At 43.1% G+C, this 72,089-nt stretch overlaps 1 long non-coding RNA gene across 3 annotated transcripts; it reads right to left on the reverse strand.

The window, feature by feature from the left end:
* Positions 1 to 25,941: 25,941 nt before the first annotated feature.
* Positions 25,942 to 29,750, reverse strand: LOC123072735 (uncharacterized). 3 transcript variants are annotated; one of them, XR_006435379.1, is made up of 4 exons: positions 26,767 to 29,750; positions 26,503 to 26,605; positions 26,118 to 26,409; positions 25,942 to 26,047 (listed from the first exon to the last, which is right to left on the reverse strand). It is a non-coding gene; the product is annotated as an uncharacterized lncRNA (long non-coding RNA). The 3 variants fall into 3 exon arrangements; XR_006435378.1 differs by having other exon boundaries at positions 25,942 to 26,258; XR_006435377.1 differs by having other exon boundaries at positions 25,942 to 26,409.
* Between the last annotated feature and the right edge of the window lie 42,339 nt (positions 29,751 to 72,089).

Genomic DNA, 72,089 nt, shown 5'->3' on the forward strand with positions numbered 1-72,089 from the left:
ATAGGAAGACTAGCCATAATGACGGAGCACACGAGCAAACACACGGGCAACAGAAAAAGGCAAGCAAAAAGAGAGGAGGATATTGGGAAAGAGAGGGCGAATAAAACGGCAAGGGTGAAGTGGGGGAGAGGAAAACGAGAGGCACATAATGTAAATGCGAGGGAGATGGGTTTGTGATGGGTACTTGGTATGTCTTGACTTGAGCGAAGACCTCCCCGGCAACGGCGTCAGAAATCCTTCTTGCTACGTCTTGAGCTTGCGTTGGTTTTCCCCGAAGAGGAGAGGAAGATGCAGCAAGTGTAGCGTAAGTCTTTCCCTCAGTTTTGAGAACCAAGGTATCAATCCAGTAGGAAGCTCCTCAAAAGTCCCACACACCTACACAAACAAACTGAGAACTCGCAACCAACGCGATAAAGGGGTTGTCAATCCCTTCACGCCCTCTTGCAAAAGTGAGATGTGATAGAGAGATAATAATATATTTTTGGTATTTTGTAATATAGATGCAAAAAGTAAAGATGCAAATAAAAGTAGATTGAAAGAAAATATAATAAGAGATAGACCCGGGGGCCATAGGTTTCAGTAGAGGCTTATCTCAAGATAGCATAAGTATTACGGTGGGTGAACAAATTACTGTCGAGCAATTGATAGAAAAGCGCATAGTTATGAGATTATCTAGGCATGATCATGTATATAGGCATCACGTCCATAACAAGTAGACCAACTCCTGCCTACATCTACTACTATTACTCCACACATCGACCGACTCCTGCCTGCATCTAGAGTATTAAGTTCATAAGAACAGAGTAACACATTAAGCAAGATGACATGATGTAGAGGGATAAACACATGCAATATGATATAAACTCCATCTTGTTATCCTCGATGGCAACAATACAATACATATCTTGCAACCCTTTCTGTCACTGGGTAAGAACACCGCAAGATTGAACCCAAAGCTAAGCACTTCTCCCATGCCAAGAAAGATCAATCTAGTAGGCCAAACCAAACTGATAATTCAAAGAGACTTGCAAAGATAACTCAATCATACATAAAAGAATTCAGAGAAGATTCAAATATTATTCATAGATAAACTTGATCATAAACCCACAATTCATCGGATCTCGACAAACACACCGCAAAAAGAGATTACATCGAATAGATCTCCACAAGAGAGGGGGAGAACATTGTATTGAGATCCAAAAAGAGAGAAGAAGCCATCTAGCTAATAACTAGGGACCCCTAGGTCTGTGGTAAACTACTCACAACTCACCGGAGGGGCTATGGTGTTGATGTAGAAGCCCTCCGTGGTCGATCCCCCCTCCGGCAGAGTGCCGATGAAAGCTCTAAGATGAGATCTCGCGGATACAGAAGGTTACAGTGGTGGAAATTGTGTTTCGTGGTGCTCCAGGATGTTTTCGGGGTCCGTAGGTATATATAGGAGGAAGAAGTACGTTGGTGGACGCCCGAGGGGCCCACGAGACAGGGGGCGCACCCTAGGGGGGGGCGCCCTCCTATCTTGTGGGGCCCTTGGAGCTTTCTTGACTTGCACTCCAGGCTCTCCGGATCAGGTTTGTTCCAAAAATAACGCTCCCGAAGGTTTCATTCCGTTTGGACTCCGTTTGATATTCCTTTTCTTTGAAATACTGAAAAAGGCAAAAAAAAAGCAATATGGGCTGGGCCTCCGGTTAGTAGGTTAGTCCCAAAAATGATATAAATGTGTAGAATAAAGCCCATAAACATCAAAAAGGGGTAATATAATAGCATGGAACAATAAAAAATTATAGATACGTTGGAGACGTATCAATTCGTCGCATGTATATCCTGTTCGTGATCTGACTTGCACTCATTGAGCCATAAAAAGCCGCCACCTTTTGTGGTTTATTTAAAATAGGACTGATTACGTGTAGCGTTCACTTCTAATGGGAGACAATATATATATGAAAAATATATCTTGTAGGGCGTTGTTGTATGTCGATTCATGAATTGTTCTGTTTAGCGTGACTAATCGTCTGGCATATCTTGTAGGAAATGATTTGCTACACATGGTGGTAGCTACGGACGACCCTGATTTTTATCTCTAATTATTTTGATAAATTATTTTGAACAATGAAATATAACTTTATAACGAAAATATCGTGACTTACAACCAGCCATGCAAGCAAACGGGCAATTATGTCAAAAAGTCGAGCAAAAAGACTGAGAGAAGTGAGAAAAGACCCTTTCTGCACAACGAAAAGACACTCGAATCTGAAAGGTAATAATAAGACAAAAAGAAGTGAAAAAAGTCATTTCTATACAACAACAAAAGTGCACTTGTGCCAATGCCAAAGGAAACCCGACACCTCATATATTAAAATTTAAAAGAGGGTCTTATGCCAGACGGTGTGTAGCTGCCACCATGCGTGCGTAGCTACCACCATGCATAGGAAATCGCCTCTCATCTCTCCAATCGTAGTATCCTGCATATAGCTCATTGTCCAGGCGGATACATATATTAAGGATCTGACATTCTTAACTAAATACATTAGCGATGTTGATTATTTAAAGAAAAGGGAAAATGATGGCTGTGATAGTATAATGACCCTTCTATCACAAGTGGATCCTTCCCAGAAGCTTGTTATCTGCCCTGACAAACGTGGAAACATCGCCTGCTTTATTAATGGCATCAACAACCACACTCCGTAAGTACTCGCTGCCTATCCTTATGAATTTGCATGTGTTATAAGCATTACTTATGCCACTCTAATATTGTCCAATTCCTACAGTGATGGAAAGAAAAAGCAGAACGTCAAGTGTGTGAGGTACGACATCGATGACGAGTGCCATGTCTTGCTGGTCGCCTGCCGTGATATAGCTCGTGGTGAGAAGCTGTACTACGACTACAACGGGCATGGGTATGCATACCCAACACATCATTTTGTCTAACTCCCCCAATAGTTCTGACCTGCCCAGCATCAAGGAGTCTGGGCGATTAATAGCGGCACTTTCAGCATTGCCGCTGAAATCCAGTAACTTATTACAGTTCATTTGCCAGAAGAGGTCCCCGATGGGGAACAATATACATGCTGATGTTGTTAGTATCTAGTAGTGAAAACAATCTTCATTAGCTGTGGAGAGAGACAAGTGGGATCTTCTTTTTCTTTTTCTCCCGCGCTCCCAAGATGCCGTCGTCTTATTCATATTCATTGTTGTTGTGGAGTTCCTGCTCAACTTGAGTCTTTTTCGGGGATTCATGCTCCTTTCTATAGGAGTAAATATCTATCTTCCCCTGTCTCTCTCTGTTGAATGGTTAAGTAGTTGTTGTGTCCCAATTAGTGGTACATTTGAAACTGGAAGAGAAATGTTTCACCCCATTTGTTGGGGAATTGTTCTCTATGTTCAGTTATTTCGGATCGTGAAATATGCTTTCCCTATTGGTGCTGTGGTTTTCTTTTACTTTGTTATTATTGCCCTATCGCTGCTGGGTATTTTATTTATTTGTTCTTTTGGCACTTCCCAACTTTCAGAAGCCGTGGCAAGCTACCAGCAGTGATCTTGAACTTCCTTGCCTTTCTAACCTCTTGAAGTTGATCCCCAACTAACTTCAGAACTATATGAATTCTTAAAATGAAATCCAGTGCTGCTGATTTCGCCAAGAAAAGTTCTTGCATAGAATGTATCCAATGCTACTGTGTATGTGTTTAGATCATACTATGCTATGAACCCATAACTTGTCAACTAAAAAGTTACCAAATGTATAATTGATTTGACACCATAGAAATATTTTTTATATACAGTTGTATACAGTTTCAAATACAATATCAACATATTTTAAGAATATTTTCAAATACAATATCAACATATTTTCATATATATATATATATATATATATATATATATATATATGGAAAACCCAATTTTGTACATTTGCAATTTTTTCATACACATTTGCAATTTTTTTATGTATTAGAAACAATTTTGTACATGTTTAACATTTTTTATGCACGATGAAATTTTTTCAACTTCTGTATATGAAGTTATATTTATAATAGATATAATCAGAAAAATTTAAAATACAAGCAAAAGTAAAAAAATAAAACAGAAAACCCAATGCAAATGTGTGACAAAAAACAGAAGAAATAAAAGTGCTGAAGGCCTTTCCGCGCTTGGCTGTCCCAATCGGATGGCTGCCTGAATTGAGACATCCTATTGTCTCGCTCAAGTGAGACATAGGGGCGCCCGCACCACATACTCTTTTTTTACCTCAAAATAAGTCACACATACTTTTTATTCAGCTGAACCCGGTCCCACATACACAAGCGTGCCAAGCAAACAGATGCACAATCCCACGCAGGAGCCAACGATGGTTAAGCCACGTACTCCCTTCATTTTTATTTAGTCCGTCTATTCACTTTGCTCAAAGTCAAGCTTTATAAACTTTGACAAAATTTATAAACAAAAATATTAACATATGCAATAACAAATCAATACTATTAGATGTATGATTGAATGTACTTTCACATCTCATTTATTTGTTATGATAAATGTTTATATTATTTTCTATAAACTTGATCAAGCTTTATGAAATTTTACTATAGTCAACTCCATTAAATAAAAACGGAGGGAGTACCTACGTAATGACGATTTTCTATTCGTCGCATTTTGCAACAACAACAACAACAACAACAACAACAACAACAACAACAACAACAACAACAACAATAACAATAGCAGCAGCAGCAGCAACAGCAGCAACAGCAACAACAGCAACAACAACAACAGCAACAGTGGCAACAACAGCAACAGCAGCAGCAACAACAACAACAACAACAACAACAACAATAGCAACAACAGATAGCAAGCTTCCACGCACCCCTGTCCGTAACTAGTTCGCAACATGGGATGGCCCACATTGTTTTTTTTGTGTGCCAGCATACCGGTTTTGGGAAGATCAGAAGGTTCTGACCGGTTTAGGGAACCTTCTAGAAGGTTCCTAAATCGGTTTTGCCTTCATGATTTGTTTGTTTTTCTTCTTCAAATTTTTTCTTTTTTTTACTTTTCTTCTCTTTTTGGTTGTTTTTTCTTCATCATTTTTTTTGGATTCTTCTCTTTTTTATATTTTATTTTCTTTGTTCTTTTTCTTGTTCAAACAATTACAAATTTACAAAAATGGTTCATGTTTTCCAAAACTTGTTAGAATTTTTTTGAAAAAATATGTTCGCAATTTAAAAATGGTTAGAAATTTCAAAATTGTTTGCAATTTTCAAGTACTTCCTAGCTACACTTCTCCTTAGACTTTGGGTGCCTTACTTGTCACTACTAGCAGGTAGAAGGCACACCTAGATATTTCAAACAATGTTTAGAAATTTAAAATTGTTGGCAACTTTTCAAGTATTTCCTAGTTACGCTGATCCTTAGACTTCGGGCATCTCATTTGTCACTACTAGCAGGCAAAGGGCACAACTAGAAATTTCAAGATGGTTAGAAATTTCAAACAATGTTAAGATTTTTTTTAAAATATGTTCACAATTTAAAAATGGTTAGAAATTTTAAACAATGTTTCGCTTTTAAAATTTGTTTGAATATTAAAAAGAGGTTCATCATTTCAAATTTTGTTCTTAAATTTAAAAAGTATTCAAAATTTCTAAAGATATTTCCGTTCTAGAAAAATGTTCTAGAATTTTTAAAAATGGTTGTATTTATAAAAAAAAAGTGTCCAAAATTTAAAATGATGTTCTTGTTTTCAAGGTTGATCTTTTTTGGAATTTAAAATTATTTGCGTTTGTCAAAAATTGCTCATAATTTCAAAAAATAGTTTGAAATCTGTAAAATTGTTTGCAACTTTTGAAGTACTTCCTAGTTATGCTTCTCCTTAGACTTCGGGCGCCTCATTTGTCACTACTAGCCCGTGCGTATTTGTGGTGTTTTTAAAAAGTAAGAGAAGGGGTCACAATTGGTTGCGAAGAAATTTTTTGATAGATTCCAGAAATTTTCATTAGACATTGATAAAACATGTAAACATATTTAGGATCTAGAATCAATTATTTATTATTTGTCACTTACAACTTTCCAAGAACCTAATACTTCTTTTCTGGCGATGGTGCTGGAGGGCATTGCTGGAAAAATGTCATATACACAAACTGAGGTCTGATGGTTTGCAAGTGCACATGGCTGTTGCAGCACTTTCGTGATAAATAGAGTGTCGAAACCACATGAAGCGAATACGAAGGCACCACAAACCCCGCAGCTACGCTGTCACTTAACAAACTACGTACGCACAATAGCCTACTTTAACGAAAGTGCTCTTTTGATCCCGAGCTCATATGCTCCCGCATGAACAGTAAAATCGAAAAAATAGTTAAAAAATTCAAAAAAACTCTGATTTTTTTGTGACGAACATTGATGAACTTTCTAACTGCATGCAAAATTTCAGGTCAAAAGGACATTCGTGGAGGTCTGGGCAAAAATAACAAAATCGGTGCTCCAAAATGCTTCCAACAATAGTCTTTTTGGACCATCGATTTTTTTGCCCAGCCCTCCAAGAATGTCATTTCAACCTGAAATTTGCACGCAGTTAGAAAATTTACCAATGTTCATCACAAAAAAATTCAGATTTTTTAAATTATTTTTCTATTTTTTCGGTTTTACTGTTCATGCGTGAGCATATGAGCTCAAGATCAAATACTCCATGTCCGTACTTTAGTAAGTAGCTTGGAACACAAATAAAAGGGGTAGTGTTTACTAAACTACGAACAAGAAATAAAAGACAGAAAAATAAAGAGACTAAACTACGTGAAACGGTGCTTGAGTAGTAAACATTCTCAAGGGAATTGGAGTCATCACCACAAATATGATGCTGACAACACATGATGAACACGGCTCTCTAATTGTATCACTAAGCCACTTGTATATGATCTCGGGTGGGCAGAGCCATATAAAGTACTCATCCCCACTAAGGTTACCGTGTACCGTGCTTCCCCACTCCGGTTATCACAACGATGATTAAGGGGAGTGAACTCCCCGTGGTCATGGCCTTAAACTCTAGGGTTCTCCACTAATCCCTATTGCAATGATCAGGGAGGAAGCGAGAATATGTTCTCACCAATATTACTTGCCTCATGTCCACAAGGGGATAATGTTGTGTGGGTGGCCTTCACAACACCATGAGACAATCAACGCAACACATATAAAGAGAATATTGGATATGTTATTCAACAAAGTACTAATCACGCAAGGGTTCACCCAAATCCTAAGTACTAATACAACTACTCAAACATCATAGAGGGAGAGGGCAAGTTACAAGCCGGCATGAAGCCCATGGAGGAGAGGAGCATAGTGGCGCCGGTGATGGTGTTGACAGCCCGTCAGCGGTGAAGACCGCACCGGCCCGAAGACCGATGCGTGTGGTCCTTCTCTTCTCTATCGAGGTGGTTTTGGAGCAACAATGGAGATGGATAATGGCTGCATGGATCAATGAATGTTGATGGAGCATCAGAGACAGCGACTAGGGTTGTGGATGACTTATGTATATGGAGAGCCTCCCTAGCCTCCTCCCTTGATGGGCTTCAGCCAGGGGCTCACAATGAGCCTAATCCTCTCGCAGTATCTTCTTTAAGAGCCAAGGATCCCATGGGAACGAACGGGGATGAAATCTGTGAAGAATTCTGTTTGGAAGGGCATTTCAGAGCTGTCTTGACGTCAAATGACTGCTCAACGACCGCATGAACGCCGTCTTTATTGTTGTCTTTTTGTGCAATCTCTCTCTAGTAAAACTACCGCCATTTCTTCATACGAACTCGGAATTTGAAGTTCTTGAGCTTGTTGGATTCGTATCAATGACGCCAATCCATTTATAGTCTTAGATCTTGATCTGGAGCACTCTGAAAAAATGACTTTTTCTGACCTTCGAAATGGCTAAGTTTGACCCCAGACTGACCCCGTATTGAACCCATCCTTGCTTCTTTTATCATTCTTATTCCTAGGTTGCTCCAATACACCTATAGCCACAAGAAAAGAAGGAAAGCTAATAAAAACCGAATAAATACACAAATGTGCAATGCTCCCAATGAAAAGTGCAAAAATCGGTAATCATGCATAATGGACATACATTTGGTTCAATTAGACATGATATATAAAGAGAACATGCAACATATGAGCTCTAAAAATCCGTAAAATATAGAGCCATCATGGTCACTGCTAGAACAAATGGCATATAGCACCATACTATCAAAAGAGGTGGAAGTAGTTTACAAACCTCACAGAAGTTATCAATTCGAATTAAGTACATCACTCCCTGTCTTCCAACTCTTTTTACTGGTAGCACCATACTCTCGATAATTTTGGCCTAGTTTCCTTCATAAACTGGACAAGTCTTATTAATGGTGGTGGAGGGCCTCCCTGCCCTCTCGAAGTTTCTTTTGTGAGAAAAAAACAAGTAGGTTACTTTCAACTTCAGGGATTCATGACCCTTTATCTAGGAGTACATATGTGCCCATGTTTCTTTCTTTCTATGGACATGTAGCTTTATTGTTTCTTCCTATGCAAATGTGGTTTCCATATGCATGTTGCGGCTGACTTATGTCTATGGACAGATGGCCTCTATGGTCACCACCTTTGACATCTTCAAAAATGGAGTTCAGTAATGAGCTGACTTATGTGCATAGTATGGCCCCTAAATCAAAACTGGAGGAAGGTGGAATGCAGGTTAGCAAATTTCTACTGTATTTGTTATTTCATGGTGCCTAATAATGCACTCTTTTACTTTCAAGGTTCTTTCATGAGAGGATAAAGACACCATCGAACTTTGCAAAAACAGGTTAAAAAGACGAGGATGCTCTCTACTTCTTGTGATTTTTGATTCCCACGGGGGGTATGTTCTTGGATTCATTATGCATCTATCATATTTATGATTTCCAGTATAGAAGAAGTAAACTAACACAACTTATCTTTTTTAGCTTTAGTATATGTAGATTGATGCAGATATTAATGAGATGATATTCTTTACAATATACACTTGTGACCTTAATTATTTGGATCAAGGAGAATGATGGTTGTGATAGTATATTGACCCATCTATCAGACTATCACCAGCGGATCCTTCCAAGAAGCTTGATATTTTCCTTCACAAACGGGGAAACACCCCCCACACTTTATTAATGGCCTCTGCGACCGCACTCCATAAGTAGTCACTTCCGACCTTATGAACATAAAATGTGTTAGGCATCATTTATGTAGCTATACTAATCTAATATCATCAAACTCCTGCATGGAAGGCAAGAAGAAGCAGAACATCAAGTGTGTGAGAAACGATATCGATGGTGAGAGCCATGTCTTGTTGATCTCTTCCACGACTTAGCTTGTGGTGAGAAGCTATACTATGACGACAATGGGCATGAGTATGCGTACCCAACACATCATTTTGTCTAACTCCGAATAGTCCCGACCTGCCCAACATCAAGGATTTTGGGTGATAATAGGGATTAATGGTGGCATTTTCAGCATTGCCTCTGAAATCCATTAACTTCTACGTAGTTCAGTTGCCAGAAGAAATGCCTAGATGTGGATAATGATACATGTTGATGTTATAAGTAGTGAAAATTGTCTTCATTCAGTAGTGGGGAGAGACAAGTGTGATCTTCATTTTACATTTCTCCTGACCACCAAGATGTTGTCTTCTCACTCATATTAATTACTACTGCAGAGTTCCTGCATGACTTGAGAGTTGATAATCGTCAATCAGTTTTGGATGCATATAGTTCCCTTTCTCCCTAGAGTGAGTCTAGGTTATCGAATACACAAGAAGTCATGCCTTGGGAAGGTGATTTCTGCAAGCCTTTGTTATAAAATAGTCGCAGTTTACGCAGACCAATTCGCACAATTTATATTAAGAAAAGTAATAAAGAAATATGACATGGGGTGTTTGAAGGAAATATGCCCTAGAGGCAATAATAAAGTTATTATTTATTTCCTTATTTCATGATAAATATTTATTATTCATGCTAGAATTGTATTAACCGGAAACATAATACATGTGTGAATACATAGACAAACATATTGTCACTAGTATGCCTCTACTTGACTAGCTTGTTAATCAAAGATGGTTAAGTTTCCTAACCATAGACATGAGTTGTCCTTTGATTAATGGGATCACATCATTAGGAGAATGATGTGATTGACTTGACCCATTCCGTTAGCTTAGCACTTGATCGTTTAGTATGTTGCTATTGCTTTCTTTATGATTTATACATGTTTCTATAACTATGAGATTATGCAACTCCCATTTACCGAAGGAACACTTTGTGTGCTACCAAACGTCACAATGTATCTGGGTGATTATAAAGGAGCTCTACAGGTGTCTCCGAAGGTACATGTTGGGTTGGCGTATTTCGAGATTAGGATTTGTCACTCCGATTGTCGGAGAGGTATCTCTGGGCCCTCTCGGTAATGCACATCACTATAAGCCTTGCAAGCAATGTGGCTAATAGGTCAGTTATGGAATGATGCATTACGTAACGAGTAAAGAGACTTGTCGGTAACGAGATTGAACTAGGTATTGAGATACCGACGATCGAATCTCGGGCAAGTAACATACCGATGACAAAGGGAACAATGTATGTTGTTATGCGGTTTGACCGATAAAGATTTTCGTAGAATATGTAGGAGCCAATATGAGCATCCAGGTTCCGCTATTGGTTATTGACCGGAAACGAGTGTCAGTCATGTCTGCACAGTTCTCGAACCCATAGGGTCCGCACGCTTAAGGTTTCGATGACAGTTATATTATGAGTTTATGAGTTTTGATGTACCGAAGGTTGTTCGGAGTCCCGAATGAGGTTACGGACATGACGAGGAGTCTCGAAATGGTCGAGACATGAAGATTGATATATCGGAAGCCTATATTTGGATGTTAGAAGTGTTCCGGGTGAAATCAGGATTTTACCAGAGTACCTGGGGGTTACCGGAACCCCCTGGGGGCTTAATGGGCCTACATGGGCCTTAGTGGAAATAGTGGGCAGCAAGGGGAGTATGGGGCGCCCCCCCAAGGCCCAAACCGAATTGGTTTACGGCAAGGGGGGCCGCCCCCCCCCCTCTTTCCTTCTCCTCCTCTCCCTTCCTTCCCCCTCTCCTAGTCCAACAAGGAAGGAGGGAGTCCTACTCCCGGTGGTAGTAGGACTCCCCATGGCGCGCCCCCTCCTAGGCCGGCCGCCCCTCCCCCCTTGCTCCTTTATATACAGGGGCAGGGGGCACCTCTAGACACAACAATTGATCTCTTGATCTCTTAGCCGTGTGCGGTGCCCCCTCCACCATAGTCCTCCTCGATAATATTGTAGCGGTGCTTAGGTGAAGCCCTGCGATGGTAGATCATCAACATCGTCACCACGCTGTCGTGCTGACGGAACTCTCCCTCGACACTCGGCTGGATCGGAGTTCAAGGGACGTCATCGAGCTGAACGTGTGCTAGAACTCGGAGGTGCCGTAGTTTCGGTGCTTGATCGGTCGGGCCGTGAAGATGTACGACTACATCAACCGCGTTGTTCTAACGCTTCCGCTTTCGGTCTACGAGGGTACGTGGACAACACTTTCCCCTCTCGTTGCTATGCATCACCATGATCTTGTGTGTGCGTAGGATTTTTTTTTGAAATTACTATGTTCCCCAACAGTGGCATCCGAGCCAGGTTTTATGCGTAGATGTTATATGCACGAGTAGAACACAAGTGAGTTGTGGGCGATACAAGTCATACTGCTTACCAGCATGTCATACTTTGGTTCGACGTTATTGTTGGATGAAGCGCCCCGGACCGACATTACGCGTACGCTTACGCGAGACTGGTTCTACCGACATGCTTTGCATACAGGTGGCTGGCGGGTGTCAGTTTCTCCAACTTTAGTTGAACCGAGTGTGGCTACGCCCGGTCCTTGCGAAGGTTAAAACAGCACTAACTTGACGAACTATCATTGTGGTTTTGATGCGTAGGTAAGAATGGTTCTTGCTCAACCCGTAGCAGCCACGTAAAACTTGCAACAACAAAGTAGAGGATGTCTAACTTGTTTTTGCAGGGCATGTTGTGATGTGATATGGTCAAGACGTGATGCTATATTTTATTGTATGAGATGATCATGTTTTGTAACCGAGTTATCGGCAACTGGCAGGAGCCATATGGTTGTCTCTTTATTGTATGCAATGCAATCTCCCTGTAATTTCTTTACTTTATCACTAAGCGGTAGCGATAGTCATAGAAGAAATAGTTGGCGAGACGACAAAGATGCTATGATGGAGATCAAGGTGTCGCGCTGGTGACGATGGTGATCATGACGGTGCTTCAGAGATGGAGATCACAAGCACAAAATGATGATGGCCATATCATATCACTTATATTGCTTGCATGTGATGTTTATCTTTTATGCATCTTATCTTGCTTTGATTGACGGTAGAATTACAAGATGATCTCTCACTAAATTTCAAGATAAAAGTGTTCTCCCTGAGTATGCACCGTTGCCAAAGTTCGTCGTGCCCAGACACCACGTGATGATCGGGTATGATAAGCTCTACGTCCATCTACAACGGGTGCAAGCCAGTTTTGCACACGCAGAATACTCAGGTTAAACTTGACGAGCCTAGCATATGCAGATATGGCCTCGGAACACTGAGACCTAAAGGTCGAGTGTGAATCATATAGTAGATATGATCAACATAGTGATGTTCAACATTGAAAACTACTCCATTTCACGTGATGATCGGTTATGGTTTAGTTGATTTGGATCACGTGGTCACTTAGATGATTAGAGGGATGTCTATCTAAGTGAGAGTTCTTAAGTAATATGATTAATTGAACTTAAATTTATCATGAACTTAGTCCTGGTAGTATTTTGCAAATTATGTTGTAGATCAATAGCTCGCGTTGTTGCTTTCATATGTTTATTTTGATATGTTCCTAGAGAAAATTGTGTTGAAAGATGTTAGTAGCAATGATGCGGATTGGATCCGTGATCCGAGGCTTATCCTCATTGCTGCACAGAAGAATTATGTCCTTAATGCACCGCTAGGTGACAGACCTATTGCAGGAGCAGATGCAGACCTTATGAACATTTGGCTAGCTCAATATGATGACTACTTGATAGTTTAGTGCACCATGCTTAACGGCTTAGAATCGGGACTTCAAAGATGTTTTGAACGTCATGGACCATATGAGATGTTCCAGGATTTGAAGTTAATATATCAAGCAAATACCCGAGTTGAGAGATATGAAGTCTCCAACAAGTTCTATAGCTAAAAGATGGAGGAGAATCGCTCAACTAGTGAGCATGTGCTCAAATTGTCTGGGTACTACAATTGCTTGAATCAAGTGGGAGTTAATCTCCCAGATAAGATAGTGATTGACAGAGTTCTCTAGTCACCATCACCAAGTTACTAGAACTTCGTGATGAACTATAGTATACAAGGGATGACGAAAACAATTCCCGAGCTCTTGGTGACGTTCAAATCGACGAAAGTAGAAATCAAGAAAGAGCATCAAGTGCTGATGATTGACAAGACCACTAGTTTCAAGAGAAGGGCGAAGGGAAGGAAAGGGAACTCCAAGTAGAATGACAAGCAAGCTGGCACTCCCGCGAAGAAGCCCAAAGCTAGACCAAAAGCCTGAAACTGAGTGCCTACAATGCAAAGGAAATGGTCACTGGAAACGGAAATGTCCTGAATATTTGGTGGATAAGAAGGATGGCAGAGTGAACAAGGGTATATTTGATATACATGTTATTGATGTGTGCCTTACTAGTGTTTATAGTAGCCCCTGAGTATTTGATACTTGTTCGGTTGCTAAGATTAGTAACTCGAAACATGAGTTACATAATAAACAGAGACTAGTTGAGGGGAAGTGACGATGAGTGTTGGAAGTAGTTCCAAGATTGATATGATCATCATCACACACTCCCTAAACTTTCGGGATTAGTGTTAAACCTAAATAAATGTTATTTGGCGTTTGCATTGAGCATGAATATGATTTGATCATGTTTATTGCAATACGGTTATTCATTTAAAGTCAGAGAATAATTGTTGTTCTGTTTACATGAATAAAACCTTCAATGGTCATACACCCAATGAAAATAGTTTGTTGGATCTCGATCGTAGTTATACACATATTCATAATATTGATGCCCAAAGATGCAAAGTTAATAATGATAGTGCAACATATTTGTGGCACTGTCGGTTGGGTCATATCGGTGTAAAGCGCATGAGGAAATTACATAAAGGTGGATTTTTGGAATCATTTGGTTATGAATCATTTGATGCTTGCGAACCGTGCCTTATGGGCAAGATGACTAAAACTCCGTTCTCCGGAACAATGGAACGAGTTATTGACTTGTTGGAAATAATACATACCGATGTATACGGTCCAATGAGTGTTGATGCTCGTGGCGGGTATCATTATTTTCTGACCTTCACAGATGATTTGAGAAGATATGAGTATATCTAATTAATGAAGCACAAGTATGAAACATTTGAAAAGTTCAAACAATTTCAGAGTAAAGTGGAGAATCATCGTAACAAGAAAATAAAGTTTCTACGATCTGATCGTCGAGGAGAATATTTGTGTTACGAGTTTGGCCTTCATATAAAACAAATATGGAATAGTTTCACAGTTCACACCACCTGGAACACCACAACGTTATGGTGTGTCCGTACGTCGTAACCGCACTTAATTGGATATTGTGCGACCTATGATGTCTCTTATCGGTTTACCACTATTGTTTTAGGGTTATGCATTAGAGACAGTTGCATTCACTTTAAATAGGGCACGATCGAAATCCGTTGAGGCGACGGCTTATGAACTGTGGTTTGGCAAGAAACCAAAGTTGTCGTTTCTTAAAGTTTGGGACTGTGATGCTTATGTGAAAAAGTTTCAACCTGATAAGCTCGAACCCAAATCGGACAAATGTGTCTTCATAGGATACCCAAAGGAGACTATTGGGTACACCTTCTATCACAGATCCGAAAGCAAGATTCATTGCTAAGAATGGATCCTTTCTAGAGAAGAAGTTTCTCTCGAAAGAAGTGAGTGGAAGGAAAGTAGAACTTGATGAGGTAATTGTACCTTCTCCCTTATTGGAAAGTAGTTCATCACAGAAATAAGTTCCAGTGATTCCTACACCAATTAGTGAGGAAGTTAATGATGATGATCATGAAACTTTAGATCAAGTTGCTACCAAACCTTGTAGGTCTTCCAAAGTAAGATCCGCACCAGAGTGGTACGGTAATCCAGTTCTGGAAGTCATGTTACTAGACCATGATGAACCTACGAACTACGAGGAAGCGATGATGAGCCCAGATACCGCGAAATGACTTGAGGCCATAAAATCTGAGAAAGGATCCATGTATGAGAACAAAGTATGGACTTTGGTTGACTTGCTCGATGATTAGCAAGCCATGTTAAATAAATGGATCTTCAAGAGGAAGACGGACACTGATAATAGTGTTACTATCTACTAAGCTCGACTTGTTGCGAAAGGTTTTCGACAAGTTCAAGGTGTTGAATATGATGAGATTTTCTCACTTGTAACGATGCTTAAGTCTGTCAGAATCATGTTAGCGATTGCCACATTTTATGAAATCTGGCAAATGGATGACAAAACTGCATTCCTTAAATGGATATTTCTCAAAGAAGTGTTGTATATGATACAACCAGAAGGTTTTGTAAATCCTAAAGGTGCTAATAAAATGTGCAAGCCCCAGCAATCCATCAATGGACTGGTGCAAGCATCTCGGAGTTGGAATATACGCTTTGATAAGTTGATCAAAGCATATGGTTTTATACAGACTTTTGGAAAGGCCTGTATTTACAAGAAAGTGAGTGGGAGCTTTGTAGCATTTTCTAAAACTATATGTAGATGACATATTGTTGATTGGAAATGGTATATAATTTCTGGATAGCATAAAGGGATACTTGAATAAGAGTTTTTCAATGAAACACCTCGGTGAAGCTGCTTACATATTGGGCATCAAGATGTATAAGATAGATCAAGACACTTGATAAGATTTTTTCAATGAGTACATACCTTAATAAGATTTTGAAGTAATTCAAAATGGAACAGTCAAAGAAGGAGTTCTTGTCTGTGTTGCAAGGTGTGAAGTTGAGTAAGACTCAAAACCCGACCATGGCAGAAAATAGAAAGAGAATGAAAAGTCATTCCCTATGCCTCAGTCATAGGTTGTATAAAGTATGCTATGCTGTGTACCAGACCTATTGTATACCTTTCTCTGAGTTTGGCAAGGGAGTACAATTTTGATCTAAGAGTAGATCACTGGACAGCGGTCAAGAAAATCCTTAGTGAGGACTAAGGAAATATTTCTCGATTATGGAGGTGATAAAAGAGCCCGTCGTAAAGAGTTACAACAATGCAAGCTTTTACACCGATCCAGATAACTATAAGTCTCAATTTGGATACATATTGAAAGTGGGAGCAATTAGCTATAGTAGCTCCGTGCAGAGCATTGTAGACATAGAATATTTGCAAAATACATATGACTCTGAATATGAAAGACCCGTTGACTAAACTTCTCTCACGAGCAAAACATGATCACACCTTAGTACTCTTTGGGTGTTAATCACATATCGATGTGAACTAGATTATTGACTCTAGTAAACCCTTTGGGCATGTGGACTATGGGTGTTAATCACATGCAGATGTGAATATTAGTTTAAATCACATGTTGATGTGAACTAGATTATTGACTCTAGTGCAAGTGGGAGACTAAAGGAAATATGCCTTAGAGGCAATAATAAAGTTATTATTTATTTCCTTATTTCATGATAAATGTTTATCATTCATGCTAGAATTGTATTAACCGGAAACATAATACATGTGTGAATACATAGACAAACATAGTGTCACTAGTATGCCTCTACTTGACTAGCTCGTTAATCAAAGATGGTTAAGTTTCCTAACCATAGTCATGAGTTGTCATTTGATTAACGGGATCACATCATTAGGAGAATGATGTGATTGACTTTAACCATTCCGTTAGCTTAGCACTTGATCGTTTAGTATGTTGCTATTACTTTCTTCATGACTTATACATGTTCCTATAACTATGAGATTATGCAACTCCAGTATACCGGAGGAACACTTTGTGTGCTACCAAACATCACAACGTAACTGAGTGATTATAAAGGAGCTCTACAGGTGTCTTCGAAGGTACATGTTGGGTTCGCGTATTTCGAGATTAGGATTTGTCACTCCGATTGTCGGAGAGGTATCTCTGGGCCCTCTCGGTAATGCACATCACTATAAGCCTTGCAAGCAATGTGGCTAATGAGTTAGTTACTGAATGATGCATTACGTAACGAGTAAAGAGACTTGCCGGTAACGAGATTGAACTAGGTATTGAGATACCGACGATCGAATCTCGGGCAAGTAACATACCGATGACAAAGGGAACAACGTATGTTGTTATGCGGTTTGACCGATAAAGATCTTCGTAGAATATGTAGGAGCCAATATGAGCATCCAGGTTCTGCTATTGGTTATTGACCGGAAATGAGTCTCGGTCATGTCTACATAGTTCTCGAACCCGTAGGGTCCGCATGCTTAAGGTTTCCATGACAGTTATATTATGAGTTTATGAGTTTTGATGTACCGAAGGTTGTTCAGATTCCCAAATGTGATTACGGACATGACGAGGAGTCTTGAAATGGTCGAGACATGAAGATTGATATATTGGAAGCCTATATTTGGATGTCGGAAGAGTTCCGGGTGAAATCGGGATTTTACCGGAGTACCGAGGGGTTACCGGAACCCCCCAGGGGCTTAATGGGCCTACATGGGCCTTAGTGGAAATAGAGGGCAGCAAGGGGAATGTGGGGCGCCCCCCCCCCCCCAAGGCCCAAACCGAATTGGTTTAGGGCAAGGGGGCCGTCCCCCCTCTTTCCTTCTCCTCCTCTCCCTTCCCCCTCTCCTAGTCCAACAAGGAAGGAGGGAATCCTACTCCCGGTGGGAGTAGGACTCCCCATGGCGCGCCCCCTCCCCCCTTGCTCCTTTATATACGGGGGCAGAGGGCACCTCTAGACACAAAAATTGATCTCTTGATCTCTTAGCCGTGTGCGGTGCCCCCCTCCACCATAGTCCTCCTCGATAATATTGTAGCGGTGCTTAGGTGAAGTCCTGCGACGGTAGAACATCAACATCATCACCATGCCGTCGTGCTGACGGAACTCTCCCTCGACACTCGGCTGGATCGGAGTTCGAGGGACGTCATCGAGCTGAACGTGTGCTAGAACTCAGAGGTGACATAGTTTCGGTGCTTGATCGGTCGGGCCATGAAGACGTACGACTACATCAACCGCGTTGTTCTAACGCTTCCGCTTTCGGTCTACGAGGGTACGTGGACAACACTCTCCCCTCTCGTTGCTATGCATCACCATGATCTTGTGTGTGCGTAGGAATTTTTTTGAAATTACTACGTTCCCCAACAGTGTTTCACTTGCAACCATATACACACGCTTGAGATATGCCGGACATTTCAATTGAATGCTTCCAGTTATGATCAAATGCAACTAAAGCTATTTGTCGTACTCTAACCACCAAAGCTAAAGCATGGTTATGTTTATCCTGTAGGTACTATGAAGCGACGGAGTTACAATCTTATATGAATGCCATAAGTGCCCAGGCAGAAGAACCAAGGCCTGAAATTGCGACATTAACAATATGATGTACAAATGTGCGAAGTGTTGTCGATGTACCTGTCACAAGTGTCCTCATGGAAATATCTTCTAAGTCACTAGATGGAAACTAACAATGTGATTGCGGAAGGACACACTATCCAAGAACCTAATGCTTCTCTACAGATGATAGTGCTGGAGGGCATTGCTTGAAAATTTTCATCTACACACACTGAGGTCACCGCTAGAACAAATGGTAAATACACTGGGAGGACCATACTATAAGACGAGGTGGAAGCATAAGAACTTTATAAATCTAATTTCTTTCAACAATTTTTGCTTGGTCATATAATTTTAGGGACTTCATTCCTTTTGGAAGACGCTTTGGTGAACAAAATAAAGTAGGTCACTTTCTTCTTCAGGGATTCATGTTCCTTAATATAGGTCACTTTCGGCCGACCATATTTGGCATCATAGAAGAAACAAAACTGCCGAAATAGAAGGAAAAGACTTGTTGACAGTGATTACATGTTATAAATAATGACGATTATCCATTCACGACACAACCTAGTTCTTTAATGTTAGGCGGCCGTTAGTCTCTCGTCCGCCATGGATCACATAAACTAGATCCTACCAACCACCGAACTAAACATGCACGCATCACTTTCTCGTCCGCCATGGATCACGTAAACTAGATCCTACCGACCACCGAACAAAACATGCACGTTTTACTCCAAGGTTACCATCTGAGATCATACACATAATCGTGACAAACGGCGAAGGGGGGGGGGGGAATCGTTCTGTCCGTTCGAGCACTCACCTTGCTCACTGATGTCATCGTCACCCTTGTCACTTCCGAGGTCGTCAACCAAGTCCTGGCCGTGGTTGTTGTGGAGGGGCGCAGAGGAGAACACATGGGGCCGGCAGGGGGAACCCTAGATTTCAATTGCCTCATCGCAGGGCAGATGCATGCTGGGGAGTTTAGGCTGGGGGGATGCATTATTGAGTCACTACCAGAAACGTGACTAAGCCTGTTGGCCAATAGCCGATAGTAAAAAAGGTAAGGCTGTCAGAAAAATCATTCCCATCGGACAACCGACAACCATACCCTGCCAGGAATGAAATCACATGCTAGCAATCTGAATCGGAAGGTACAGTTTTATTAATCTTATAAACAATGAACTCAGTGAAACTTCTCGGTGGATCGTATACATACTAAGCTACAAACAAGTTGTGTGAACTCACTGGAAATGAACTCATTGGAAATTCAATGATGATTTAAATGTGGCAATGTGATTAACCACCTACTTTTAGATAAGTTCCCTATGTGGACTAGTAAGACCATTATTGTAATAGACAGGAAGAATATCGACGATATATAGGCTCACCTATCTGTAATATATAATTCCTAAGGAGTTTGGAAAAACATTCAACCACATTATAAGTGCCAACAAATATTACCAGTGTTGAAATTAACTCGTATAGCACTGTAATTTATCCTTTTGGGAACTAGTCAAGAATGGTAGACGAATTTTGTCTAATCCATTTCCATAGTTCTAACCTGTCCAGCATCAAGGAGTCCTCGTGAGAATAAGGATTAATAGCAGCCTCTTCAGAATTGCCAGTTATATATAATAACGTATACATAGTTTGATAGGTCACCGAACATGGCAAGATGATAGTTGCTGGTGTATTATTTTTCCAAAAAGTCAAACTGCTCTAACGTTGACCAAGTTTATAGACAAAAACCGTCAATGTCTAGAATACCAAATCATTGTCACTAGATTCACCATGAAATATATTATTATATTTTATATATTTAGTATTGTAAATCTTTATACATCTTGCTATAAAGTTGGTCAAACATAGATAATGTTTGACTTTGTTAAAAACTAATACACCTTACATTTAGGAATCGGAGGGACTACTTTTTAGTAGTGAGAGAAGTGTCGTCATTCAGTTGCTGGGAGAGACAGATGGTATCTTCACTTTTTTTTGTACACACATTGAGATCACCGCCTGAACAAATGGCATATAGACTGGTCGCACCGTACTACCGAAAGAGGTTGAAAGACTTGACTTCATCATCGACAATATCAATCCTGAAGGGGATCCTCCTTAAGACTAGGAACAATAATACAACGTGTACATCACTAAGTATATGAATTATAAATGTTAACATTCTTCTCTTAGTACTGCTGGGGTTCACTCCTGAAAGGGCTCCTCCCAAGTCTAAGGAAACTGACTTTCGGACACTGCTTCAAGTTGCATAGTTTAAGGACTTTGTTTTATGCTACCTTGCTATGATGTGTACTGTCGCCATTGTAGCAGCGCTCCACACACGCAAGTGCTTTAGATTTTACTGATCTACATCTCCCGAGAGCCTCAGATTTTGCCGAATATTGGTTGCAATGTTGCCCTATCGTGCCATGTACTAATCTCGGTGGACTCTGTTGTAATCGCTCGGCAACCCACTTATATGTATTTATAGTCTAGATATAATGGTAACACATGTCGATCTTCTTGTGATCTTGTCAAGCATGGGCCAGCTTCAGCAACGTGGCACCAGAGCAGAGAAGTACTGAGGAGAAGTGATGACGCACACATCTTGAGCTAACCGGCTGTAGACGTCGAATCTTGAACAAAAAGGGAACTAGCTACGTAGGCCTCAAACATACGCACCAGACATTAGTTGCGGAGTAGCAGAGAAGCACTCTAATGCCGCCTTGGCGGCGAGGTCGTCGAAGACTGTCCTGGCGGGAGGTCCTGCACCTTGTTGCACATGCCAGACCCATATGACGACGAGCAAAACTCGGTGCCACTGACGGCGAAGGTGGCATGGAACATAGGCGTGTGGTCCAGGCCCTTAAACCGCTCGGTGTATGCTGGCGCCACTCGCCGCTGCTTTTGGCACAATTGTTTAGCTTGAACATTCGTGATCGTATCGCATAGGAGTCGATTGGATTGGAATGAGGAATGGGGAAGTTGGGCAGGGAACGGTTTCCCCGGGGCTCGCTTCGATCTGATATGCGTGCAGCTGGGTTTCAGTAGCAGTTGTGTGCATTAGTTGCACGCGACAGCCAGCAGTACCATGATTCTTTTTTTCTTTGGAAGTTTAGACTTCTGAGGAGAGGGTGCTTTCCATAGTCGGAGTAACTTAGCTAGTAACATAAGACACTTCAATGAAAATTTGCTTATGTAAGAAATATCTAGAGAGGAGAGAGATATTTGTGGTAACATAATTTATTACCGTAATATAACACATCCCGAGGCAAAACGAGTCTGCATCTAAATAAATGAACGTTTGCATGATACCACACATATGTTACTACGGTTATGGAGGTAGTAACATGGACTAGTAACATATGCATGTTACTAGTCTAATTTACTTTCCACTATGACCAGCCTAATTGAACGAAGTCCCAATGGCGTAAAAATGCAAGGTTTTTATTTCTGGTGTTTCCCATTATTTTTGGTGCTTCGCTGGTAGTGTGGAAGTGCACACTATCCAAGATCCTAATGCTTGTATGCAGGCGATGGTGCTGGAGGGCACTGATGGTAAAAATGTCTTAGACACACATTGAGGTCACCGCTAGAAAAAAAATGGCATATACACTAGTAGCACTTTACTATCAAAAGGTGTGGAAGCACTTGACCAATCACACAAAAATGAACCTGATCTAGATTCATATGCTAGGGTTAACTTCATCATCGACGATATTAATCCTTAAGGGGATCTTCCTAAAGACGAGGAACAAGAGTATAATGCGTACTTCACTAAGTCTATGAACTATAAACGTTGACACTCTTCTCGTAGTGGTGCTGGGATTCACTCCTGGATGGGCTAATCTCACCTGTCCCACAAAACTGACTTTCGGACACTGCTTCAAGTTGCATACTGTTAAGACCTTTGTTTTATGCTGCCTTGCTATGATACTATCGCCATTGTAGTGGTGTTCAGCACTGCCGGCGCTATAGATTTTGCTGATCTTCATCCCCCGAGTGCCTCAAATTTTGCCGAATATTGGTTCCAATGTTGCCCTATCATGCCATGTACTGATCTCAGTGGAGTCTGTTGCAATCGCTCGGAAACTCACTGCCGGGGACCGCGACGAGGAGCTGCTCCTCTGCGACAGTGTGACCGCGGCCGGCACACCTTCTGCCTCCGCCCCATCCTCCCCGCCGCCCCGTTGGGCTACTGGCTCTACCCTGACTGCGGCCCGACCTCCATCATCTGTGCGTCCCTCTGCTGCCGCTCGATCTCGCCATTCCCGCTCCCCCCCTTTGTGTTTGCACGCACTCGCTTGCCATGAATTTCATCTTATCTCATCCGCTTACTGATTGAATTTCTGTCAGGTTTCCCGTTGAAGCAGAGCAAGAGCATGGATTTCTTCCGGATCGAGAAGAGCGCGGAGGGCGGCGCCGTCGGGCCGGCAAAGTTAGGGCTTTCTCAGGGTAATTTTCTTATCTCTTAAATTTTGAGTCGCATGGATTTCGTTCATCGTATGACTTAAGCTAGGGAGTCTGCGATGAGGAATCATTGCGCAATCGTTACACATACTGCATTACCATCTGCTGATGATGCAAATAATTCATAAGGTGCAAATAGTTCATCTGAAATACTATGATTGATTCGTTCATTGTACTCTATGTGGGTGTTGTGTGTTGATTCATTTGTCTATTCGTTCTTTGATTGTTTTGTTTTGCTATGCTGGCCAGTCTGACACTGTAGTATCCTGCATATGTCGGTGTCACAGTGGATTAGAATTTCTAGGTAATGAAATATCACCGCAGGAAATGCGCGGGAAAACCATCACTGCTGGAAATATGCGGGAAAGCATTGTTAAAAAATTTTAATTTGATCTTAATAGCACTCTTGTAGTAGGATTGTGTTATTGAAGTAGGTTGGTCAAGTGTGTATGGATTAATTGACTTCCATTGATTTGTACACATGTATATCAGGATGATTCACAGGGATGCGTCGCATGTATATCCTGTTCATGATCTGACTTGCACTCATTGAGACATAAAAAGCCCCCACCTTTTGAAGTTTATTTAAAATAGGACTGATTACGTGTAGGGTTCACTTCTAATGGGAGACAAAAAATATATCAAAAATATATCTTGTAGGGGTTTTGTTGTATGTCAATTCGTGAATTGTTCTGTTTAGCGTGACTGACCGGTCAATACAGCAGTCTCCTGTATATATTCCAATTTACTGAAATTTCTAGTTTGTTGGGAACACAACAGCTACTTAACCATTCAACTGCATATATCTCCAATCCAGCGCCGAGTGTATCGCCGGCTCGCCCCTAGGGGGCGATTTGTATGCGTCCTGGAGGGGCCAACGGCTGGAGATGCCCTTAGCGAGCAGGACTCCCATGCTATGGGGCTCCTTCCTCTTGTGCGCCTGCACCACCTCGTCCAGCTCCTGCCTGCGCGCCTCGAGCCACCCGGGTGGGAACACCCCGCTGGGCGCCAGCTCCGCGGCGGTGGGGATCTTCACCAGGCCCTCGGCGTTGTAGAAGGCGGCCATGATGCGGTTGTCGTCGAAGCGAACCATGCCTTGGCTGATCGGGGTCGCGGTGGCGGGGTCGTACTCCCTGATGATCCTGTCGACTGTGTCGTCCAGCTCACGTGAATCCATCGCCACCGCCTCGGGGAAGGTTAGCAGATCCGTTTTGAGCATCTCCCGCAGCGGAGCGTCGTCCGAGTCGGACGCCTTCTCCGCCGGCGCCGGGAACATGTCCAACGCCTCACGCTCCCCTGCTTCGGGAGGAGCAGGCACATCGACGGAACCCTCCTTGCCGGCCATCGGTAGACCAATAATGCTTAGCCTCGGACGATGGCGATGGATCTTGGGTATTAGGGATTGATGTGGCGGCGGCGTCGTCTCTATCTTCTGTATATAAAGCCAGCCTGAGCCCGAACCACAGCTTTCCCTTTTCCTAGTCGTGGAGAGAGGCCAACTTGTGAAGCTGGGAGAGTCCGTAAAGAATACTTCACGTGGCCAACGTAAATAAAGCTGATTCTGCTAGAAATACTTAGATTCTGATGTGGGCTTTGATTCCCTCTTTTCTCACGCTATTAATATTCAACTAGTACAAATGCCCGTGCGTTGCACCGGGCGATAAAAGTGGTAGAACCTACTTGATAGTTCATTTTTCGTCATATTTTATATCCAATTTTAATAAATGTTGAACATGGAAATTTCCTTTTTTAATAAAACTTTAATATTTCATATAACAATGCGTTGCCACGGGAAATGAATTGAACAGATGATTACGTTACGTGGATAACAAAATGGAACATTGGTTTCTAAAATTCTTGCTCATCCATTATTATGAAAAAAGAAAGTCTTCTTGTAAAGCCAATATTTAAGTTCAAGACGACTCAAGATTACCAACAAATAGTCCATATTTCATAATCTTTTTTGCAATAGAAGCTTTGGTGTTAATTTCAGCCGAAATTATACTCTATGATCCAATGTGAGCTTATTATCACCAGAATTTTTTATGAAGCTACGCCGCTCATTGAAACTGGTCTTTGGCGATCGATGGGCGGTCTTCATCGCTCCGGTCACTCTTCGGGCTGTAGGGCAGCCTTCTGTGGCGCCGGATCTATCCGTTCACCTCTTTCTTCCTCCTAGTGCTATGCCAACAAGGAGGCAGTGTTTCTTCCGTTCGAGGCTATGTATGGCCTAAAGTCGTAGCAACCTCGTTGCCCCAAGTGGCTCGTTCCCGACAACAGTGAGGTGGAACCTACACGGATGCAAGGACCCAATCATGTTTTGCATCAGTTTGAGCTCCTTTTTGCAAAAGTCTAAGGACTTGTTATGTATTTTTCTTGTTTCTTTAGGGCCTAGAGTCATGTTTTTGATAATGATAATAAAGATACAGGATCCCCCGTCTGACAAAAAAACTTTGGTAATAGCTCATCTAAATAAATTATAATGTTTTTCACTTGTATACTGTACACGTAATCTTACGTCAATCTTCCACATAGATATAAAATCAAAGCCATTGGATATTCAATCGTTAATTCAATTATTTCTCTAATGAACCTTTTTATTCTACTTTTTCACTGGCCCTGCAGGGAATAGCTACGTCACGGCAACCAGATTGTTATATAACATATCATCACTATACTAAAAAAATAGGCGGTACATTACCACGACATCTACGATCATATGATAAGCAATAGTGGCCCCTAGCTCGTACAAGTGCAGTATCCATATTAGAAGGTTCAGCACACTTTCCTACTCCATCATTGCTAAAGTTGAGTACTACAATATGAGTGGCAAAGTACAGACCTATAACCGTATTTCAAATAGGCATAAGATGGAGAATATATACCCTCCAGGAGTGTCACCTCCTTGATGGTTCCAACAAATTGATATCATTGTTTGACTACTTCTGTAAGAAATATAATGTTCCAATAAATTGGTATCCAGATTTAATTTGACTACTTCTCTAAATAACTTACTACATATAGTGTGTAGACACTTGAAATCTGGAAATCGCAAGATCCTCCTCATCCCCGAAAATCGTCAGATCCTCTTCGTCCTTGGAACGCCTCACCGGTGTATCATCTACACACCATGGGTCGCGGTCGGCGGTTCCCAATCTGTTGGAAGAAAGGCAGCCATGGTGAGCTCGCCATGTACTTTAAGCGGCTCCACTTTTCACATCATGTCATGAAATATCATTGTCGATTGGGGGAAATCCATTAGAATCTCGGCTATCTCATTTCTTCTTTCAGCCACATCTCACATAAACTAAAGCTTCAGAATTAGATTATTGCATGGATTTTTAAACTCAGTAAACTGTGTAGAAATGGTACGATGAGAACAGAGCAGTAAGGTGATCACCTTAGAAAGTTCCTGACTAATGTCAGTTTTTTCATAACCAAAAGCACCAGGAATAGCACCATGTTCCTCCGAAAACTAAGGGGAGCAATGCATCATGCACATGCTGGAACCATTTCAACATAGGTAAGATTGAGATTTAATGGCGTCGGAAGGAAATGATAAAACAACATCTGGAAATTTTGGTCATGCAGGAAGAGAAACCATGATAAATAAAAACACACATTTTATTATGGAAATTGAACCTCAGGATAATTCGTAGACAACCTGTCCTATAAGAAGAGGTATATCCACAGAACGAAGGTCTCTATGTAAGCACATGCCATGACTGCAGCTCAATAAGTTCCATGCATTAAGCTAGTAATTTAGTCCCTACAAAAGTCAAACAAATTAACTTTCTTACCTGAAGCATAGTAAATTCTTTTTGGATGCCCTGATATTCCAACTCTAGTATTGTATCTTGCATACATAGCAACAACAATTTTTCAAATAAAGGTAAGCAATGGTAGAAAACATGGGTTGAAGCATACTAAGTTCTTTTTGGATGCCCTGAAATTCCAACGCTAGTACTATATCCTGCATACAACTCTATACTCTATCCTGCATACATAACAACAACAGTTTTTCAAATAAAGTTAAGCAGTGGTAGAAAACATGGAATCAAGGCTGTATTGACCAACTGGAGCTTTGTAAATTGCTTTCCCATGGAACCAAGCGGAAGGGCGACATGGTGGTTCATCAAATTATTCTGAAAGACAATTGTCAGAGAGTCAGAAAGCATTGCATGTGCACATGGGTTAATAATGACAATCTGACTTATTTTTGGAAATTTCAAAAGCTCACACTTTGAATATCTTAATCAAGTGAGTGCACATGCAGCAAGGTGCACTCTCTTGTGACCTTTGTCCTATCTATGTATGCGATAAAAAAATACTGAGCGGTACCTCAAGAAAAACAGAAAATTATGCAATGTTGTACAATGTAGGTCAAGAGTGATGTTTGTACCTGGTGACTATTTTCTGGACATTATGTCCCATTATGTATAAATGAATCTGGTTTTCTGATGACAAATGATATAATCACATTTTTAATAGCTCAAATATATCTATAGGAAAGCCTACAAAAACAATAATCATATTGTACTAAGTTTACAAAAATTGGTTCAAAAGATTGTATGGTAAGAACAGCTTATAGGATTTATTTTACCTGGTTAATGACTTGAAGCACGCAATGAAAACTCCATACATTTTCTTGAAGCAGCAATTCAACAAACGTTTGGTGCATGATCCTTTTATCATGAAACCATAATTGGACATGTAGTAAAAGTCCCCCAGTAATCAACTTTCTAAACTGCACATCATGTAACTTCAGTAGAGTATGTAATAGTAAAAAAAAAATCCTATTTTGAAGACAAATCTCAAGAGTCGATTTGTAGGCTTTCATGTTGGAGCTGCAGGTAAGAATCAGCAAGAGAGCACGACCGGCCCAGCAGAGCTGAGAGCGCACACTCTCCAAACCAGAGGGGCAGAAGTAAGCCAACATGGTGTCAGGCGGGAGTTGCGCTATAGAGCAAGGTGAAGGAGACTGACCTTGGGCTGGTGGTGCGGGTGTAGCAGCAGCATCCGCGGTCAAATTAGGGATCAGAGGTAGTAACACAACAACACAAACAGACCAAATTATATATTACTACACTGTAATAGAGCGACAACCAAAAATCATAGTCAGGCATCAGCAAATAGCATACAAATCAGGCCAAAATAAGCATTGAAGTTTTGCTCAAATTGGGGATCAGAGGTAGTAACATAGTAACACAGGCATCAGCAAATAGCATACAAATTTCTCCAATAGTTCAATCAATGAAACCCAGATAAGAAACTTGATCAAAGGAACAAAGGAACAAAGGAACAAGCTGGTCAAGTATTTCACATCTTTCACAAGAGAAACGTGATTTGCTTGATTGCTCATTGAATCTGCAGTTGTTAAATATCTGATGTAGCATCTAAAGGTCCAACACAAGTAGAAGGACAGATTCATCAAAACTGTTGTTTCTGAATGTAGGTGTGGAGCGAGGAGCTCCTAAATCTCTAGAACTCTATCCATAACCCTGCTCTCAATTTCTGTTTTTTTTGTATTGGTACATGTACAGTCGATATTAGTCTGCTCATAATCAGTCAATCACTTCGTCACTTTTGCTAAGACTTCTAGCAAGGGCACACAAACACACCAATGTTCACAGCATGATCAAAAACAGATTGAGCAGCTATTAATACGGCAACATTATACGGCAGGAAACATAACTACGACAATTGCAAGATCACATAGTAGCAGTTGAATTGCAACATTATACCACAGGAAACAGGAGAAGCAAGGGAAGAATTATATCTGTATCATATCCCAAGCGACGGTGCAATGCTCGCTGGTGGCGCTGGCCTGATTCACGATTCCGGCAGAGAACAATTCAATGGTGCACTGCTCGCTGGTGGCGCTGGCCTGGTTCTGGATTCCGGCAGAGAACAATTCAATATATAGCATCGAACTACAAATCCTGGTCGGTACGGTTTCTTTGTTTGAGAAGGACACGGGAGCAGGAGTTTGACAAGGACACGGAGGCGGAACGGGTATCCCGCTCGCTCTTTCTCGACGAACAGAGCAACGACAGCAAGGGCGAGGAGTTTAGCAGAGATTGGGCACGGGCGGAGGTGCGAGCGGTGGAGTCCAGGCACGCAGCGGCGGGAGACGAAGCAGACGACAACGGCGATGAGGAGGCCTCGGGCATGGGATCAGCGACCATGGCGCTCCTGTAGAGAAGAAACCAGGGAGGGAGATGAGCAGGGGGAACCGGAGGGAGATGTGAGAAAGGAGTGGGGCGGCGCTCATCTGCGGTGGCGATGGTGGCCTCTGGCGGCGGGGTTGGCTGGCCTCGGTTGGGCGCGAGCTCGGGCAGGACTGAGGAAGAAGGGGCGCGAGCGACGCGGGACCTGCTGGTGGTGCTGCTGCTGGCCACCGGCGGAAGCGAGCTCCGGCTCGAGGAGTCGAGGAGGCCACGAGGCAGAGCACAGGCAGCAACGACACGCAGTTGCGGGCGCGACGCGGACGGCGGGAGGCGGGGTCCGGCGGTGGGTAACGGGCAGCGTGCGGCGGCGCGGCTTGCGGGTGGCGGGGCGGCTCGAGGAGCTCGCGGGCGCGGGCGCCGTCGCCGTCGCCGTCGCCATAGCCATCACCAGAGAAATGGATAAGACTACGAGGCTGGCGGTTGCAATTCAAATAAATACAAGGGGCTTTCTGCAAAATGTAATGTTATATACAGACTCACTAAAACAAGGATTGCGGGTTAATTTCATGTAAACCGAGGGACTTTTTTGCAAAATCACGCTCGACGACGGACGACGGAAACCCAATTCTCTATATTATTATTAGGTAATAAAGAAAAATGTCTAGCTAGGTACTGCAACGGCTAGATAAACCACGTGTCTGTCTCAAAAAAAGAAAGCTACATACGGTGGAAAGCTGGCTTAGCTTTTCTGCATGTTCTTGTTTGGCAATCATGACTACGTGCTAGTGGAAGTGCATGGATTGTCCCAGGGTGCTACTACACTGTGTGTGCATCTTGCCCAAGGATCATGAAAATCTCTTGTGTGTCTTTTGAATTATTCGTATTGTAAAAGTTTCGCGTATATAAGAAAATCAATTCGACTAAATTTAAGAAAATCAACAGCCACAAGTACAAACCCAACAGCAGCCTCAGTCGATAGAAAGCATGCTGGGCCGTATGTGGCTTCTCCCAGTGCTATCGTGTGGACTTCTCCGAGACCTTCTCGCCGGCTGTTAAGCCAGCCACAATCCGCACCGTGCTGCACTTAGCGGTCGTCCGCTACTTTCTTCCTCAATAACATGCTTGCCGAGCGTGTGTGTACTGACAATAGTCTGCTAGTTTTATCGATGTGGGCCACCCCCATGACGTTTGCCCCTCGACACATTGTATGTGCTGAAGCAGAAAGCCTTAATTTCCACAGTCCTTGTTCAACCACCTGATTGGAACATATCCTTTGAAATTATGTGTGATGCTAGTGATTATGCTATTGCTGTTGTATAGGTCAAAGAGTTGATAAGAAATTGAACCTTATACATTATGCTAGTAATACTCTAGATAGCGCTCAAAGAAATTATGCTACTACTAATTAAGAAAGAAACTTTAGCAGTTGTGTTTGCATGTGATAAATTCAGACCTTATATTGTTGATTCTAAAGTTACTATTCACACCAATCATGCTTCTATCAAGTATCTTATGGAAAAAAGATGCTAAACCTAGACTAATTAGGTGGGTTCTTTTATTGCAAGAGTTTGATATGCATATTATTGATAGAAAAGGAGCTGAAAATCATGTAGCAGGTAATTTGTCTAGGATGGAAAATGTTCTTGATGACCCACTTCCTATTGATGATAGCTTTCCTAATGAACAATTAGCTGTTATAATGCTTCTTGTCCATGGTATGCAGACTATTCAAATTACATTGTTGCTAAATATATATCATCTAGTTATACATACCAATAAAAGAAAAAAAATCTTCTTTGATTTAAGACATTAATTTTGGGATGAACCACATTTATATAAAGGAGTAGATGGTGTTATTAGACATTGTGTGCCTGAGCATGAATAGGAACAAATCCTACGAAGTGTCATTCTGAGGCATACTGAGGGCACCATGTTGGAGACAGATCCGGAGGGAGATTCCTTTTACTCTCATTTTACAAACCTCACTACATCTGGAATTAGTACACTGCATGAGGTTATCTTATTGGAGGAACAAAACCGTGCTCTTTGAAGGATTAATGGTAATATGGAGTACTTATTGAAGCTGAAGGACAAGCCTACTACTTCATCACCACCACCATCATCATCAAATAAAGAAACTTGAGTACAAGGGTATGGGCATCACCCTTGGCTTTTTCCAAGCTTTGGGCAGGTGCCCTGGTATCGTATCACCATCACTTTTACCATCATTATCTATCTTAGTTTGATCCTTAGTTATTTCATGATTTAGAAGAATACAAGTTTAGTATGATCTAGTTTCGAGTGTTTACTTTGTGTTTTATCTATCTATGTAATCGAGTGCGAGAGTTCTAAAATAAATAGTAATTTGAGTTTGCTTCTTTACTTTCTTCTTTCAATCTTAGCAATAAAAAGAAATAAGAGATCATATGCTAATCCCATGGGGAGTAATAACTTCACATAAGAAGGGGTGTGGTTGATCAAATTTATTGGAAATTAACAAACATAGTATTGATCATGGGTGCATGATGTCTACTACGCAACTTGTTCTTGTAGACTCATGTTGGGCCTCCAAGCGCAGAGTTTTGTTGGACCGTAGCAAATTTCCCTCAAGTGGATGACCTAAGGTTTATGAATCTCTGGGAGGCGTAGGATGAGGATGGTCTCTCTCAAACAACCCTGCAACCAAATAACAAAAAGTGTCTTGTCTCCCCAACACACCAAATACAATGGTGAATTGTATATGTGCACTAGTTCGGCGAAGAGATGGTGATAGAAGTGTAGTAATGATAGTAGATATTGATTTTTGTAATAGGAACAATAAAAAACAGCAAGGTAGCAATTAACAAAAGTGAGCACAAACGGTATTGCAATGCTTGATTATATTAGTATTTGTGAGTTGATTATACGATATGCATCAAACAATTTCTGATTCATAATACTCAATTCAACATATAGAACCTCAAAGAGTGCCCCAAGATTTCTACTTGAGAAACAAAGAAAAGAACATGCATCAACCCCTATGCATAGACTACCCCAATGTTACCTCGGGAATCCGCGAGTTGAGTGCCAAAACACACATCAAATGAATCAATATGATACCTCATTTTCACCACGGGTATTCTTAGCAAGACATACATCAAAAGTGTTCTCAAATCCATAATAGTATTGAATCCGATAAGAACTAAATCTCAAAGGGAAAACTCAATTCATCCCAACAAGATAGAGAGGAAAAAACATCATATGATCCAACTATATTAACAAAGCGCGCGATACATCAAGATTGTGCCAAATCAAGAACATGAGAGAGAGAGATTAAACACATAGCTACTGGTACACACCCTCAGCCCTGAGGGTGGACTACTCCCTCCTCATCATGGTGCCTGCCGGGATGATGAGGATGGCCAACAGTGATGATTTCCCCCTTCGGCAGGCTGCCAAAATGGGGTCTAGATTGGTTTTTCGTGGCTACAGAGGCTTGCGGTGGCGGAACTTCTGATCTATGTTAACTTTCGAGGGTTTTTGAATATATAGGATTTTTCAGTGTTTGAATCCCGCGAAGATGGGCCCCAGGGGCCCCACCACCCACCAGGGTGCGCCGGGGGGGGGGGGGGGTGGCGCGCCTTGGTGTCTTGTGGGCTACAGGGGGCCCCCTCTAGTGGTCCTTTGCTCCATTATTTCTCTTTTCTTCCAAAAAAAATCATCAAAAAGTTTCGCCCAATTCCGAGAACTTTTATTTCTGCACAAAAAAAATAACACCACGGTAGTTCTGCTGAAAACAACGTTAGTCCGGGTTAGTTCCGTTAAATCATAGCAAAACCATATAAAATTGTTTTAAACATGGCATGGATATTTCATAAATTATTGATATGTTGGAGACGTATCAGTGCAATTCATGCAAGATTATTAAAGGGAGAGAGAATTCACATATAAATATACTATCTTGGACATCTTTTATGATTGTGAGCCCCATCAAATATTTTCTGCTTGGTAAATAGTTGATGTTGGACAAGAAAGACAACATAATGAGTTATGTTTGTTTACATTCACATAGAATTTATATTGTCGTGGATCCTCCAACATTTGGTGCTTGTTTAGAATCTTTTGCTAGCCAAAACTTCGTACTGAGTAGAGATACTAATCGTACATCCATAACCCCTTAAACTCAGTTTCTTGTCATGTGAGTCCACTATATCTACCTATGGATTGTATAAGATTCTTCAACTAAGTTGTCCTCAGTGAAAAAGAAATAAAATTGCTTCTAAATATGTATGATCTTTTATTTTAAGGGAAGATAAGCTTTGTATGATCTCGTGATGGCAAAGAAATAAAAGCGACAGACTGCATAATAAATGTAGCTATCATAAGGGTGCAATATAAAGTGACATTCCTTTTACTACTTGTGCATTCCTTCTTAGGTTTTTGTTATTTATCAGTCATATCAAGGAAAGGCTTGGTAGAAGCACTTGCCACGAAAGAAGGACACCTCAGATTCTGATCATTCGCTTATTCTATTATATAAACATACATATTACGATCTTCTCAATCTCATAGAGAATTGTTTATCCGTTAGTATCTGTAATAAATTTTATAACTAGACAACAATAATCCATAACTATCCCAAATATATGATCACATATATGATTTAGTGTCATGGCTTTATATCACGTGCTTATGAATTCCCGCACCAACATGCGTTCTACAAAATATTACAAATGTGTTATTCTCAAAAAATCTGACAAAATATTATCAATTAGGACTCGTTGTCATTCATAATGATGATAGTTTTTTTTAACCATTTTCCTGTGTTCTTAATAGTATTATAAAAAATGTCATGTACACATTGAGGTCATTGATAGTAAAAATGGCATATACACTGGTAGCCTGGTACTATCAAAAGAGCTTGAAGCAATTGACCAATATCACACAAAACGAACCCGAGCTAGACTGATATGCTAGGTTTGACTTCATCGTCGACTTTATCACTCCTGAAGGGGCTCCTCCTAAAGACTAGGAACAAGAGTAAAACGTGTACATGACTAAGTCTATGAACTATAAATGTTAATAATCTTCTCTTAGTCGTGATGGGGTTCACTATTGAAAGGGCCCATCCCACTTAAGTCTACTGAAACTGACTTTCGGACACTGCTTCAAGTGGCATACTATTAAGGACTTTTTTTTTCAGCTTCACCATGTAGGTTGATACATATATTAAGGACCTAACATTCTTAACTGAATATCTGGCGATGTTGATTATTTAAAGAATAGGGAAAATGATGGTTGTGATAGTATGATGACCCTTCTATCACCAGCGAATCCTTCCCAGAAGCTTGTTATCCGCCCTGACAAACAAGGAAACATCGGCCACTTTATTAATGGCATCAAAACCACACTGTAAGGAGTCACTGCCTATCCTGATGAATGTAAATGTATTAGGCATCACTTATGCCACTCTAATATTATCCAACTCCTGCAGTGATGGAAATAATAAGCAGAACATGAAGTGTGTGAGAGATGACATCGACGGCGAGTGCCATGTCTTGTTGGTCACATGCCGTGATATTGATCGTGGTGAGAAGCTATACTGCGACTACAATGGGCATGACTATATGTACCCAACGAACAATTTCGTCAACTCCCCCAATAGTTCTGCCCTGCCCTGCATCAAGGAGTCTGGGCGATTAATGGCGGCACTTTCAGCATTGCCGCTGAAAGCAGTAACTTATATACAGTTCAATTGCCAGAAGATGTCCCTGATGGCGAACAATGATACATGTTGATTTTGTTAGTACCTCGTAGTGTAAATAGTCTTCTTTCAGCTGTGGATAGAGACAAGCGGGATCTTCCTTTTCTTTTAATTTCTCCTGATCTCATTCCTGCTCGACTTGAGTCTTATTCGGGGATTTATGTGCCCCTTCTATAGAAGTAAATATCTATCAGCCCATGTCTCTCTATCGAATGGTTAAGTAGATGTTGTGTCCCAATTAGTGGTACATTTGAAACTGGAAGAGAAATGTTTCACCCCGTTTGTTGGGGAATTGTTCTCCATGTTCAGTTATTTCAGCTGGTGAAATGTGGTTTCCTTATTGGTGCCGTGGTTTTTTGTTTACTTTGTATTGCCTTGTGGCTACTGGGTATTTTATTTTATTTTCTGCGGAAAAACTTTCAATCTATTCATCTTCAATCATGGTAGTACAACGGACACTAGAAATAATAAAAATTACATCCAGAACCGTAGACCACCTAGCGACGACTACAAGCACTGAAGCGAGCCGAAGGCGCGCCGCTGTCATCGCCCCTCCCTCGCCAGAGCCGGGCAAACATTGTTGTAGTATTTCATTTACTTGTTCTTTTGACACATCCCAACTTCGAGAAGACGTGGCAAGTTACCAGGAGTGATCTTGAACTTCCATGCCTTTGTAACCTCTTGAAGTTGACCCCTAACTAACTTCAGAACTATATAAATACTTAATGAAATGAAATCTAGTGCTGATGATTTCGTCAAGAAATGTTTTTCCAGAGAATTTATCTAGTGCTACTGTGTATGTGTTTAGAGCATGCTGTACTTTTCCCATAAACATTGTATATTTTTTTTTATATAAGGAACATTTTTTATATACATTTTTTTTCAAATACAAGATTAACATATTTTCATATATATGTTTTGATTTTTATTTTTTATATACATTATACAGTTTTCCTACATGTTTAACATTCTTTAATGTGCGATTAACATTTTTTTATTTTTGGATATATGAAATGATATTTATAATAGATATATTCAGAATATTTCGAAATACAAGAAAAAATAAAAAAGAGAAAAAATATATCCGATATGTGGTTTATCGGTCTCAAAAACAAAACTGTCTATCAACAGCGTCCTGTACTACACGGAGTATCCCTAAAAAATTGTACTATATGGAGTACTCCTACATGACAACACAGTACGACAGTAGTGCTACACCCGCATGAGGCATGACTTTCCCATTTTGACTAGAATCACGACTCACGACCGGGACGGTCTGAAAGTCTGAAACACACAACACTCACCTGCAACTGCTGCCGGCGACGGGATTGGATTGGATGGGCATGGGCTGCGTTCTTCCTCCTCCCGGCCGCTGAATCTAGCCGGAGGATCTCCACGACAGCAACTGCTACTTCGCAGATCTCCACCCCCTTCCCCACTCCGCCTCTTGGGGTGCAAGCCCCTGCCTGCCCCCTACTCCACCGCCGGTACGGCAAGCATCCGGATCTGAACCTGATGGCCGGATCTCGGGACTGGGCTGGCCTCGATGAAGGGCCTGTGGGGATCATCGCCGACCGCGTCCTCTCCTACGACGTTTCCGATTATGTCCGTTTCCGCGCACCACCACTGGCGGTGGACTATGCTCCGGGAGGAACACGCCACGCCCAGTCGCCGCTCCTTCCTCAACACCTCCACCGACGAGTGCATCCAGGTGGACATCCCCGAGCTCCGCGACCACGACGTGCTCGCGGTCACCGCCGAGGGTCTCCTCGTTCTGCTGCACAGGCCTCAGTGCACGGACGTCCGCCTGCTCAACCCGCTCACCCGCCGTTTCCTTGCAGATCTCCCAGAGTAGGCCTTTTCCATTATTGTTTGGACATAGAAAGACAGTGCACGGCCTGGGGCTCCGGCATCACCGGTGATGATTCAACAGTGGTGCTCAGCTTCAACCGGCTCGGCATGCTTGGCACGGCCAAGCCCGGCGATGACCACTAGACGCCGGTCTACTACGACGGCTATTCTATGGGTACGGCACCCGTGATGTTGGCAGGCCGCTTCTATTGTGTTACCGTAAAGGGCGTCATGGTGTTGGAAATGGGTGCAGATGAGCCACCTCGGTTGGGTGCAGATGAGCCAACCTGAATATGCCTGCCCGGCCATTTGACGATTGCATGCACCTAGTCAACAATTGTGGGGAGCTATTGCTGATCCACCGTCAAAGAGTGACAGAGCCATCCGGGAGTAGTATTTGGATGGGGAGGTATGACACATATCGAGTGGATTTTGACACAGGGGGGTTCTTCCGGGTCAAGACTCAAGAGCTTGGGCAGCGGCGCAGGGTGAGCGGTGTTCATGGGCATGGATAGCTCTCTGTCCATCTCTCTACTTGAGCTTTGACTTTGGCGAGAGGGAATTTTCAAACACTGGATTGTATCATCTCAGGTTTGGATGCATGGGATGGGACGTGCCAGCAGATGCTGGGGTGGCTTGGTGCCACAGCCGCATACCCTTGTTGACCGTCTGCTTTTTACCAATACCGGCAAGTATACTGTATGAGGAGCTATCCTATTTCCTTGATGTCAAGCATTCAGGCATACACAAATGTAAACATTTTATTATCGCATGTGGTTAGCTACAGTTATATAGGAATGAATAACTAGTCATGTTTTGCATACTTTGTTGCTATAGACTTTACCGATTTATGTCTCCCGAGAGCCTCAGATTTTGCTGAATGTTGGCTCCAATGTTGCCCATTTGTGCCATGTACTGATCTCGGTGGAGTCTGTTGCATACGCTCGGCACCCCACTTATATATGTATTTATAGAGTCCAGATGTAGTGGTAACACATGTAGATCTCCTTGTGATCTTGTTGAGCATGGTCAGAATCTTTGGGTCCTCTGCCATCAGCTTCGGCAATGCGGCACCGGAGAGAAGTACCGAGGAGCAGTGACGACGCACACATCTTGAGCTAACAGTCTGGAGACCTCAAATCTTGAACAAAAAGGGATTTAGCTAGCTAGGACTCATACATACTCACATGGCATTAGTTGAGGAGTGACAACGAAGCACTCTAATGCTACCCTAGCGGCGAGGACTTCGAAGGCTGCCCAGGCGGGAGGTCCTGCACCTTGTTGCACATGCCAGACCCATATGCCGACACGCTGAACTCAGCACCACCGACGGCAAAGGTGGCATGGAACATAGGCGTCTGGTCCAGGCCCTTAAGCCGTTCGGTGTATGCCGGTGCCACTCGCCATTGCTTTTGGCACAATTGTTTATCTTGAGCATCCATGGCCACACTAGTAGAAAATGGAGCTTTAATACCGGTACATAAGGGTCTTTAATACCGGTTCTGCAACCGGCACTAAAGAGTGGAGACTAAAGCCCCCCCCCCCTTAGTACCAGTTCGGCACGAACCGCCACTAAAGGCCCACCATGTGGCGTGAGCTCGCGCCGTGGTATGTGAGACCTTTAATACCGGTTGGTGTTACCAACCGGTACTAAATGATTTTTTTTTGAAATTTTTAAAAATAATTGAATTTTTTTTCAATTTTCAATTTTCTGAATTATTTGATGATTTAGTCTCTAATCGCCCCTCTTAACTACTCAAGTGTGGATGACTCATTCCAAATCGTCTAACTTCCCGACCGGTCTCCAATACCTTCTCTCCTACTTGCTCCGTTCTCAAATATAAGTCTTTCTAAATACTCCATAAGTCTTTCTAGATATAAGTTTTTCTATAAATTTCAACAAGTGACTACATAGAAAACAAAATAAGTGAATCTACACTCTAAAATATGTCTCATACATCCGTATGTTGTAGTCCATTTAAAATGTCTAAAAAATTTATATTTAGGAAGCGGAGGGAATACATCGCCGTTGCATGAGTGCACTGGCGAGTGTGCCTCATTACTAGTACGATCTTGCAGCCAGCAACCAACCGTGTCAGCGTACGTCTTCATGCAGGCAGGAACAAGGCCGGTCCGCCATGCATGCGACGCGGTAAGCTGTTGAAAACTATAGCTAGTAATGGCGGACACTGACCGTGGGTGCGAGAACGGTCGCCATGGCAGGGTCATGTGCGTGGTAGTAAAGGAGGCATGCAGATGCAGGGAAATGCTGCAGGTTTTGCCTTGGCATGCATGGATGTGAATCCATGGACATATGTGTCCATCCATCCATGGTGCAGATGCATTTACCTTACCAGGATTGGTGAGGGAGCAGAGATGAGCACAGCAACAGGCAGGGACTGATGCCGCGGGCCGTGCTTTCGCACATGCGTGCACCAGGATATGATCGGATAAAATTTGTGACCGGTGAAATATGTCTGTACCGTGCCCATGAGGTAGGGGTAGTGATTCACACTGCTCGTCATAAACAAACCACCCATGTTGGTTGAGCAGCGGAGTTACTGAGGCCATTCAATCCCTCTTTTCAACTTCGGAGTTCTATTCCCCCTACTTTCCAAGTCTGCACTTGTTGTTTTCCTGACAAATGTAAGCTGTAAATCCTATTAACCCTCAGCAGTTTAGCTTGAGCATTAGGTCACACATTTCACCGTTTGAGTTTGAAACTATTATTCTAAAAAACAGTAATTATTTAGTAACACTAATATTTCTTAAATAAGTTTGACCATAGTTTGACCACAGTTTGACCATAGTTTGACCAGATTTGACCAAAATTCAAAAAATTGAAATAATTATTTACTAACACTAATATTCTTGAATAAGTATGTAGTAACATGAATACTTCTTGAATAATTAGTTTGACCATAGTTTGACTAGATTTAACCAAAATTAAAAAAAAACTTAAATTTGAGCATATCTTTTTCTCCTTTTGGAATTTGAGGATTCTAAATAATTGCAAACAGGCCATGGGCTGTCAAAATCGGATGCGGATTTTCGTGCTGAATTTTTTGATATATTATACGTTTTTTTCCGACATTGTATGCAAAAGTTATAGCCGTTTTGCATTTTCCCTACACTTTTTGCAAAACATGTCCAAATTTAAGTTTTTTAATTTTCCTAACTAGTAGATGTAGTAATATAACTACATCTCGAAGAAATTTATTTTTTGAATTTTTTATCATTTTCTTTTGTATTTTTCAAAACTAAAATGGCGATATAGGGGGGGGGGGGTAGAGATTGAAAATTGCCCTTTAGTACCGGTTTGTGTCACGAACCGGTACTATAGGTCAAACCCCTTTAGTACCGGTTCGTGGCACGAACCGGTACTAAAGGTTAACTCTTTAGTACCGGTTTGTGCCACGAACCGGTACTAAAGGTGATTGCGGGGCCCCGGCCTGACGCCAGCCTGCCACCACCCCTTTAGTACCGGTTCGTGACACGAACCGGTACTAAAGGTTCAAAACGAACCGGCATTAATGCATAGTCGTTCGAACCGGCACTAATGGTACCATTAATACCGGGCCAAAATCGAACCGGCACTAATGTGTCTCACATTAGGTCCTTTTTCTACTAGTGCCATGTCGCATATGATTCGGCTGGATTGGAATGAGTAATGGGGAAGTTGTGCAGGGAAGGGTTTCCCTGGGGCTTGCTTCGATCTGATCTGCGTGCAACTGGGTTTTGGCAGGACTCATGTGCATTAGTAGCACGCGCCAGCCAGCAGTACCATGATTCTTTCTTTCTTCGGAAGTTTGCTTACTTTTGAGCAGAGGATGTTTTTCATAGTCAGACTAACTTAGCTAGTAACGTAGTACACACCAAGGGAAATTTGCTTATGTGAGAAGTATTTAGTGAGGAGAGAGATATTTGTGGTAACATAATTTATTACCATAACATAACACATCCCAAGGCAAATGAGTCTCCATCTAAATAAATGAACGTTTGCATTATACCACACGTATGTTACTATAGTTATGGAGGTAGTAACATGGACTTATAACATTTCCATGTTACTAGTCTAAGTTACTTTCCACTATGACCAACCTAATTGAAGGAAATTCCAATGGCTTAAAAATGCAAGGTTTTTATTTCTGGTGTTTCCATCTTTGGTGCTTTGCTGTTAGTACGGAAGTGCACACTATCCAAGATCCTATTGCTTCTATGCTGGTGATGGTGCTGGAGGGCACTGCTGGTAAAAATGTCTTATACACACACAGAGGTCACCGCTGGAAAAAATGGCATACACTGTACTATCAAAAGAGGTGGAAGCACTTGACCAATCACACAAAAATGAACCCTAGCTAGATTGAAATGCTAGGGTTGACTTCATCGTCGACGATATCAACCCTGAAGGGGATCTTCCTAAAGACTAGGAACAAGAGTACAATGTGTACATCACTAAGTCTATGAACTATAAATGTTAACACTCTTCTCGTAGTGGTGCTGGGATTCACTCCTGAAAGTGCTCCTCCCACCTAAGTCTAACGAAACTGACATTCAGACACTGCTTCAAGCTGCGTACTGATAAGAACTTTGTTTTATGCTTCCTTGATATGATGTGTACTGTGGCCATTGTAGTGGTGTTCTGCACTGCCCGGTGCTATATATATATTGCTGATCCTCATCCCCCGAGTGCTTCAAATTTTGCCGAATATTGGTTCCAATGTTGCCCTATCATTCCATGTACTGATCTCGGTGGAATCTGTTGCAACCGCTCGGAACACACCTATATATGGATGTACAGAGTCCAGATGTAAGGGTGGCACATGTCGATCGTATTCTTGTAATCTTGTTGGGCTTGGGTCAGTATCTTCGGGATCGTCAGGCATCTGCTTCGGCAGCGCGGCACCTGAGCAGAGCGGTATTGAGGAGCAGTGACGACACAAACATCTATAGTTAACCAGCTAGAGACCTAGAATCTTGAAAAGAAGGGGATCTAGCTAGCTTGGACTCATACATACTCACGGAGCATTAAGTGCGGAGGGATAGAGAAGCACTCTAATGCTGCCCTGGCGGCGAGGACTTCGAAGGCAGCTAAGGTTGGAGGTCCTGCACTTTGTTGCACGTGCCGAACCCGGACGCCGATGAGCTGAACTCGGTGCCACCGACAATGATGGTGGCATCTCGCATGGAACATAGGCGTCTGCTTCGCGCTTGCTTCGATATAATCTGTGTGCAACTAGTTTTCAGCCAGCATCGTGGGCATTAATTATACACGCTAGCCATCAGTACCACGTTTCTCTCTTTTTTCTATTGAAGTTTACTGATTTTTGAGAAGAGGGTGCTGGCCATAGTTGTTGTAATTTAGCTAGTAACATAAGACACCCCAAGGAGAATTCACTTATGTGAGAAGTACTTAGCGAGGAGAGATATTTGTGATAACATAATATATTACCATAACATAATGCATCCCGAGGCAAAATGAGTCTCCATCTAAATAAATGAACGTTTGTATAATACCACACATATGTTACTACCAGTCATGGAGGTAGTAACATGGACTAGTAACATATGCATGTTACTAGTATAATTACTTTCCACTATGACTAGCATAAGTGAACGTAAATCCAATGGCGTAAAAATGAAGGTTTTTATTTTTGGTGTTTGACAATTTTGATGCTTATCTGTTAGCACTTCGAAAAATAACTGTACTGGCTCCGGAATTTCTTCGTCTAGCTCTCAGAATTTTAAAAATTTGTGATTTTAATCTATTAGAAACTTTGAACACTCTTTTTAGAACTCTATACTTTGGGAATTCAGATTTCAACTTTGAACATTTTGGGAGATTTTGAACTTTCAGAATTTCAAATTTTAGGAGTTTCAACGATTTAAGTTTTTCCAAATTCACAAATTTTGGAATTCAACGAAAAAAATCAAGTAGGTCACTTTCAGCTTCAGGGATTCATGTCCCTTCATCTAGGAGGACATATGTGCCCATGTCTCTCTCTTTGTATGGATAAGTAGATCTCTTGTTTCTGCCTATGCAAATGTTGTTTCCATATGCCTGTTGTGGCTGACTTATGTGTATGGACAGATGGCTTCTGTAGCAATTGCGGTGAATCTTAAAAAAAAAATAGAGTTCGGTAATGAGCTGACTTGTGTGCCAAGTATGGCCCCTAAATCTGCCAATCAGGAAAAACTGGAGGAAGGTGGTATGTAGGTTATCAATTTTCTACTTATCATATTGTATTTCTTATTTCTTGGTGCCAGTACACTTCTTGAATTTCAAGGTTCTTTAATGAGACGATAAAGAAACCATCAAACTTTGCAGAAAGCATGCTAGAAAGACGAGAATACCATATACTACTTGTGGTTTTTTATTCCTGCGAGGGTGATGTTTTTGGATCCATTATGCTTCTAACATTTTTATGATTATCAGTACAGTAGCTAGAATTAAATTAACACATATTATCTTTTATCTTGACTATGCAGATTGATGCAGGTATTAAGGATCTGACATTCCTTAGAAAATACACGGGTGTAGTTGATTACTTATTCGGAGAACAAGGAGAATGATGGCTCTGATAGTGTAATGACCCTTCTATCACTAGCGGATCATTCCAAGAAGCTTGTTATTTTCCTTGACAAACGTGGAAATACAGGCCGCTTTATTTTAATGGCATCAACAACCACACTGCATAATTAGTCACTGCGGACCTTCCGAACGTAAAATGTGTTAGGCTCACTTATATAGTTATACTAGTCTTAATCATATTGAACTCCTGTTAGGCATCATTCATATAATTCCTAAAGATTTTGTAAAAGCATTCGACCACATTGTAACTCCCAAATATTATCATTGTGGACCTAAACCCGTATTGCACTGTAGTTTATCCCGTCTTGGAACTAGACTAATTTTGTGTAACACAATTCCATAGTTCTGACCTGTCAATTATCAAGGAGTCTGGGTGAGAATAAGGATTAATGGCCTCCTTTTGAGAATTGCCATTGATACTTAATAACTCATATATAGTTCGATAGGTCACCGATCAGCGCACGATGATAGCTGGTGTTAATTACTTTTTAGTAGTGAGAGTAGTGCATTCATTCAATTGTAGGGAGAAAGTGGGATCTTCTTCTTTTTTGTCTCCTGACCTCCCAAGATGCCAGCTTGTCATTGTTATTCATTTGCTTAATTTGAGTCTTTTTTGGTGATTCATGTCCCTTCTATAAGAGTAAATGCATGTCTCTATCTGTTTCTAGATAAGTAGTAGTTGTTCCCAATTAGAGGCACATTTTAAACTGGATGAGAAATATTTCACCCCATACTGTTATATCTACTGGCACTTATGTGGTTTTTATTTAATTGTATTTTCTATGGCTGCGTTGTTTTATATTTACTAGTTATTTTCACATTTTCCAGTTGGTAGATATTCAGCATTGTTGTCAACTTAATTTTTTTCTTCTAAAAAGGGACAACCCCATCATCTAAATCATACGATGGACATATCTGTTAACCAATCATCATGTCAGCGCATTATGTTATACAAGGGCATTGTTAGGAGATAGTTAGTTGATTTGTCTTTGTATCTATCCTTATCTCCTTCCACTTGTATATCTCTCCTGAATGGTTAGATTGTAACCACCTGAACTCTTGTACTACAACTCATATCAATATACTCCCTCAGTTCCTTTATGTAAGGTGTATATTTTTGCGTGCAGTGACCACGGCATAGGATTGAGACAAAATTTGGACCAAAATACCCTTGACTAATTAGGTAGTTAGCAACTTAATTAGAGGCAACTAAATAACCTGCAATCTAAAAGAAGGCAAGTGAATCACGTTGCACCAAAATAAAATAAGTCGGTGGGATGGGAGAGAGATAAATGCGAGTGCATGTAATCTTGGAGAGAGATTCTTTTTTAGTACCTTTCTATTAAGGAGTACGTACTATTTTTTTATAGAAGGCGTGTACTGGATGGTGGAATGGCATGCATGGAAATATGAGAGGAAAAGTGAAATACACCTTACATTGTGAAATTTTTGGGAAAACAAATACACCTTATATAAAGGAACAGAGGGAGTGTCGGTGTCAAAACCGGCGGATCTCGGGTGGGGGTCCCGAACTGTGCGTCTAGGCGGATGGTAACAGGAGACAAGGGACACGATGTTTTACCCAGGTTCGGGCCCTCTTGATGGAGGTAAAACCCTACGTCCTGCTGGATTAATATTGATGATGTGTGTTACAAGAGTAGATCTACCACGAGATCAAGGAGGCTAAATCCTAGAAGCTAGCCTATGGTATGTTTGTTGTTCGTCCTATGGACTAAAGCCATCTGGTTTATATAGACACCGGAGAGGGCTAGGGTTACACAAAGTCGGTTACAATGGTAGGAGATCTACATATCCGCATCGCCAAGCTTGCCTTCCACGCCAAGGAAAGTCCCATCCGGACACGGGACGAAGTCTTCAATCTTGTATCTTCATAATCTTGGAGTCCGGCCGACCATGATAGTTCGGCTATCCGGACACCCCCTAGTCCGGGACTCCCTCAGTAGCCCCCGAACCGGGCTTCAGCGACGACGAGTCCGGCGCGTATATTGTCTTCGGCGTTGCAAGGCGGGTTCTCCTTCAAACTTCATGTTACTGTCGAATAGTGTCCGGCTTCCTTATAAATGTTGCGCTCCTTGGCTTCTACGCCCAATAATGGCCTTCTTCCACGTGTCGTATGAATGCGAAAAGCTAGGGTATTTTTACATTTGACCCCCTAGTCGTGTGAACGAGCCGCCTATAAGAGAGGCGAGGATCTAGATCCAGCTCACACCATCCTCCATCCGCAAGTTCTCATCGAAGCGCCTTTGACAAAAATCCATTCTATCATGGATAGTCGACGCGGCTCCTCCTCTCGCGCTCCCAGCCCTAAGCCAGGAGATTGGGGGAGATGCTCAGTTCCACACAGCGAGCTAGTGGCGCTTCAAACCGAGGGATATCTTCCCCCAGCTTTCATGGTTCCGGTTCGAGCCGGACTGGCCACCTTCAAGGGTGGAAAGCAGGCGGAGAGCGTCCCCAACCCTTTCAAAGGAGAGCGGGTATGCTTCGTCCCTTATCTAATAAGGGGACTCAGATTTCCCATACATCCGTTTCTCCGGGGGCTCCTGGAGTTCTACGGACTCCAGCTTCACCACCTCACACCTGCCTCCATTTTGCACATCGCGGGCTTTGTAGCTCTTTGCGAGATGTTCCTGGGCATCGAGCCCCATTTTGTGCTGTGGAAGAGATTGTTTTGCCTCGTACCCCGTTCTTATGAGGGGTCGATATATCAAGTGGGCGGAGCCGAAATATGGCGCATCGCCGGGACCGGATATCTATCCGGCACCCCGAAGAAGGCATCCGAAGACTGGCCTTCGGAATGGTTCTACATGGAGGACGCCCCTCTGCCGGATCCAGTTCGGATCGGCCTCCCGGAGTTCAGCAATGCTCCCTTGAAGAAACGCCTGAGTTGGCGCCCGCGGAGCCCTCAATGGGAGGATGATGGGAGCGTCCATTATCTGATGGGCCGGATTAGGTTACTGGCCCACTCCGGATTAACCATGATTGGAATCATGGCCACGTGCATTATGCGAGGGGTGCAACCACTCCAATATAGGGGTCACCCTATGTGGGATTTCAACGGGGAAGACGACGCCACCCGTCATGGCCGCAGAGGGCCGGGCTCGGCAGCCGATCTGGCAAAGATCCTGTCCGGCTTGTACAAGGGGGAGGAGGAGGACTTTCTCCGCACGAATCCATTGAACGGATTCTCCATGAATAACCCTCGGAGCTGGGTAAGCGGATGTTTATCTACCCAATCCATACTTCCAAAGTCAAGTATCTTACTTTGTGATTTCAACGCAGGAGCTGCGCCGGGACGTGGAGGGCATACAAAGCCTAACTCCACAGCCTGAGGATCCGGAACGATCCCTTGATCCGACCTCCGAAGAGGATCCGGACATAAAGGTGGAGCTGATTGACAGGGTGTTCCACCAACTTAGCATGGATAATGCCCTAGTCGCCATTACGGCTGACTACCCCGGTTTGTTTCCGGCCTCCCAGGTGACTACGACCGAGGTCTTGACACCATCATTTGATCCGTGCTCAACTCTGACCATCCTATACTGATGGTGCATCGCAGGAGGTGCCTTTAGGGCGGGAAGCCGAACCTGCGGCGGCTGACCAGCAAGGGTCAGCTCGGCCCAGCAGGCGGAAGAGGAGTGCGACGCGAATCGAAACGTCGCCGCAACGGTACGGTGCACTGTTGTTTTTAAGGGAAGGATCCCTAGGGGGTATATTAATGCTCATAACTTTTTCCAGGAGAAAGAGCGCTCACCGGACAGTGTCTGGAGAGGTTGCCAATCAAGCCTCCGCCAGCCATGCTCCATCGCGTGGTCCGGAAGTGGAGGCGAACACAAGGCAAGAGCCGGATGCTCCTCCGACGGAGGATGCCGACAGGTTGTCCGCCACCCGGTCTGAGGTGGAGAGCGCCATGAATCACAGGCGTCACCGGAAAGTTCTTCGTGACGCGTGTTTCTCTCCGGAGGCGTTGAATGCCTTTGATGCGGGAAACGTGCACCTCCGTGCTGCTCAAGATGGTTTAACCAGAGCCACGGAGCAGTATGTGAAGGACATACGGGTAAGTAATTTTAATAGTTATATATGCTAGTAGCCCCCGAGAATTAAAATAGTTAAAATAACTGATTTAAGGATCATTTATTATGCAGGATCTTACGGAGAAGAATACCCACCTGTCCCAGGAACTCCAAGAGTGCAAGGCCCAACTTGAGGCCGCACTAGCCACCACAGGGGGAACCACAGAGACCCCCGCTGGTAATACGTACTTTGAAAAGATAAGTAGTTAACAAAGTGTGGCTTGTGCGTAAATCTGACAATAATATTGCAGAGGGCGCCGGACTAGATCCGGACAAGCAACAGCTACTGCGTCAGCTAAAGGCCGGCGAGAGGGTGCTTACGAAGGTGCAGCAGGAGAGAAACAAGCTCCAAGATGCCCACACCCAGCTAGGAGAAAGCTGAAAGGTGTTCAGGCCCAGCTGTCTGGCTCCGTGAAGGAGAATCAGCGGCTTCATCGCGGCATTTATAATAAGTGCTTGAGCAAATTCCTTTGAAAAGAAGAATTCGGCGAGGAAGTCGATTGACAGAAATGTGTCTGTAGGTGTGCTCACAGGTCGCCCTGCGGAGGAAATTCCTGGTTCAACGGGTGACCAACTTCGAGCTGGTGCAACTACTCGAACGTGTTCGGCAGGCGATGAGTGGCGTCGTTCAGGCCTTATGGCCTTCCGTCTCCCTACCCGAGGGCCTTGGAGGGCTTGCTGAGAAGCTTCAGGGAGCATGGCGACGCCTCCGTCTGTGGAAGATATCGGCCTGCCGTCAAGGCGCCAGGGAGGCCTGGGCCATGGTGAAGACGCGGTACCCGAAGGCTGACCCAAACCACATTGCCGAGGTCGGACCTGCTGGGCCTGATGGGAAGGAGATCCCTGTGAGCTTGATGTACGGCCAAGTAGAGCTGGCCGCGAAATATTCCCAACAGGACTGTAAATTAGACAGCCTGTTAGATGGGATTGAAGAGGAGTACAATCAGTCAGTTTGACGATGTAATTTGAAATGACATGTAAAATGCCTTCTAGCCGGATTGTAGATCGTTTGTCTTTGCGGACCTTTTCGCTTCAACCTCGGGACCCAACAGTCCGGAGTGTGTCCGAATACCCTTACGTTATAGAAGAACCGGGGCATGCATGGAGACAAGGCGTCGGGGTCATAATTGCTTTATCAGACAAGTGCCCAACTAGCTATGTTATATTACATGGTTAGTAAGAAACATCTTCCAGGGAGAATAGTTCCGTTAAGGGTTCCTTTCCCTGGGAGGCATGCCCTAAAGTGCATGTCCGGACTGCGAAAATAGCAGAAAAAGCATCTGGGGGCAAATAAATAAGTAAGTAATAAATCATCTTTCAAGTCACCGACCGAATATTCTCTTAAGAACGCTAGCTTTCGGCTTCACCCAGTCTGAGGTACACATCCGGCTGACCCGGCAGTAACAATCACAGAGGTGCTCCCTTTACCTCCTAGCCGAACAATCGGGAACGTAGGGGTAAGCACAGGAGCCAGGCAATCCAGCTTGGCCAAAACTTAAGTCATATCGATGCATATAATGGTGAATAAAAGGTACATGCGGAAGTATGACACATGTGTTGGGCATGAAGCCCGTATAAATAAGCTTCTGTTAAAGAAGCCCCCAGGTATAATGAGTGCTAGGAGCACATCAAGTGTGTGCGAACAATGCGCAAATCAGCCTATCAAAGGTATTGAAAAAAAAAGTGGGAAGAAGGAGGGGGACAAGAGACAGTGAAAATGTAAAAAGGTGGACGGAGGAGTGAGACGAACTCTGAGTCCGGCGTTAGGCGTAGAATCTTCGGAGACGGGCTGCGTTCCATGGGTTCGGCTCGAGTCGGTTGTTAGATGCGTTACGTAGACGGTATGCTCCACCGGTCAGGACTTGGTCGATGATGAAGGGACCTTCCCACTTGGGCTTAAGTTTGTCCTTTTTCTTGTCCGGCAGGCGTAGAACAAGTTCGCCAACATTGTAAGCTTTGGCCCGTACTTCTCTGCTTTGATATCTTCGAGCCTGCTATTGATAAAATGCGGAACGAGCTTTTGCCACGTCCCGCTCCTCCTCTAAGGCGTCCAAACTGTCCTGCCGATCCAGCTCGGCTTCTCTTTCTTCGTACATGCGCACGCGAGGTGAGTCATGAATTATATCGCAGGGCAGAACTGCCTCTGCGCCGTACACCATGAAAAATGGTGTGAATCCGGTAGTTCGGTTTGGTGTGGTCCGCAGCCCCCAGAGTACGGAGTCGAGCTCCTCTACCCAGTGCGTGTTAGATTCCTTGAGGGACCGCACTAGTCTGGGTTTGATGCCGCTCATGATTAGACCATTTGCTCGCTCGACTTGACCGTTAGTTTGGGGGTGATAGACTGAAGCATAGTCGAGCTTGATGCCCATGTTTTTGCACCAGAGTTTAACCTCATCGGCCGTGAAATTCGTGCCGTTATCAGTGATGATGCTGTGGGGGACGCCGAAACGGTGTACTACCCCGGATATGAAATCTATCATAGGTCCGGATTCTGCCGTTTTAACCGGCTTGGCTTCAATCCATTTGGTGAATTTGTCCACCATGACCAATAAGTATTTGTGCTTGTGGGTTCCCCCTTTATGGGGTCCAACCATGTCAAGTCCCCAGACCGCGAACGGCCAGGTGATGGGTATAGTTTTGAGGGCGGTGGGTGGCATGTGGCTCTGATTAGCAAAGAGCTGGCAACCGACGCATCGTTGGACTAAGTCCTGAGCATTTGCCCGGGCTGTCGGCCAATAAAATCATGTACGGAAGGCCTTGCCTAGAAGGGCCCGGGCTACAGCATGGTGCCCGCCGAGTCCGGCGTGAATTTCAGCCAGGAGATTTCGCCCTTCCTCTTCGGAGATACACCTTTGAAGGACTCCGGTTGTGCTTTTTTTATAAAGTTCTCCCTCGTGGACCTTGTAGGCTTTAGATCGCCGAACTATGCAGCGGGCCTCATTTTGGTCTTCGGGAAGTTCCTTCCTGATTAAGTAGGCTAGGAATGGTTCCGTCCACGGGGCAATGACTGCCATTATTTCGTGGGCTGAAGGTGTTATTTCATTGTCTGAGACGCCGATTGTGTCAGAGAGGTCTGAGCTAGGTGAGGCAGCTGGCTTCGGATTGTTATTTCCGGACTCCTCTTCCCATAATACAGATGGCTTAAAGAGCCATTCCAGGAAGATGTTTGGAGGGACGGCGTCGTGTTTTGCGCCGATGCATGCCAACACGTCTGCTGCCTGGTTATTATCCCGGGCTACATGGTGGAATTCGAGTCCTTCGAACCGAGCTGACATTTTTAGGACGGCGTTGCGGTAAGCTGCCATTTTCGGATCTTTGGCGTCAAAGTCTCCATTTACTTGGGATATTGCGAGGTTTGAATCCCCGCGCACCTCTAGGCGTTGAATGCCCATGGAGATTGCCATCCGGAGGCCGTGTAGAAGGGCCTCGTATTCGGCTACGTTGTTGGAGTCCATGTACATTATTTGAAGTACGTATTGGACTGTATCTCCAGTTGGGGACGTCAAGATGACGCCAGCCCCCAAGCCAGCCAACATTTTGGATCCGTTGAAATGCATGATCCAATTGGAGTACACGCCGTACTCTTTAGGGAGTTCGGCTTTGGTCCATTCGGCGATGAAGTCAGCCAAGACTTGCGACTTTATAGCTCGCCGTGGTTTGTAGGTTATGTCAAATGGTAAGAGCTCAATGGCCCATTTTGCAATCCTGCCCGTTGCGTCGCGATTGTTTATAATATCGTTGAGAGGTACTTCGGAGGCCACCGTTATGGAACACTCTTGAAAGTAGTGTCGCAGCTTCCGGGATGCCATGAACACCGCATACACTATCTTTTGATAATGTGGGTACCGGGACTTGCATGGAGTTAAGACAGTGGATACGTAGTACACTGGTTTTTGAAGAGGGAATATGTGCCCTTCTGTTTCTCGTTCAACGACGAGTACCGCGCTGACAACTTGATGTGTTGCTGCGATATATAATAACATAGGTTCGCCCAGGTTGGGCGCGGCTAGGACCGGATTTGTTGCCAGTATGGCCTTGATTTCTTCGAGTCCGGCCGTGGCAGCATCCGTCCATTCGAAGTGTTCGGTGCGCCAAAGGAGGCGATAGAGGGGCAGAGCCTTTTCTCCCAAACGGGAGATGAAGCGGCTTAGAGCCGCTACGCACCCAGTTAGTTTTTGTATTTGCTTGAGGTCTTTTGGGATATCCAATTGTGACAGAGCTCGGATCTTGGCTGGGTTTGCTTCAATTCCTCTACCGGATACAATGAAGCCCAAAAGCTTTCCGGCTGGTACTCCGAAGACACATTTTTTCGGGTTGAGCTTAATGTCATATGCTCGGAGGTTGTCAAGTGTCACCCTCAAGTCGTCTACTAGAGTTTCGACGTGCTTGGTCTTGACGACCACATCGTCTACGTATGCCTCTACTGTTTTGCCTATCTGGGTAGCCAGACATGTCTGAATCATGCGCTGATATGTTGCGCCGGCATTTTTGAGTCCGAAGGGCATTGTGTTGAAGCAGAATGGCCCATATGGAGTAATGAATGCCGTTGCCGCCTAGTCTTTTTCTGCCATCTTGATTTGATGGTATCCGGAATATGCGTCTGGGAAGCACAATGAATTGTGCCCTGCGGTAGCATCGATGATTTGGTCGATGCGAGGGAGAGGGAAAGGGTCCTTTGGACAGGCCTTGTTAAGGTCTTTGAAATCGACGCAAAGGCGCCAGGATTTGTCCTTTTTGGTACCATTACTAGGTTGGCTAGCCAGTCCGGATGTTTTATATCTCTGATGAATCCGGCTTCTAAGAGTTTGGCTAGCTCCTCTCCCATTGCCTGTCTTTTGGGTTCGGAAAATCGCCGAAGAGCTTGTTTGACTGGCTTGAATCCTTTTAGGATATTTAGGCTGTGCTCTGCCAGCCTGCGTGGGATTCCTGGCATGTCTGAAGGGTGCCAGGCAAAAATGTCCCAATTTTCCCGAAGGAATTCTCGTAGTGCGGCTTCTACATCAGGATTTAATTGTGCCCCAATGGATGCCGTCTTTGTGGGGTCCGTTGGATGGACCTGAAATTTGACTATTTCGTCTGCTGGTTTAAAAGAGGTGGACTTGGACCTCTTATCGAGTATCACATCGTCCCTATCCACCGTGGAGCGCAGCGCAGTTAGTTCCTCTGCCGCTAGGGCTTCGGATAATGCCTCTAGGGCCAGTGCGGCTGTCTTATTTTCAGCGCGGAGTGCTGTATCTGGATCACTGGCGAGAGTGATTATTCCATTGGGTCCGGGCATTTTGAGCTTCATGTACCCGTAATGGGGTATAGCTTGGAAGATTGTGAATGCCTCTCGCCCTAACAAAGCGTGATATCCGCTGCCGAATGGGGCCACTTGGAACGTGACCTCTTCGGACCTATAATTGTCCGGCGAGCCGAACACTACATCTAGTGTGATTTTTCCTGTGCAGCGTACTTCTCGACTAGGGATTATTCCCCTGAAGGTTGTGCTGCTTCGCTCAATGCGGCTCCAGTCAATTTCCATTTTTTGAAGGGTTTCCTCGTAGATGAGGTTTAATCCGCTGCCGCCATCCATGAGTACCTTGGTAAGACGAAAGCCGTCCACTATCGGACTGAGGACCAATGCGGCTGGTGCTCTAGCTGTTCGGAATTTAGGTTCGTCGCTGGCATTGAAGGTGATAGCCGTGTCGCTCCATGGATTTGTTGTTGCTACTTGGTAGACTTCGGCAAGGCTGCGGATTGTTCGTTTCCGCATGTTATTTGATGCGAAAGTCTCGAAGACTGTTAATACCGTACTGGTACTGCTGGGCTGGTTGCCCGGGGCTAAAAAGCCTTCGCCACTTTTGGCCACCTGCCGTAATATCCAACATGCTCGAAGGCTATGTGTTGGAGTGGCGCCCTCCGTACTGTGGATTTTGCAGGGTCCGTTGAGCCATCCCTCCAGTACGGTTCCGTACCCTTTAGGGGTTTTTGCTTTTTGGTTTTTAACCCAGGTGCTTGAGTATGACGCACCCTTTTATTTCGGACTGGGGTTGTATTCAGGGCCGGATTGTCCCAAAACCTAGTTTCGGTTTTCCAGGCACTCTCCATCGCGCAGTATTTTTGTACAATGGTCGCTAGGTCGGCGAAGCGTGTAACTTTGCGACGACTGATGGCGTTTATGATTCCCTTGTCCGTGCAATTGTTGCAGAAGATTGAAATCGCGCTTTCTTCACGGCAGTCCTTTATCCTGTTCATAACCAGGAGGAATCTGGCCCAGTAATGATGTACTGTTTCATCGGGCTCTTGCCGTATTTGAGATAGATCGCTTATGTTTGGGTGGGCGGGTGGAATTAAGTTCGGAACCCCGCCCGATCTGAGGCTCAAAGGCCAAGAAGCTTCCGGATTCGGAAGCTTGGTTTGCTGGACGCTTTCCAACAAATCTGGTCCGATGCCTGACTTTAGGTTCAGTATTTGATTAGCGTCCGACCCTCCGCGGGAATCCGGCATGGAGGGATCGGGAATCCGGACATAGTTGGTTTTTAACATAGAAGAAGAGTCGCCGCATTGTTCCTCTACCACAACAACGTGGTGGGTAACCTGGGGAGAGTTAATTTCTCTCAGATCGGTTTTAAGCCCAATCTGATCGTAGTCGGTAGCGACTCCCAGGGCGGCGATGCGATCCAAGAGCTCGTTTACGGAGGAGAGCTCAATCGGATCCAGCTGCTCGGCGAATTCCGAGCTGACGTGAAGATCGCTTTTAATGACCTGAGAGGTCATTGTCGGAGCGGTGGCCGAACAGGCGGTCATAAGAAAACCGCCTAGCCGGATAGTCTGGCCGGCGGCCAAAGCTCCCTTGACGACGGTGCCGTCTTTAAAGACGGGAGAGGGCATCCTTCCTGATGGTGACGGCACAGAAGAACTCTCAATGAAAGCACCAATGTCGGTGTCAAAACCGGCGGATCTCGGGTAGGGGGTCCCGAACTGTGCGTCTAGGCGGATGGTAACAGGAGACAAGGGACACGATGTTTTACCCAGGTTCGGGCCCTCTTGATGGAGGTAAAACCGTACGTCCTGCTTGATTAATATTGATGATGTGTGTTACAAGAGTAGATCTACCACGAGATCAAGGAGGCTAAACCCTAGAAGCTAGCCTATGGTATGATTGTTGTTCGTCCTATGGACTAAAGCCATCCGGTTTATATAGACACCGGAGAGGGCTAGGGTTACACAAAATCGGTTACAATGGTAGGAGATCTACATATCCGCATCGCCAAGCTTGCCTTCCACGCCAAGGAAAGTCCCATCCGGACACGGGACGAAGTCTTCAATCTTGTATCTTCATAATCTTGGATTCCGGCCGACCATGATAGTTCGGCTATCCGGACACCCCCTAGTCCGGGACTCCCTCAGGGAGTATATACATGTGAGTCACCATGTTACGGTGATTGCGACGCTTAAACCATTATCCAACATGGTATCACAGTAGGACTCTTCCACCTCGTCTAGCTCATTCCCATCTACCCTCCATCGACAGAAAGCTATCCCTAGCTCGTTCCCACCCACCCTCCATCGACATAAACCTACCTTCCACCGATCATCCCAGAAACCATGTCCTCCTCTAGCTCAACCATCTTCTCCGGCCTGAACAACAACAGCTCCGAACCACTCTCCCACACCAACTATGTCCTATGGCGCACCCAAGCCAGATCACAGATCATGGGCGCTGGCCTTTTTGGCTATCTCGATCAAACTATCCAAGTACCCTCCAAAATCATCACAAGCAAGAGCACCGATGGGAAGGATCAGGTTGTCCCAAATCCTGCCAGTCCCCATGGCTTATTCAAGATCAACAAATAGTTGCATATCTTCTCCGAAACCTATCCAAAGAAGTCGTCATCCAAGTCACCTCCCTTGAGACATCACATGCAATCTGGGATGCATTGGCGAACTGTAGCACGTTTGTTTGTTGACCATAACTCATGAACCCAGTTACCATAGGGAACATATTCATTCTAAATATCTATGAAAAAGATATGTTTCCTTCTCTTGTTTGAGAGAGCTTTTGTGTTGAAAATATTCTTACCATTATTGTATTATCTTATTTATAGTGAAACAAGTTGAGAAGAGGTTGTTAATATGAGATTGCCCAGGGAAATAGGTAAAAGAAATTTCCATCAAAGATTTAAGAACTGATCCATTCTCATCCTCGGTAAAGTCCATCTTATTGTGATAGAAATGAAGAGAAATAAATAAGCTTTAGTTAATGTAATAAATATACCCATTTTCATTTCCAAAATTCCAACTGCTTTATTCATTTGAAAAAAAATCAAAAACACGCAGAAGGGATCTCAATCGGCTTCGACCTACTTAGGGTACATGAGGTCTCTCTCCGACGAGCTCACGGCGGCGGGCAGACCGCCCGGGGAGGCAGAACTCATCTCCTCATCGTTGCTGTAATCGATATGGAGTATCAACCAATTGTCTCTGTGCTGGATGTGCGCACGGAGCCTACCACCGTCGACGCCCTCTTCTCTCTTGTGGCCAACTTCGACCAGATGGTCGAGATGTTTCATGGCAACGGAGTAGGCGGCTTCAAATCTTCTGCAAACTCCATCTCCCACGAAGGCGGGCGACAAGGAGGCAATAAGGGAAGCTACCGCAGCAACTAAAACCAGAAGGGCAACGGCGGCGGTCCTCGTGGTGGCCCTGGCTATGGTGGCGGCGGCGGCGGCGGCTACCCGAACGGTGGCGCCGGTGGCTACCAACAGAACAACTACGGCGGCGGTGGCGGTTCCTATCATGGTGGTGGTGGCAGCTGCTACTATCAACAGGAGAACTCCAGCAACAACAATGGCCGCCCCCCTGCAACAGCAAGAGGGGCCGAAATTTTCAAGGCTACGAAGGCCATGAGGGTAAATGTCCAATCTGCAAAAAAAACTAATCATATTGCTAAGGACTGTGATTGGCGTTATGCCGATGATACGTCCCAAAAGAAAAAATTGCTGCTGCAGCTGATATGTCATATGGTGTCGATACCAACTGGTATATGGACACCGATGCAACAAATCATATCACGGGTGAATTGGAGAAGCTAACAATGCATGAGAAGTATCGTGGCAATGATCAAGTCTACACCGCGACAAATAATGCAGGTATGAACATAAGTCATATTGGTCAATCACATATCAAAACCCCATACAAAAACCTTGAAATAAAGGATATCTTGCATGTGCCTAATGCTTCCAAAACTCTCCTGTCTGTCCATCGCATTGCCCTTGATAACAATGTTTTTCTAGAATTTCACCCATTATTCTTTTTGATCAACGATCAGGTCACGAAGGAAATTCTCCATAGGGGTGTCTCTGTGGAAGGACTCTATGCATTACTTCCTAAGTATTGCTCATACAATAAAAGAGTTTATGGTGCCATCAAGCTTTCTGCTGAAAGGTGGCACAGTCGCTTAGGTCATCCATCTTTTTCTAGTAGTCATCAAATCCTAAGTAGAAATAAACTTCCAGTTGTTGGTGAGAGAAATTTAGAAACTGTTTGTGATTCATGCCAGCGAGCAAAAAGTCATCAATTGCCATATCCTGTATCCACTAGTGTGTCAACCAAGCCCTTGCAACTTATTTTTTTCTAATGTATGGGGTCCAGCTCCTACTTCTGTTTGTCGACAGTCTTAATATGTAAGCTTTATTGATGATTTTAGTAAGTACATATGGATCTATTTACTCAAAAAGTGTTCTGATGTGTTTCAAGTATTTCACAACTTTCAAGCTCTTGCAGAACGCAAGTTTGATAGTAAAATCATTGCTATCCAATCTGATTGGCGTGGGGAATACGAGAAGCTCAATTCCTTTTTTCAAAAGATTGGCATTTCCCATCACGTGTCATGCCCCCATGCGCACCAGCAAAATGGGTCAGCCGGACGCAAGCACCGACCTATTGTTGAAGTAGGACTAGCCCTCCTTGCTTCTGCTTCCATGCCACTAAAATTTTGGGATGAAGCGTTTCTTACTGTTGTGCATCTTATCAACATGTGGCCTAGTCGTGTCATCTCCAATGAAACCCCTACTGAGCGTCTTTTGCATGTCACACCTGACTACACCACTCTTCGAGTTTTTGGTTGCGCATGTTAGCCCAATCTCCGTCCTTACACTCGTAAACTTATGTTCCGTCCCAAGCAATGTGTCTTTCTTGGATACAGTGCTCAACATAAGGGTGTTAAATGCCTTGATGTTGCTACTGGCTGCGTCTATATCTCTCGTGATGTGGTATTTGATGAAACACAACTTCCTTTTGCCACACTCCACCCTAATGCCGGCACTCTCCTTCGCAAAGAGATCCTACTATTTTCTTCCCATCTTTCTAGAGTTGATCGTATGGGTAATGATAATTGTGATGATCAAGTTTTGACTAACTCTCCTAATCCTTTACCTGATTTTGGTGTTACAGGGACAAACCGCAGCGCAAATGGTGAAGAAAATCACATTTTTTTCTGAAGAAAACAATGTCTGGCGAGTTCTGCCACGGACACAGGAGATCATGGGTCATCTGCTTCGGGATCTGCGCGCCCGGCCGCGTCAGGTCACGGCGTATCTACGCCGGGATCACCGCCTTGTCAGGAGGCCCGCGCCTCCCCGACTGATTCCCCCCGCGCCAACCTCCTCGCGACCTGTGTCGCCCTCCTGTGGGCTCGGCCCCCGCCCACACGACCAGCCAACCCACGATGGGGGACCATTCTCCCGCCCGTTTTGCGCCTGTCCCTCGCGTCTACATGAGGCGGGACCAGCACCGCACCGACCCTGTTCATGCCGCGCCCATCAAGTCGGCTGCACCCGGCTCCTCTAGATCGTCGTTATCGGGCTCCCCTTCTCCTGATGCATCGCGCACCATAGAAGATCCCCCTGCCATCGCTATCTCCCCCTCGGGATCGCTGGGATCCGCTGCTTCGTTGGAGGCTGAGCCTACGGGATCTTCTGTGCCCGTTCCTGCCATCTCTGTGTTTTCGCGTACTCCCCTCCAAAGTGGTACATTACAACCTGTTAATTATAAAACAAAATATGGGTTAGTTGCTGTTGTCTCTACAGGCGAACCCCGCACTGTTCATGAGGATCTTGCAGATCCCAAGTGGAAACAAGCCAGGGATGATGAATTCTCTCCTCTCCAGAAAAACCGTACCTGGCATCTTGTTCCTTCTCGTCCAGGTATCAATGTGATTGACTGCAAATGGGTGTTTCACATCAAGAAAAAGTCAGATGGCACCACAGATCGCTACAAAGCACGCTTGGTTGCAAAAGGGTTCAAACAGAGGTATGGGCTTGATTATGAGGACACCTTTAGTCCTGTTGTTAAAGCTGCTACTATTTGTCTTGTTCTCTCCATTGTTTTATCCAGAGGATGGAGTCTTCCTCAGCTAGACGTACAAAATGCGTTTCTTCATGGCATTCTGGAAGAGGAAGTATATATGAAACAACCTCCTGGGTTTGTAGATCCACAGAAGCCATCTCATATCTGTCGACTGGATAAAATCTCTATATGGACTCAAACAGGCTCCACGAGCATGGTATTCTCACTTGAGTTTTAAGTTGCAGGCTCTTAGGTTTGTTCCCTCCAAGTTTGACACTTCCTTGTTCATTTACAACCAGCACGCCACCGTTATTTTTGTTCTCATCTATGTTGATGACATCATTGTTACAAGTTCCTCTATTGAAGTAGTCATGGCTCTTTTGAAAGATTTAAATTCTGAATTTGCTCTTAAAGATCTTGGTGATTTGCATTATTTTCTTGGAATTGAGGTCAGGCAGAACAAAGAGGGTGGTCTTCATCTCTCTCAGGAAAAGTATACCACTGATCTTTTGAGCAAGGCAAGCATGCAGAGTTGTAAGCCATCATTGACACCTTTGTGTAGTTCAGAAAAACTATCTCTTGCAGAAGGTGCGACTTGAGTCAGGAGGATGGCACTAAGTATAGGAGTTTGGTGGGTGCACTTCATTATCTGACACTCACCAGGCCTGATATTTCATTTGCAGTAAATAAAGTATGTCAATTTCTCCATGCACCTACCTCAGCCTCACTGGACTGCTGCTAAATGCATACTGTATGTGAAACATACTTTCACTAGTAGAAAACGGAGCTTTATTACTGGTTCGTTAGGGCCTTTAGTGCCGGTTCTGCAACTGGCACTAAAGAGTGGAGACTAAAGCCCCCCCTTTAGTACCGGTTCAGCACAGACCGCCACTAAAGGCCCACCACGTGGCGTGAGCTCGTGCCGTGGTATGGGGCCTGTAACTTAAAACTCAACTGAAAGGGCAATACACGTGGGGGGGGGGGGGTAGAGTTTGAAAATTGCCCTATAGTCTCGGTTTGTGTCTCCAACCGGGACTATATGTTAGACCCCTTTAGTGTCGGTTCGTGGCACGAACCGGTACTAAAGGTTAGCCCTTTAGTACCAGTTTGTGCCACAAACAGGGACTAAAGGGGCTCGTGGGGCCCCGTCCTGACGCCAGCCTGCCATCACCCCTTTAGTACCGGTTCGTGGCACGAACTGGTACTAAAGGTTCAACACGAACCGACACTAATGCATAGCCATTCGAACCGGGATAATGGTACCATTAGTACCGGGCCAAAATCGAACCGGGACTAATGTGTCTCACATAAGGTCCCTTTTCTACTACTGTTTGAATGTTGGACTAACATTCACCAAGTCATCATCTACTCTTGTTAGTGCATGCTCTGATTCTGACTAGGCAGGTTGCTTGGATGACAGGAGGTCCACAAGAGGCTTTGCTATTTTCTTTGGCCCGAACTTGGTTTCTTGTTGCGCAAACAAACAGGCAACTGTGTCACGTTCCAGCACTGAGGCGGAATATAAGGCATTGGCAAATTCTATAGCAGAAATTATATGGGATAAGTCTATGCTCAAGGAGCTTGGGATATGTCATACACAAACTCCATGTATTTGGTGTGATAATATTGGTACAACATATCTTTCTGCTAACTCTGTTTATCATGCAAGAACCAAGCACATTGAAATTGACTATCACTTTGTCAGAGAAAGGGTTGCTAGCAAGGAACTGGAGATTCGGTTTGTTCCTTCCAGAGACCAAATTGCAGATGGCTTTACAAAAGCCTTGGCTACAAAACAGTTTGAGGAATTCAAGCATAACCTGAACTTGAGACGTTCAGATTAAGGGAGGGTGTTAACCAATCATCATGTCAGCACATTATGTTATACAAGGGTATTGTTAGGAGATAGTTAGTTGATTTATCTTTGTATCTATCCTTATCTCCTCCCCCTTGTATATCTCTCCTGGATGGTTAGATTGTAACCACCTGAACTCTTGTACTACAAGTCATATCAATATATATATACATGCGGGTCACCATGTTACGGTGATTGAGACGCTTAAACCATTATCCAACAAGCAGGATAGTGTAGCCCAGTCACCCCACCATGTCTACCATATGTCGTATCTCCATTACTGTGTCTGTCTTTATACACAGATAAAAGTAAACCACTTGCAACTGTCACAGAAGAATGAAATTCTGCCCTACTGGACAAGAATTGGTAGTTTACGCAAGACCTGGATCTAGGAAGAGACTCCACAATTTCTTGAACAAATTCCAAATCAAGCCCAATTCTATCATGGTATAACCAATTCTTAAGTAATGTATAAGTAGATTCCACATCATTCTTCTTTTCTTTAACTCGTGGTATACTGGGCCATTGGATGAGAAAAATCTAGTTAAGGGAGCGTAAGGACCATCAAAGTTCTGACATCCACTCCCCTTGTTTAATAAATGATTTCCGCTGTTGTGTGTGCATGAGAATACCAGATGCCCATGTGCCTTTTACATTTTTTCACAAGCTTCCACCATAGCAGAAGAAATCCTCCCCCATATTGAAGAGGATGATGTTCTGTCAAATGTAAACTCAGTAATTTGGTCATTAATATTGGCTTCTTTACTTGGTGGAATATTCTCAGAATTTGAAGGTAGTATTTGCGACATAATATTTGAACTCTGTACATCGTTGCAACCCAAAGTAGTCCATAGGAAATCTTGTTTGGTCTCAGAGGGAATAATATCGAGCATAATATAAAGATCATCATCCATATCATTAGCAGTATCTCCAATAAAACTGCTACTTTCCTTTGTATCAACGGCCTTTCTTGCACCATTCTAAGAGAGAATGGTCGAGGCTTCTGGAAGGGGGAACGTTGAACATGGTAACCTTCTGACCTTAAACAAAGGCGCAAAACTCCCTCCATCACACACCTCACACTCAAACAGTGAACCGGTGACTCTACCATGCCAGTAAGATGTAAAACCCAGTAGCCATATCTGATGGCAATTGTGGTAGCTTGCCTGTTTATCGATTTCTCCAAAGCTAGTTATAAAGAAATCTTGATATTTAATAGGTAGGCCAACCTAGATTAACAACACAAAAAAGCAGTGTTATCAAAATCAGCGCCAAAGTGAACGTTAGATAAAAGAACTGTAGTATAAGAATACAAAGGTTGTAGCAGTGGGAAACAATAACATCTAAAATGGACACTGGATGAAGAAACAGAATCTGAAATAGGTAATGAGATACTCACGCAGCCGTGATGTGATTGACGGTTGCAATTTTCCGCAAGAATTTTTGGAGGCTTTGGTGCATTTATTTCTTCTTTACGACTCAGGTCTGTTGCTTTCATAAAAAATGATGGCTCCATAAAAGTACTGGAACTTCCAAACTCGTGCTTCTCAGAAAACTTGCGAAGTGCTGATTTTTGTGGAAAATCTCTTCTCCTGCAGCATGTATGATTTGAGCTCTGTTCTATGTTTCCATCAACAATGAAATTTTGATCCACGGGAGGAAATTGTTGTCTCATGTTAAAACAAAGAGGAAGACCAAATGCTGGCATAAAGTGATTCCCATCTGCAACATGATAGCAAGAAGTGGATTATTATAAGATGCACCACCAATGATGGTCAATAGTTACTTTAGAGACTAGATGGCTATAGCTTCAAAACGGTAGCAGGAACCATAATTTTTTGGAACTGGAATTAAATTTCTGTTTATGGATAAACACATTGCATGCCTAAGTGGCCACACATGCACTGAACATGGGGGCAAGCAGAAGTTGATCTTGATGGTTAGGACAACCAATTGTTGTCTAAAAAGTTACAGTGAATAAAAGGCGTGGAAAATATCCAACAAAAAGCAAATACATCTCTCTTGCAGTACATATGATTGCTCTAATATCCTTACCAAAAGGAGTTGTATTACCAAAAGGAGTTGTTTTAGATTTACTAGTTATTTTCACACTTTTTGTCAACTTAATTTTTTCTTCCAAAAAGGGACAACCCCATCATCTGAATCATATGATGGACATATCCACTTTATTAATAAAATTAAGTCCAAGTCACTGAGTACAAAAATATTTACGACAAAACACAACCAAACTGGTCACAAGCAAGATTATGTAGCTCATACACATAATTCTAGGAGTGATGATACCTGCTCACCCGCCTGAGTTCGAGTGTCCCTGTCGGCTTAATGAAGCTTCATGGGCTGTCTAAGCTACAATTTTTTTTCTAGTATGCAACATAAATCTTATTTAAATTTTTGATCAACCAAGCAAAGACTTTTCCTATTGAAAAAGGGTTTACATCTCAGGCCACATGGAGCTTTCATTTTTGAAATTTATAAAAACATATTTGGAAGTTAGAATTTTGCATGTTCATATGGATTTATACAACATGTGTGTAAAGTTCCGCCATGATGATATATATTAACATGTGTGATCAAAGTTTTAAATAGCGGGCCTTGGCAAATAGCGGCAAAACCATTAGCGCGCTACATTATGCTATAGCATACGAAATGACACTAACTAATTTAGCTTGATGCCCTTCCAACACTACAGTGGCGGTATAGCACAGAGATATAGTGTGCTATTTAAAATATGTGTGAGATACATAAAAAGATAACCAAATTATGAATTCCGATAGGGTGAAGAGTTCACACAGTATTCATTATTAAAAATCCACGAATTTTCCTTTCTGCGTAGCTCAAATGTCGATGCATTTCATCGTACAACTTTCTATATATTCAGTATACAGACATATTAATATGTGTAACTATTCACAAGATTTTTTGGAAGCTTGTAATACGTTTTTTATTTTTTAAACGACCTGAATATTATTTTTGATTTTTAAAATATCATTAGGATATTAAATGCCAATATCAAGATCTGCTACTGCTCCTCTACGAGATCGATGTTTGGTGACGAGAGCTACTTCGACTTCTTTCGCTCCCGCATAAGGTACGATGCACAGAAGCAAGCAGTGGCATAATAAAAATGTCTAACATTCACATTCGAGTTCGCAAAGACATCTAGTTTATCATTGACTAGAGAAACAAATAACAACTCCTATTAACAAAAGATAGCTAGAGTATATAGACCAGACCAACAAGATCACTAACAAACAAGCTAGGGAGAAGCCATAGCTACAGATCCGAAACTGAGGGCAGGGGCTACGGAGTTCGTCAACGTGCTGCCTGACGACGATGCCAGTCGTGCTCATTCTTCTGCCCCGAAGGAGGGTGCGGGTTGGGAGCTAGCGCAGGAGAGGAAGTGAGGTAAGTCCTTGAGCATTGACAATGTCCAGAAGAAGGATGAGAGTGGGGCAGGGCTGCTCGACAGACTGGAACAGAAGAAGAGCAAGTATCTCTCTCTGCTGTACACTGCCTATATGGACGAAGACAATGACATTGATGGTGCTTCCGCTCTGGCCTAAGAATTATGCAAGCTCTTGTTCTGATATGGTTTCTTCCTCTGCTATGTTGATGTATCAGCTGGAGCTATCTTTCCCATGTTAGCTTCAGTTTTGCACCCCGTAGGGTGATGTGACAACGAACCTTAAGGTTGAGAAATCATTTCATTATTAAATGGAACGGAGCGAAAGCCTTTTGATCTAAAAAAAAATCTTCAGCTCTCTACCCTTAAGGTTTTGGCTACTTGCAATTATAGTGCTTGCCGGAAAATATAGCAGCAGTACATATTCCAGCAGTAACATTTATATGTTTAGGTGATACAAAATGTATCTACCACATGCTGGCAGTGTGCATTCAGTTCGTGCTGAAGGAAAAATCGCCGTGCATGCAGCGGGCATTCTTTGCCGGAAAAGCGCGCGTGCGCTCGTCGCCGGAAAAGCACCGAGTCTACTGTCTCCTCGTCCATCTTCTACCTCCAGAGAGACAGAGAGTGAGAGGGCTAAAACCCAACACCACACGCCAATGTTGCATATCAAAAGTGAGTATATACAAGCCCATTTTATCTACGTATTTGTCTTTTATGCATACACATAAACTTTCATATGTATCTACTGCACACAAAAATAATTTGTTTTTTTAAGTGTGGAAAAACTATTGTGTACTTTTTTCAGAAATTTGTGAAGTGCCAAAAGAAATTGAAGTACAAAAATAAATGGCCCCATGGAGCTCGTGCTCCGGAAGCACTTTTCACTAGCTTGGACTTATTTATGAGCGCTCGGCAGAAGAAAAGCGGCCGCATATTGTTCCGCGGTCTGTTTTTTCATCAATAATGGCATGGCTTAGTGTGGAGGTTGCATTATGAGTCAACTTTATAATTGAAAGATTTTGAGAAAAGGACAAATCTCTTTCCGTCTGCTCAGGTATGCACACTCTACCACAGTAGAGCAAGGCGGGGGTGGAAAAAGAGAAAGTACCACTGTCCATGACACATTGATATCGACGAGTCGATACTGGGGAATGCTGGAGCGGAAGAAGGGCAAGTACCTTTCGATCTCAACAAGGAGCCTTGCTGTTCGTGCACTTCTTCATGACAGACATCTTTCCATGAGGGGCACTTTCCTAAGGCTGTAGAGGGGTTTCTTGGGCTGCATAGAAGCTCAAGATTCGCTGAGGGTTCTCATATTAACTCCCACACAAATGTCTGACAGATTTGGAGAGTACTTTTGCAAAAGCTGCTGTCGTGGCTGAGGGTGCCACTCCGAAACATGGTAAGTTTGGTACTTCTATCAAGAGGATGAACTCTTGTATCAGAATAGGACGAGGACCTAGCAGACGGTGGATCAGTTTGAAAGTTGTAGGAAATTTACACGACCAACCAACAGAATGAGGATATTGTGGAAGTTTAAATGAATACATACTTGCAAAAGGGCCCGTGCGTTTGCAACGGGATAATAAAGTCATGGTCTCCAAATCAAGTTTTAAATATTTGCACTCCTGTATATACATGTATTTGAATATATGTGTACCAACCGACGCACATGCGAACGTAATACACATGCATTCTAACATGCTCACAATAGATTGATGTTGGACTTGATCCTTAATGCGTGTAATTTTTTTAGTACATCCTCGCTGCGTGTATGAGAAGAAAAATAATGTCAGTCTCACGATAGATGAAAAACTGAAGGGCCTACGAATAATTCAGAGGAACGCTTATTTTTTTCCACTTTTACGGGTGGCGGGATGGTTAATTTACTTCAAACTTAGATGCAATTTCAATGACAGACAATTAAAAAACAATTAACAAAGATTTTTTTCACTTACAGGTGATGGGATGGATAATTTACTTCAACTTGAGAGGCAGTTTCAATTATGACGAGAAGGAAACACAGCGAAACAATTAACGAAGAGTTTTTTTACTTATGGGTGGCATTGGTAGGTAATTTACTTCAACTTGACGGGTAGCTTAGGGTAGGTGGATAGACAAAAGATCAGAGAAACATACCGTCATTTATTATTAGGTAATAGGTAAGTTGACCCATAAAAAAAGGTAGTAGATAAGTTGAAAAGGGTATATCCACAATTTTCCAAGCAAGAGAAACAAGGCCTGGAAAATGGTACATCCATAGTTTCAGGTATGAATGTGCCTTTCACAAATGTGAGTTGAAGCTAATATTCTTAGTACACGTGGTTTGCTTCCTATGCATTGAGATGGGGGCATGTATTCTTGAGATGAAGACAATGTAGGTGCGGAAGTTCACATTGTGCCAAACTCTAATGCTTCACTACAGGTGAGGTTGCTCATACCGTAGCCTGTCTCTAAACGTTGGCTTGCCCTTGTTCGCATGAGGAGGGATGTCGAAAAATGGAGCCAACTCCATCCTAGAAGGCAAGCTGCAGATCTATTGGAGCATGACAAGATGCAACCTGGGCCTGTAGCTCTGTGTGCGCTCCTCCGTAGCTCACGCCCACTGGCTGGATCTGTGTATTTGGTTTCTCCCTTGTTAGTTAGAGAATAGTGATCCTATTGTTCCATGCATTCTACCTGTCTTTCGTTAATTGGAGCTGCTGCCTATTTCCCGTGATGATGAACTAGATGTGTTTTTGAGCTCGATGAAAATTGTAGAAATTATTATTGTGGCACTGCATGCTTTTGTGCACCATATACCTAATTGCATGTGGTATCTTTCTCTGCCTCATAATATTACCATGAGAATCAATCATGTATTTTTTATAGTATCTTGTGGTTTTAGTTTACAATATACTACATATAATACGACTTTGGGGATGAATGCAAGCATGCAAGAGTGGGTGGATTGTCATCCTGAACCCACTGGTGATTGTGCTCATCGCGACAATAGAATGATACCACTAGTAAAATGGTTTCCACACTTTCCAGGATCTTACTTGATGTACCTTCTCTGGGAGAAGAGAACCTAATCTCATTTGACATACAATCAAACTTATATGAGAAAAGAGTCTTATCACTAATGCGCATAATAAGCTCAGCGTTCATCGAGGGTGCTCATCATAACTCTTACAAGTCTCCAGCATAGGAGAATAGTTTTTTTGTGTGCAAAAGTTGCTGCCGAGGTCGATGGTGTTGCTCGAGCACAAGGTAAGCGCGGTTCTTCTATCAAGTTGAAGAAGATGGAAAAAGGATATCCTACGGTTCTTGAACTTATGTTACTTTCAGGTACACCTACAATGTCAGGGGAGCAGAACCAAAAAGACGATATAGCTGTTGTGAATAGTACACCTCATCTTGGCCTCGCGGACAGGAGGAAGAGAGTTGAGAACTTGATCTAGAAAGTGAAAAATGGAGCCAAGCCCATCCAGGAGAACCTAGGCAAGTTGCACGAATTTTAGTTGAAGCTTGAGATGGACCAAGCAGATAGTGGATTTGCTTTGGAGACGCCAGTGAGCGTTGGAGGTGCTTTATTTGACCAACCTATAAGAAACAATGAAGTATGTGCGATGGAGCACCAGAGTTGCAATCTTATATAAATGCGGCAAGTGCCGAGGCAGAAGAAAAAAAGGCCTGAAATTGGTACGTCAACAATATTAGGTATGAATGTGCAAAGTTTTGTTGTAGATGTGTTTATCATAAGTGTCTAGATGGAACTATCTTCCCAGCTAGCAGATCAAAACTAAAATTGCAAGTGCGGAAGTGCGGATGGTGCTTGAGGGCATTGCTAAAAAAATGTCATATACACAAACTGAGGTCACCGCTAGAACAAATGGCATATAAACTGGTAGCACCATACTATCAAAAGAGATGGAAGCAGTTGACCAGTCTAACAAAAAAATATCAATTCGAATTAAGTAGATCACTCCCAGTCTTCCAGTTTTTGCTACTGGTAGCACTGTACTCTTGATAATTTTTGGCCTAGTTTCCCTCGTAAACTGGACCTATCTACTTAATGGTTGCGGAGGTACACCCTGCCCTCTCTAAGAGGCTTTTTTGAAGAAAATAAATCAAGTAGGTTACTTTCGGCTTCACGGATTCATGTTCCTTTATATAGGAGTACATATGTGCCCATGTCTCTTTCTTCCTATTGATAAGTATGTCTATCGTTTCAGCCTATGCAAATGTGGTTTCCATATGCCTATTGTGGCTGACTTATGTCTATGGACAGATGACTGCTGCGGCCACTGCACTGACATCTTCAAAAATGGAGTTCGGTAATGAGTTGACTTATGTGTCTAATATGCCACCCTTAAATGGGGGAAGGTGGTATGCATGTTATCAAATTTTAACTTAAGATAGCATATTGTATTTCTTATTTCTTGGTCCCTAACAGTACACTCTTTGACTTTCAAGATTCTTTCATGAGAGGATAAAGAAACCATCTAACTTTACATAAGCATGTTGAGAAGACGATGGTGCCCTCTAGCTCTTGTGGTTTTCGATCCCCGCGAGGGTATGTTCTTGGATCCATTATGCTTCTAACATTTTTACGATTTTCAGTACAGAAGAATTAAACTAACACAAGTTATCTTTTTAGCTTGACTATGCATGGTTGATTCAGATATTAAGGATCTGACATTCTTTACTAAATACACTGGTCACGTTGATTATTTGGAGATCAAGGAGAATGATGGTCATGATAGTTTAATGGCCCTTCTATCACCAGCAGATCCTTCCAAGAAGCTAGTTATTTTCCTTGACAAACATGCCTTGGGACGGTGATTTCTGCAAGACTTTGTTATAAAATAGTTGCTGTTTTCCCAGATCAATTCGCACGATTTATATTAAGAAAAATAATAAAGAAATATGCTAGGGATGTTTCACCTGCAACCATATACACACGCTCGAGATGTGCGGGACATTTAAATTGAATGCTTCCACTTATGATAAAATGAAATTAAAGCTATTTGCTGTACTCTAACCACCAAAGCGAAAGCATGGTTACGTTTATCCTGCAGGTACTATGGAGCGAAGGAGTTACAATCTTATATGAATGCCATAAGTGCCCAGGCAGAAGAAGAACCAAGGCCTCAAATTGCGACATCAACAATATCATGTACAAATGTGCAAAGTGTGTTGTAGATGTACCTGTCACAAGTGTTCTCATGGAAATATCTCCTAAGTCACTAGATGGAAACTAACAATGCAATTGTAGAAGGGCACACTGTCCAAGAACCTAATGCTTCTCTACAGATGATAGTGCTGGAGGGCATTGCTTGAAAAATGTCATCTACACACACTGAGGTCACCCCTAAACAAATGGTAAGTACACTTGAAGGACCATACTATAAGATCAAGTGGAAGCATAAGAACTTTATAAATCTATTTTTTTTTGTAAATTTTGCTTGGTCGTATAATTTTGGGGACCCCCTTCCCTTTGAAAGACGCTTTCGTGAAAAAGATAAAGTACGCCACTTTCGTCTTCCATTCATGTCCCTTTTATATAGGAATATGCAGAGTCGAAGTGGGAAAGAACAAACAAAACAACACAGTACCCTTTTAGCACATATCAGATGGCCGACATTTTGTTTTTCGTGAGATATCTGATTCTGATCACAGATTTCGTTTGTTTTCAGAGACCATATGGGACCTTTTGGGTGTAAGATGCACTTCTACATGCCTGACTAGCACCACGTTGACCCAGATATATTAAATTATATAACCTTTAATTTTAGAGATTAACGGTTAAGATTTAAAGATGTAAATGTTACACACAAACATTGGCTGCGTGCACTTTTTTGAACATAGGACGTTGTCACGTACATGTCCTATTTTTGATAACTCACGCACATGTAGATCGAAAAGTGCAAAGCACGACCACGAAATCGCTGACCGGCCCAACGCGCGCAGCTTCCTCATCCTCCCCGCGCCGTGAATGGATTTATGCGCCGGGATGATCATTAATTGGGCGCACTTAATGCTGGCCAGCGATGGAAGGATAGAGATAGAGATGGGCTGGAGCGTTACCACCGTCCTCGTCTTGGCACTCCACAAAAGGAATGTCGTCTTGGTCCATACTCCATAGCCAGTCTAAATTCCAACTCGCTGTCGCCAGTGAGATCATACTCAATATTGCGTCCCCCCAGCCTCAACTCCCCATCGCCCGTTTGCCGGGTTCTCCTCCGCGCCCCTTCAAGGAAGCCGCTGCCAGGACTTGGTCGGCGGCCCCGAAAGTGACAAGGAAAACAATGGCGACCAAGGTGAGCACCAATTCCTAAATCTCCATTCTTCTGCCAGTTAATGGCTACACCCACGACACGTTTGGTTGGGACACTGGTAACATATTCACGGTGGAGGGAGTTCGCCGGTGTCGTTGCCCACGAGGGAGAAGGGAGAAGGCCGGCCGCTGGAGTTCTTGCCGACGGGTCAAAAGAAGATCTCCGGCGCTGCTGAATACTGCTCGTGTTGAAGAAAATATCTGACGAGTGAAGAATAGAGAGAGGGGATCGAGAGCAGGTGAGAAGTGTTATTCCATCTCAGGCCAAACGCCGCTCGGATGCGCCCTATTTGTATTACATGATTTCTTCTTGGAAACGGGAATGGTTTCCTAGGATTGACTAGCCACTCAAATTTCATGCTGTTATTATAGGGGTATTGCATGCCCATGGGTATTTACAGAGCTTGATCAGATCTTTAAGATCTGCTACAGAGCTCCTGGCCCATCCCCACATCTACTGCAGTTCTTTCTGGACCTCCCATGGCTTGATTTGATATGAACCTGTCTGCTAATAATATTGCTGCAGTATCTCAGGATGATGTTGCAATAGCACCAGACTTGGGTTCTATGGACTTGTCTGCAGGAGATCTACCAAGGCCCTCTGACGAGCAGTTGTTGCCAGCCCAGCCTAGTTGTAACATAAAGAATGTGGTGCCAATTGTCTCCAAGTAAGTATTGTAGATGAATCGATCATTCGGATGTTATAACCATCTTATCCTCTTCCGATGCAGGGTTGCTACTTCTATAAGTCATAACAGCCAAGCTACCGAGCAGATCGCGAGCAAAGGCCAAGAACAACCCGACGCTGATGTTGTCACTTTGAAAGGTATTCTATTTCTTGTACAATCAACCGAGTAGAAAAGACAGAGCAAGGACTGATGAATTGTTGCTTTGCATTGTTTGTAGCCACTGAAGAAGTGATTACTGTGGAGGATGTTGAAGAGCATGTTCAAATGGACGTTGGTCCTCCTAGTTCTCTACTTCACTGAGAAAATTAGCTATATTTAGATGATTTAGCCCCTTCTAATAACATCATTATTATATGACATGTTTGGCCCCCTCTGAGTTGAGATTCCGGCTCCGCCACTGGGGTGACTCTTATTGGCCTGCACATAATTTTTGATAAAACTCCTGCCGAGGTCAAGGCTTCTCCTGCCACACAAGGTAAATAAGAGTGGTTCTTCTTTCTAGAGGAGGAAGTACACATGGAGATAACTTGCCTCTTCGATGATTCCTGATCCTAGTTCATTTTCAGTTGCAATGTTAGGAGAGGAGTATAACCAAGAAGAAGGTGAATCTACTGTCAGGAAAGCACATGTAACAAAATAGGATGGCGAGGGTATTGTGGAAGTAGCAGAGCTGGAAACTTATGAGTGTCACAAATTCTCACAAAGAAGAACCATCGCTGTTAGTAGATCACTCCACCGTTGTTATTTTTTTGCCAGGCTGTATGGATTAGGCCTAGTTGCCCTTCTGAACTGGGCCTAGTTTTATTAGCAGATCCGTGGGAATTCCGTGCCCTTTGAAGAGGTTACTTGAACAAAAAAACAAAGGTTTAAATAGCATGCTATGGAAAATTCTGGCTCAAGTGTTAGCGCGCTAAAT

The sequence above is a fragment of the Triticum aestivum genome, chromosome 3B (assembly GCF_018294505.1).
Source record: "Triticum aestivum cultivar Chinese Spring chromosome 3B, IWGSC CS RefSeq v2.1, whole genome shotgun sequence".
Taxonomy (NCBI): domain Eukaryota; kingdom Viridiplantae; phylum Streptophyta; class Magnoliopsida; order Poales; family Poaceae; genus Triticum; species Triticum aestivum.